At 32.4% G+C, this 64,477-nt stretch overlaps 3 protein-coding genes across 3 annotated transcripts in view; 1 reads left to right on the forward strand and 2 right to left on the reverse strand.

Annotated features, from left to right (window-relative positions):
* Positions 1-4,616, reverse strand: part of LOC133293412 (uncharacterized) — a 4,757-nt gene extending 141 nt beyond the window's left edge. The window contains exons 1-6 of the mRNA XM_061491982.1: positions 3,627-4,616; positions 1,905-1,960; positions 1,574-1,804; positions 1,047-1,338; positions 521-717; positions 1-437 (exon numbers count right to left, since the gene is read on the reverse strand). The exon at positions 1-437 is cut by the window's left edge and continues 141 nt beyond it. Of these exons, the coding sequence (XP_061347966.1) occupies positions 284-437; positions 521-717; positions 1,047-1,338; positions 1,574-1,804; positions 1,905-1,960; positions 3,627-4,574 (1,878 nt within the window). The 5' untranslated portion in view covers positions 4,575-4,616 and the 3' untranslated portion in view covers positions 1-283. The remainder of the gene's footprint in view (positions 438-520; positions 718-1,046; positions 1,339-1,573; positions 1,805-1,904; positions 1,961-3,626) is intronic.
* A 14,455-nt stretch (positions 4,617-19,071) lies between these two features.
* On the forward strand, positions 19,072-23,710 carry LOC133292716 (agamous-like MADS-box protein MADS3). Its single transcript, XM_061491153.1, has 8 exons — positions 19,072-19,274; positions 21,691-21,766; positions 21,974-22,035; positions 22,195-22,294; positions 22,541-22,582; positions 22,732-22,773; positions 22,927-23,066; positions 23,623-23,710. The coding sequence occupies exons 1-8, from the start codon at positions 19,093-19,095 to the stop codon at positions 23,708-23,710; spliced, it is 732 nt and encodes a 243-aa protein (XP_061347137.1). The 5' UTR covers positions 19,072-19,092.
* A 7,306-nt stretch (positions 23,711-31,016) lies between these two features.
* Positions 31,017-44,945, reverse strand: LOC133292361 (MADS-box protein SOC1-like). Its single transcript, XM_061490770.1, has 8 exons — positions 44,828-44,945; positions 44,324-44,515; positions 35,219-35,291; positions 33,294-33,355; positions 33,078-33,177; positions 32,949-32,990; positions 31,610-31,651; positions 31,017-31,404 (listed from the first exon to the last, which is right to left on the reverse strand). The coding sequence occupies exons 2-8, from the start codon at positions 44,503-44,505 to the stop codon at positions 31,246-31,248; spliced, it is 660 nt and encodes a 219-aa protein (XP_061346754.1). The 5' UTR covers positions 44,506-44,515; positions 44,828-44,945; the 3' UTR covers positions 31,017-31,245.
* Positions 44,946-64,477: the final 19,532 nt, after the last annotated feature.

Raw genomic sequence — 64,477 nt, forward strand, 5'->3', positions numbered from 1 at the left:
AATCCTCTATAGAATCTGTTTCCTACCTAGGAATTTGTATTTATCAATACCCACAACTTTTTTTTTGCTCAGAAAAAAAAAAAAAAAAAGTCTAATCTGCATCAAGTGTTTCTGCACAAATGGTGTGCAAAAGTGATATCACATCTACGAATTATCTGTTTTGGTATCATACCACTAAAAATATCTCCTTTTGGATGGAATAAGATGCCAGAAAATCTGGGACACGTCCAATAAACATACCGTATATTGAGTGGCTGGTTGTGTCAAACCGGTTTACGACTGATCAAGAATTTATTGACCAATTAAAATTCTGGTAAGAGATATTAACAGGTCCACCATCACCTAAGAGATGAGTCAAAAGACCTGCTTTATTTGGATCCAAGTAATTAATTATCCACTTTAGTATGTCTTTCTCTTGTCCAAAATCTCCGCTGAACCTGCCAAAAGATATTTCATAAGAAGGGAGCTAGAAAAAGAATTCAGTCGGAACAAATGCTCAAGATAAGCTCCACTTGCTTACCACTTGAAAATCCGAGTGAGATGAACAGTTCTCTTCTCCAGGTCCACTTCAATTCCATCATTCTCAAAAAACTCTCTTGCAGCACCTCTTAATTCATCTACAACTCTTTGGGGTGAGAAGAACCTCACCTTTGGGCTGGACTTTGTACCATTACAAAGTCCAAAGTGAAATAACGGATTCAACTTGACAAGAGCAACCTGCAGTTTGTCACCAACTGGTTAATCTATATTCATAACCAATCATCATTGCTACCATAGAAGATAGAAATTTAATGTTAGGATAAAAAAATGAATGAAAAACATAAGAGTTCAGGCGAAAAATATAAATTATTTGTTTTTAAAATCCCATAATAAGCATAATGAATAACCCTGTTATACGCCCCTTAGAAAAACACATGAAAGGTTTAATTTTATATGGGGGCTGACTACATGTATGTTATATATCTCAAAGTTGAAGATTATGGTAATTGTCTCAATGATAGTATATGGCTGTCTATCCAAAATTGAAAATTGAAAAATCTATTTACCTCTAACCGCCTGTCCCCTGTACTAAAGGGCTTCACTAAGGAATATGGTGACCTTCGATTACATCTGAGGATACCATTTTTTATAGTAGCTAGAGAATACGGATGACCTCCAACTAAATACTGGAAATCAGAGAAGAAGGATCTCCTATCAATTACACCTTCTGGGCACCCTAAGCTAATTATAGCATGGATGACCATGGCATTATACAAATTTAAGAAGAAGGCAAGCTTCTCGTTTTCTGATAGTTCCAAGAGATTCATTCGCTGCAGATCCTGGGTCATATTTACGTACCTGCAGTTAGAAGTGAAACCGTAAGATAATAACTCTAGACAACAATAAGATATTAAGGAGAAAAACTCGGAAAACTAGATATGGTTTAGACTACAAGGGGGCCACCCTAAATGGTGGCAAACCGTGAACAATAGGCATTGCAGACTTATAGGTTTACAAATCCACAGAACATCTGCACCCACATTGTGCAATAAAATAAACAATATAACATAAGAACATTACATTGTTACCATACCTACGAAACTCTTCACTTTTGCTAATGGCCTCGTAATCAATATGTTGCCTATCATCAGAAGCATAAAACTCAAGTATGGCAAGCATAATCTTGGTAAGCCTTTCGCAAATTGCAGCTGCAGCCTTTGGATCATTATCGTTTGTGGCACCACGGAAATTAAAGCATCTGTGGATAAAGGGTTCATGCTCAAGGAAACGATATAAGTGACTTCCCTCCTCAAAATCATTTTCCCTACAGAAGAAAGTTGCCAATGCTAATAAGAAAATTACCAAAAGAATGTGACTCAGTGTAGTGCATCTAGTTTCATTAAGCTCAAAAACTCTTTTCTTACCCGAAAACATGACGGATGAAGTGCTTCCTGGATAACTGTTTTCCGATCTCAACGGCCTAAACATTTTTTGGGAATGCAAAAGATTTTAGTCTTCGGGGAAATTATAGTTACAGAACAAAAGTTGGGAAAACTGTTTGAAAGTGGAACATAAAAATATCATATTCAGAAGAAATCATGACTAGTTGACTACAGTGGCGTGCGTGCCAATCCTTAACCATGCAAATGCAATGTTGCTTTTTGAATAAGATATATCACGTTATGATTGTTTTTTCCCCCCACCTTATGTTATGATTAGTTTAGATCCACTACTCCCACATGAATTAGAAGCCATTTATTTATTAATTAAAAAAGTTCACTACGAATTTTAGCGAGTGATACAACCCAAGTGGCTGACGATCAAAATGCCGCGCGGAACGAGCCAAGCATAACATTATAAGAAACTAATAATTAATCTTTTGTTTTTTTTATTTTTGGTGTAAAAAAGTTTAAGTGAGATTAAATATCAATAATTCACTGGGATCAGGAATGACAACCCAATCTCTTTGAGGAGCTTGAACTCACGTTTTTGAGAGATATGAATCAAACTCTTAGACAACTGTGGCATTAATCTTTTGTTTTTATTACAAATAAAACTAATTAATATTTTATGATAAAATATCCCCTGACATATCAGAAAGTAGTAAAAAGAAAAAAAAAGTTGTAGAAAAATTCAAAATATGAAAATGGGGAGTTTCATTTTTCCACAGGGTTAGCAGAATAGCAGGTACCATTATGAATGAATTGGAAGCCAAACAATTTTCCAAGTGGGATTGGGCCCCTTTTTGTGTGACTAGGTCCACGCTATAAACTTCACAGGCTCTTGGGAACTTAGACTCTTGACCTTTATAACCCTACCACGGGCCCTGTTAATAGTAGCTAATCTACATACCATCTTACCAATTTTAGTGACAATCTTTAAATTTGAGTGAATTTTTTTTTTTTAATGAGTTTCATATAACATTATTAGATAATAAATAATATAAAATTTTGTTGCACTAATTATACATCAAAATTTTACAAATTAAGTAACGCAAGTCAATCCATCATACAATAAAATAATTATTTATATCATTTACCCAAATTTATGTAGGATTTTCGCACTTCACCCTGTCATGTTTGTCACCCTTAGTTTTGGACTCGCCTGTCACATTCATATTTCAATAAAAAATTATACATAGCCCTCATCATTTTGAAAACCAAATTATAACCTTCCAAAACACGAGCGCTGTTATGATCATGCGTCTCCATGTGTGTCATTATTACAGTTTGCTTCGTTGCCATACGCACAAGCAAGAAAAAAACAAAAAAACAAAAAAACAAGAAAACAAAAAAACAAAAAACCCCTATTCTTTTCTTTTAAACGAGTGAAAAGAAAATGCTCCACAATCACGTACTCCACTTCTTTCCTCGCTTATTATTTATTACTAATTTCAATTATTTTAAAGCTCCACCTTTTATGATAGAGATACCACAGATATTTTCATACTTTTAAAATTAATCAGATATTATTAGTCATTACCGTGTTTACATATTAGGCTGAATCCAATTTGAGGAAAACAAAGCCATTTAATCTAATTTATCAATTTTTATTATATTTTATTTTATGATCTAATCAATTAGGTATTATTTTATCACTAAACAAATGGTAAAATAATACGTAGGCATACGGTATACGAAGCGTACCTCGCTACGCGCGCAGTCGAGGTGGTGAATCAGAACCTCTATCAACTCATTCCCATCGAAGCAGTTATTAACAATCCTCATCCTCTTTAACCGGTCCTGAATGGGCAATCTCTGCCGTAGAACCCTAACGACCTCAACCATCTCGTCCGTCCGATCCTCCTCGACATAATCAAACCCGTACACCGGCGGCAGAGGCGCATCATCGCCGGGAAATTTCTCTGCCACCATCTCCACCACCATCCGCTCGAACTCGCCGCTATTCCGCAGCGAGTTCAGCGCCACCAACCCTCCGATCAATTTCTCGTTGAAGAAAATCTGCGGCACCGAAGTGCTTCCCGTCCTCTCTCGCAGCTCCCTCTCTCTCTCTTCAAACACGTCGACGTTGATCTCCACAAACTTGAGCCCTTTCTCCCTGAAAAACATCCGCACCGCCGTGCAGTCCCGGCAACCGGACCTCGAGAAGAAGCTGATCCGTCCTTTCATCGACGAATCCTCCTCCGGCGGTTTCTGCTCGACCACGACTTTAACGCCGGAGAGGTTGTACTCCGTCACTTCCGAATTCTTCTGCCTCAACGACTCGTCGTTTTCCTCCATGGACTGCCGTAACGACGAGACTCGCTTGAAGATCGCCGCTGATAGGTCGTTGCTCCGCTGCCGGATGAAGTTACCGATGGTCGGCATGGCGGTGAAGCTCGTCGGAACGTCGTCGTTTTTGGTGGAGTTGGAAATCCCCGGCGGCACCGGCATCGGGAGAAGTGAATGAGGCTTGACAACAATCCCTGCTCGTCCATCACCATCATCATCAATACCGTCGCCACCATCGTAACCACTTCGGTTGTTAGTAACGGCTTCATAGCCGTTAGCGCGTTTTTCGTGTTGTAGTTGGTTAGTGGGTTGATCCATTCGTGTTGGATTCTCATTTTCCGTGCCTTTAGCTTCGGAACCCATTTCGGCGAAACAGAAAGCTATTATGGAGAGAGAATCATATAACAAAAAGAGAAGAGCAATTGTTATAGTGAAGTAACTATAGAAGATTAAATCATAATGTAACAAGTTTTAAATTAAAAAAATTAAATTATTATTTAATAATATAAAAGGTTATTATTATTATTATTATTATTAGTCTATTTCAAAGAAAATATAACAGTGATCAAAATGTCACTGTTTACCAACTTTTTTACCTAAATGTCACGCGAATAGTGTTAATTCTCAATCTGCATGTCATCGTTCATCAATTTTTTTACCTAAATGTCACGCGAACAGTGTTATTTTTCAATCTGCCACGGAAGTAAGTTCGCTACCCGATATAGCGAACTCGATTTGCTGACGTGTCATGTTTCTAGTGGACACCAAGTTCGCTACACGGGGTAGCGAACTTCACACCTTTTTTTTTTTAACTTGGTACTTGTTATCCACTAGAAATGTGACATGTCAGCAAACCGAGTTCGCTACACCGAGTAGTGAACTTGTCTCCATGGCAGATTAGAAAATAACACTGTTCACACGACATTTAGATAAAAAAATTGATGAAAGAATAAAATTTTGGTCAGTATTATAAAGAAAAGCGTGTGGAAAAAAAGAGAGGATGAAAATTAAGCATTTCATGTCAGTGTGTGTAAGGATTAACGAGTCCATCGATTTCATTCGGACACGCAATGTAAATGAGTTGGAATGTGCAGAGAAAAAGTCTTCTTCTAAAGAGAGGGACAGAGGCAGCATATTGACGAAGATGCCCTTATGTATGCTTTCATGCCAATATATTTAAAAACACAGCATGTCAGAAGGGTATGTTTGTTGTTAGCATAAAAAAACTAAATCGAATGTGTTTGTGATTCTTAGAGATCAAGGAAAGTGTTGACTGGGTTTGTTTGTATGTATTTAGTGTTTGACAAGATCCAAGAGTCAAATGCAAGGTGGTTTCTCTCTACAACAAGTGGAGGGCTTACGTGGAATTAAGGTTTTGTTTCAATCTGAAGCCACATAGTCAGACACAAGGCGTGGCAATTGGCACAACCGAACCGTCTCAACCCCAACTCTATAATATTAATATATTACAATAAAATGATAATAACATTGTACGTTACTGAAAGATCACTAAATTGTTCATTAAATATAAAAATATTATTTTAAAAGGGGCTCGGGGTAAACCTCAAGATTCATGACTTTTGGCGTTAACTTCGTGGCATTTGACAGATTCCGGCGCACATGAATTATCAGGAATAATAAAGGCGAAATTGACTTGATTTTGGTTTTACCCAAGAATCTAGCATCTGATTGGAAAGTTACGCAGCCAATTTTTTGGGCCAAGATTAATCGAGGCATTTGAGCAGCGATTATTGTATTCCACATAAAAATATCCGTAATAGAAACATGTAAATATATTGTTGTATTTCGTGGAGCATTGGAGCACCATGAAGTAATTAATTCATGCCCTTTTCTTTGGATTTGTCATTTTTTTGTTTTAAATTAAAGATGTCCTTTGCAAGAATTTTGATCAATCCAAACTTCTAAATAATTCATGTCTAATGTCTTGATCAGTGGGAAAAGGTTGTGATGCTTTGCTATCCTTAACTGTAGAAGGCATTAAAATAACTGCATATCATGTAATTGTAGATCTTATATTCATAATTTTTTTTTTTACTGTAACACAAAAGAATGATTTTATATTTGAAAAAAGTTGTTCTTACAACCTTTTTTCCCTTATGACTTCTTATCACCACTTTTATGGTTAGATTAAAATCAAGACAATATCTCTTATTTGATGTCATTTTATAACAATTGATTTAATTTTAATCTAAAAACTATATCGGTTGTTGGCAACTAAGCCCCGACCCATTTAAAGTTTCAGGCTGCTTCTTTTTTTTTTTGGGGTTAAAAATTTATAAAAGTTTCAATTTACTTGACGAGCAAGGTGATACCTTCTCTCACTTTCATCACTGCTATTCTCATTTACTTCACAACCACTCAATTAATTGAAATACTCAAACAAGCGATACAACTTATCCTAGTCCAGGAAAATCACATCCCCAAAAAAAGCTTGCAGCAGTGAGAGCAACATCACAGTAAATTTAATTTAATGTAACGTAGTAGAAGTTTAAGTACAAAAGCCATGTTTCAGACTTTCACTTCCAAAGCCCATTTCTATACCCAACACTGTGGAACGTACGTAATGAACTGCCGAACCCACAGACTTTTTAGGGTAAAGTGGGCTCATAGGTATAGGGCTAAACTCATGAAACTTTCTGTTAGTGGAGAGATTCTTACAACATAAATGTTCTGATATGTGTATAATGTATGCTAGGTACACAACACCTAGGCTCATCAACCTGCTAAGTATTTTATAATTGAGTAAAGTTGGTTTTCCTCAAATTCTTATTAAATTTAAACGGATCTACCATCATAGTTAATTATGATTGATTGTGAATTTTATTTTTGGAGTTACCCAACCCTAATTATCTCTTTGAGACGAGTTGGCTCCCTCCAGTATCCCCACGAGCTTCGACTCTTTGAGCCAGCTATGGACTAATCCGGAGTGCGAGGGAACAGTGATGGCTAAAGGTTCAGCCCCCTCCCCAAGAATGCATTCAGCGGGAATCGAACACATATCTAACCCCACTAACTCAGCGCCAAGTTACCAACTGAGCTGCACCCATTGAGTATTGATTGTGAATCTGGGTATGTAAGTAAAATTATTGTCTCTCTATAAAAAGTATTCTAACATATCTTAATTATATCCCCAATATTTCAATTCTATAGTTCCACCCCCACCTATCTCCCAATAAATTCTAATATATTCTTGTGATAATGCTATGTGATAGTCGGTGGTGGACCAAGAAAAATTGTTTTATGTCCGCACATTTAGTGGTGGGGGGTTCGGGGCAAAGCCCCCGAATTTTTTTATAAAAAAAAATTTTAAATTAATGCTTGAACACGCTCATAATCTAGTTGCTTCCATAACAAAGGATGAAGAAATCATGGGAATGAGTACGTGACAGGGGAGAAATAATAAATTTTCTCTCTAATCAATTTGTGTTGTTACGTTATTTTAATCATCTGCGTACGTTGCTACGTTGCTACGTTGCTAACTAATATAAGAATAAATATCTTTTTTGATTCCTAACAAAAAAATTGATCCTCACTTTAGTCCATTATAAAAAAAAAAAAATAGTCACTTAGTCCCTATGAAATTTAAAGTGGATCCATTTTAGTCTTTTTGAGGGACTAATGTAGGTTTTTTTTGAATTTGTGAGTAACCACAATTTTAACTAAATTGATCCATTTTGAATTTCTTAGGGACCTCCTCGAGACTAATTTTTGGTAAGGGACTAAAGTGGGCACCATTTTTTTGTTAGGGACTTAAAAGGATATTTACTCCTAATATAAATATTGAACCAAGAGATAAATAAAGACCTACATAGCTACAAAAAGAAAAAACTAAGGACATGTTTGATTGTGTTTTGGTTTTTTTGTTTTTAAAACTGTTTTGTAGAATAATTATGAAAACAGTTGTTTTCTATGTTTTTTTTGTTTTGAAAGTTAAAAACAAAAACAGAAAACAAAAACAACTCAGACATATTCTCTAAATTTGATTCTAAAAACAAAAAAATAGTTACAGTTTTTAAAACTTTTTTAACAAAATAAGCCTTACCAAATAAATTTTTTTGTTTTTTCGTTCTGAAAACTAAAAAACTATTTTTAAAAACAGTAATCAAACAGAGCCTAAAATTCAAAATTTTATGTCCGCACTTGCGGACATATGTGCTCACCTGCGTCCGCCACTGGTGATAGTACATGACCCAAAAACAAGGGACAAAATTTTTTCGGTTAATGGCCAGCTTTAAAAAGATCTACATGCCATGGTTAATGGATGAAGCAGCTTTTGAAAGAAAGATATATGTCCACAACAAGCATCATGCATGAGTGGGAGAGGGTATAAGTAAACTTTTATTTTTGAGCTTTGCTTTAAGTAAGTAATCTTTTTTTTTTAGATACATGAGTAAGTAATCTTTTTAATCATAAAATGCTTTAGCTTATGATTGATTAATGATACGTTTTTATTTCAATATCACTTTTGTTATTATTTTTTTTTTTTTATAAACCACAAGTATTCTCCACAAGACACAATCTTGTTCGGGGCAGGTCCAAGATTAAGGTTTTAAACTCCTCTTAAAATTGGTATTGGGGAAGATTGAACATATGTTATCACCTTCACATGCTTAGCTCTCATGCACCAACTGATCTACCATCATTTGGTGATTAGTTCAAGTGGTACATGTTTGATTCAAATGGTCCAAATCGAACACTTTTGTTACTTAAGCATACACAACTTAAAGCTAACTTCCAATCATCAAAAGAGGTTGTTCAAGTGGTACATATGTTTGATTCCCCTTAACTAAGGTCTTGGGTTCAAGTTATTGTGAATGTAAAAAGTTTTCTTTGGGAGAGTTAGCCTCATCATAACGTGGATATTCTCGGCTTGAACAAAAATATCTCCCGTAAAAAATACATGTGATTTATAACAAAAAGTTAATTTCCAATCAAAATCAAACTAAGACAAAGGATAATTTGTATTTTGAAAAAAAAGCAAAAGTTAATTAAATTGGTATGGTTTATTTTAATATAAATAATAATAAAAGTACGAGAAGGTCACAATCAAGTTATCCAAATTCCAAATGCAAGGGGGGAAAAATGAATGGGTAACCCCACGCAGCACATGAGGTGCAGTGAGATGATAGTGGCCTCTTTTAAAGTCCAACGCTCGATGCTAGCGATAAGCTGCGGTGTCATGTCTCTCAACTAAGCTATTCCCACCTAATATCCACAACCACTCATGTTGCAAAGTAAGGGGGAAAAAAATCAAATGAAATGAAATGAATTAAATTTTTCAAGTAAGGGACAAACTACAATTCCAAAAAAACTGCGTACTCTTTGTTCCCTATTCACTGCAAGGAAACAAAGCCAGCACGCTCAGTGAGAGGTCTTGAAAGCTCAACTGGGGCTGATGGCTATTGTGATGGGCCACACCCAAAAATGGAAACTTGCATTAATGTGCTTTACACACCCATGAAAGCTTTCTCTAAATAGTAACCCCTAACGACCCCACCTTTTTATCGTCTCTTGCATTAGACCCTAATGCCTAAGGATGAGTTAGTAGTTACCCATAGTTTTAGGGTTGTTGGACCCCGCTTTTAGAGAAAAAAATTATGAGTGACTTTAATGTCATGTGACTTCTCACTTTGTTTACCCCTTTTATCTTTTTTTTTCAACTATTTTCCTATTCCCACACCCTTTGTGGTAAATCCTTGTTCTTGGAGGTTGTTGGTTTTTAGCGTTCTCGTGGATTGGAAAAGGTTTTGTGTCATGCCAATTTTGCTAGTCACAGCAGCAAATATGTCCAACCATGTGATAGCTAGCTAGCCCCATCAAGAAGTAATGTGTTATGAGTGCATATTGCACTAGGAATAACGTTGATAAGGCTACATGTCCATATTAATTAAAATGTAAAAGAAAATCCCAAAGAGACAATAATTTTTCTTCTCATCCAGAATTCTCTCTTCTATATCAATCTGTATAAGAGGATATAGTCTACAAATTTGGCATTCACAGTTTGTTGTCAGAAGGAAAAGGAAAAATAATATAATTAGCGATCACTTGAAAATAAGTTGAATTATGTGAGGATTTTGTTGGTGGGTGATATGTAATTCCTCCTAGAAATTCTCAAAAAGATTGGAGGGTCTTCCCTGACTCTAGTAGGATACTGGTATCTAACCCCATTTAAACTTTTTTGTATTAAAAAAAAAAAAAAAACCAAGCTGTGTGATGGAGTAAACTAGTGATCAATGAGAACCAAAAAACAGATCAGCAAAAATAATTGTATGTACGTTTTATTTACATACTCATCAAGTCATCACATATTACGGCACAAGTTATTACATGAGATTCTTGGTCTTCTGTACTTTTTTTCTTTGGGAAAAGAGTTTATCTTTTTAGATGACACAATTTATATTCTTTCATTCTCAGAAAAAAGTGGGACCCACACTTTTATTTTATTTTTATCAACTCTCTCTCCTCCTTTATCTATCTCTTTCTCTCTCTTAAAATGACATAATTTTATATCTTTTAAAATGACACACACTTTTCCTTTTTTTTTTTTTTTTTTTTTTTTTTATAAACAGCTTATGTTCTACAAATATTTAACATAGCTAGTACACACAACGACCGAAAATCACACAATAGTTATTACTTTTCCAACTTATTTTATGTCAAACTTATTCAATGTAATATATTAATTGTACCAATTAAATAAATATATTAATTGTTTAAACAAAATAGTTGCACGGTAGACTTTACATAAATTAAATAATCAGTGTAAGTTTAAAAAAATTAAATAGTTCGAAATTTAAATTAATTTGATAATTATGTATTACACCATAAATTTATAATATTATTTTATTATAAATTTCCAAAAATACTTAAAATAAATATAAAATAATTAATATAACTTACATAGTACCTAATGATTAAGAAAATAAGGGAAGTCACCGAGTAACAATGTAATTGTAGCCCAAATCCAATGATGACAAATATCTTCACCATGGGTCAAAAGTTTTACTCACATCAAAATGAAAGTGGTGGTCAAGAGAATATCTTTAAAAGGGTGGAGAGTACGTACGTTGTGATCATCCAAAGCAAAGCTAAAACATTAAAACAATCGATTCAAAAACTATGATTTAGTTTTGAATGTGGTCCTTTTTAAGTTTTTCATAAGATGTTACGGAACGGGACACTTGTTAATTAAGCACCAAATACAATGTTGAAATATTGAGGGTCATTAACCTTATATGGAAAACTCTAATAGGAACACGATCTCTTGGATAATGGATAACCCTTTTCTTCCATTATCATGCATGTAACCTTTTAAGGGAAATGGAAGATGACCTATAACAAGTTAGACTAACAGGGAGGAAAAGGTCAATTTAATTATTTGCTTCTGATTGATTTAAGTTGTATTTATGCTCCCAAAAGTCAAGGCTTTTCTTAACTTGCTGTTCTCAGTTTCCCTCAATTACCCAATCCAACAATGTTTAGGTAAATTTGAGTCGGATTATTTATGTTATTTTTATTATTCTTTTGTAATGTAACATTCGAAGGTGAAAAAAAAAACTATTGGTTGGATAATAAAATTAATCAAGTCAAGATTAAAATAAAGTGATTTTAGTCAAGGGCACACCTGATCGAAACTTTCAGCCACACTAGCCATGAGTTGGATTTGATTATCATATTTTTCTTTTTCGTAGGAAATATGTAATCCCACTATAAATCCTCAATTAAGTTGGTGGATTTCCCTAACTTTGTATGAAGTCGTGTCATCCTCTAATTTAAATTTTTAATGAACAAAAATTAATGCATTTTAAACTTGTCGAAAAGGTAGATTGGATGATGTTTCATAGATAGGGTAATGTATATCAATAATATGACGGTGACTGAAGACTGTGAAAAGGCAACAATATGAATTACAGCTTAGGTAGGTCATCATTCAAGCCTCAGACAAGCCGAGAATCAATGAGGAGGTGAATGGGCTCGATTATAGATGGTGAGAGGAGAATTCAATTGAGTTTCAGTAAAGTGAGCAATGAAGATGAATATACCTTTTCTGGAGAGGTGATGGAGTATTTATAGAATGGAGAAGATTCGCTAGGTGTGAGAAATGTGATGCCATAATCGTTTCTATCTCTATAGGCCCACAATAGAAAGTATTGGGGAATCACGTGTATAAAAAGTCTATGTGCCTTAAGTATTTTGGCCTTGTCGAATGGTCTTTGAGATGGTCAGCTAAGGCTATCTATTTTTTTTGGAATATTCCAATCGGTTCATTGCTTTGCAACTAATCCGATTTGGGGCGGATCCAGGATTAAGGCTTTAAACCTCTCCCAAAGATAGTACTGGGGAGATTATATCTAGCTAGTCCATAACACATTTTGGATATATTCATCAATTCATTGATTACCCAACTAATCTAGTTTCAACATTATTGGACCTTTTTCTCTATTCCTAGAATTCGAACTTGAGATCCCTAGTTAAAGGGAACAAGCTCTTACCACTTGAACCAATTGTTATTAATCAAAACACGTTTAATATTTAAAAAAAAAAATCAGTTTATCAAATTGAGTGCTTTTGCTTGCATAGAAATTTAAAATCCCGGCAACAAAGGTGATTTAGACCCAAATCAAATGGGACATTATGCTTCTATCGGGTTAACCAGGTTAGCTAAATAATTGAGCAATAAACACTCCTTATCTCGGTACACAATAAACACTCCTTATAAGAAATTTTGCTGAATATTACCTATATTTAATGATCAAGGACAGAAATAAAAAAATGAGAATAAAATAAAAATTAAAAATAATAAGAGTAAATTTTAAACCATCCAATTCCGTTAATGTCGCATCCTATTTGCATTAGCATTCATATAGCATGGCAGAGATACTTCAAGTAGTAACCATAAATGTTTTAAAGTAATTGCTAACAGAGGTGAGCATTATTAGACAATGAGGAAGAATTCCAATGCTGAACTTTCAGTGGCCTAAAGCAGTTATTATCAGACAAGCAAATGGACTGCAAGTGAGGAAAAAGTTATGGTTACTTATTTACAAAAAAAAAAAAAAAAAAGTTATGGTTACTCAAACTCATTCTAAAACAGTCTTTTCAAATTATTGAAGTCATTTCTAAAATTCTATATATTAAATTCAGTACTGCTAAAGTACAATGCAAATTCACTACTTTATAGTTAAAAAAAAGTGTCGTAAAGAGACTTTAATATGTGTGATACTTCATACTATTATTTCAACAATTAAACTCTACTTTATCTAATTCCCTCCTTCATTATATATAAATTATGCAACCAAAAAATTAATTTTAAATATTTGAAGTGGCGAAAAACAGATATTTATGGTATAACCTATCAAAATGTATTCTTCATAGCTATGATCAACCAAACCAAACTCCATTTAGAAGTATCTAGCACTTAAAAATGGCCCTATTTTTGGATAAACTATATGTATAACATGAGAGGTAATTCTGTTCGCGGCGGGTTCAGGATTAAAACTTTAAATCCTTCACAAAATTGGTATTTGGGAGAATCGAACACATGCTCTCACTCCCACCTAATCAGTTCCCATATGCCAACTGAGCTATCATTATTTGATAAAATGTCCTATTTTAATTAGCAAGAATTTGTTTTTTTACATAATTTTTTATATTATCTTCTCAGATGTTTAATTCCTTACGTACATATATAAATATATTTACATCGTGACAGATCTTTGCATATTATTAACTTGAAATTACTATCGCCAATTAACTATATTAAGAACTTAAGTTTATACGAAATGAATGCTTGTGAATCTGAGTCGTCCTTTCATATAAAACTCACTTTCAACTAAAAATGGAAAGAAGAAGCACTCCTTGTGGTCTTGCTGAGACCATGTTCATCCCATAAGATTCCATGATTCGATCAAATTTGAGTAACACTGTACTTGAAGCTAGCAGTGCCTTATAAGTTATACACAATATATGAGGAATGACATAAGCCATGAACCCAACATTAATTTCCAGTCTCATTAAAAAAAATGAATTTTTGTGAAAATTATGGCAAGAATTAATTCGCTCATATGCACTTTGAATTAAATAGTAAAATGTAGATAATTATTTAAACGAATTCACATAATTTTTTTTATTTTTTTAATAAACGAATTCACAAACAAGCATATGCTTTTATTTATCTACTTGTGTTTTAAAAAAGTTTAAACCATTTTAATCAACTATTATTTTACTTTTCATTTAGTTATAAACTACATCACAACACCTGTGTCTAACTTGACTTTGTTCGTATTGCTACAATTGTTTGCAAATAGTGAACACTAATTAATATCCAAAGAAAAAATGTAAAGTCTTCTGACACAAACACAATATGTTTTAGTATGTTAAATTCGTTTGTCATAATTAAGATAAATTTGGTGCATAAAGCTCCCCAATATTACAAGCGTAGAAGTGAGGATTGATTGTAGTAGTTTTACCCTTATATTTTGCAAAGATAATATTTTATAAATTCTAAATATAAGTCACAAAGAGCAATCTTAGAGCTGCTCTAAGGTTAGATTCGCTAGTCATATAAATAAAAAAATATATTAAATTGATGATCATTCATTATCATTAGTTACTTTTATGATTTTTTTCTGAATTTTATTATTTGTAGACTCTTTTTATACCAAGAAAAAATCAAAGTATTTAAGGCGCAAATGACCTTAAGACGGTGGGTAATAACAAAAAATAAAATAAAATAAATAGTAGATAGAACAAAAAAGATATCCTTGATCTGTGGCGCGCGCTCTCTCTCTCACAACATGCAAAAAACTTCCCTAAAAACCACAATTCTTAAATTAATTTATGAAAAATACTACTCTCATGTTATATGAGATAATTTTTCTCATACACTCACAACTTATAGAAAAGAGGTGAGAGAATAAAGGAGAAAATAAAAATAAAGAGTGGGCCTATCTTTGATTTGTGAGTGCATGAGAGAAAAATTCTCTCATATCACATAAGAATAATATTTTTCTTAATTTATATTCCTAAATGGGACACCGATTATGACATGGAGCCACTTAAGCGTAATAAAAAAGGCCTCAAAAATGAAAGCCGACAATATTCCTAGGCTCGTACGAAAATATGATATGCATTTGACACATTCTAGTATCATCACTAATTCGCTTCCTTAATTAGGTGGTCTTTCAATCTTGTTTACTACTAATAGTAATTAAGAATATTAATATATAATAAGTGTTTCAAACACATCAAGTGTTTTCAAAGCACTTGACATGGTATATTATTGGCATACAACTAACAGATTGAGAAGATGCACAGTTTGTGCCTGTATAAATGCTAAGTGATTTGACCAAGCAGATTATACGTACCACTTTTTCCCAATCAGAAGATGTATACCACTTTTCAGTTTTCGCATTCATTGACCCTTATATATATATCCATTCAAAATGAATGCCCCTTTCTACCCTAATGTATTTACAAGCCAACTCTTTATACCCGGGGTGAAAGGTTACACCAATTGCAACTTCAACAATACCAATGTAGATGAAGTTCAAATTTACCCAATCCAATTACTTTTTGAAGGTGTCATAATTAATAATTGTACCCATTAGGTGAACCTAAAGAGTTGAGATGCCCACGATGACAAGGCGATTCTTAAGGGTAGGGGCAAAAGGAAGTGGCCTTAAATAGGGTTTATTGCACATGAGATTCTTGAGAAGTCACACACACACTCACTCTCACACACATCACACATATGAATGTTAAGGTATTGTCAATTCGTGGATGGGGCTATATATGAGTAGCAATTTAGCGTTATGCTTTTGAAGCCAAATGAACATCTTACAAATTGCTTTCAATGCCTTGATATGAGGGTTTGGTGGGGTTGAAGTGATTAGCATCAACGAATCGAACAAATCCCCTTGTCTATGTCTGAAAGAGACCTAATCCCCACTCGCATAACGCGTTTTGTTTGATCTGTGTTAAGTAACATTTTATTTGCAATTTTGGCCAAAATACAAATACTATAGCTAGTACTGTTGCTAACTGAGATCTTTTAATTATTAGGAGGTATTTAACATATGCTTTATCTCTAGAGATGCTTAACCTACCCTTTCTTTGATTGTCCTATTATGTTTGAAACAGATTCATTTCTAAAGATATCCATGTGTTCTACTTTTCTTTTTGTCTATTGAAGTTTAGGATATGTTTTAGCTTTTAAAAAAAAATCATTATGCTTCTTTTTCTTCTTTCTTTTTTATATTATTGAATATTTTAATTAAATGATTCTTTCAAGTTTCGGGTAAGGGCAGAGTTTTCTCTTCAAAAAAGTTCCAAGACAAATATGTTTTAAATAGTATTTCATGTCTCGAGAAATTCTTATCTAGTACTAGCATAGGTAAAATCACTTATTATGTTGTTGCAAAAGAAAAAAAAATTAGTAACCAATTACAATTATATCTTAACGATAAGATATAATTATAATTTTAAAAGCTATTTTTTTTTTCTCTTTTCATAAGATTGTCGGCTAACTTAGAGGAGAGAGAAAGATATTTTTTTTTGAAATATTACAGTCGGTTCATAGCTTCGCGACTAATCCGATTCGAAGCGATTCTGAGATTAAAGCTTTACACCCCTACCATCTATAGGAGGGGTTTAAAACTTTCATCTCGAAATCCGCTCCAAATCGGACTAGTCACGAAGCTATAAACTGATTGAAATATCTCTAAAAAAAAAGTTGTAATTGGTGGCTGCAGAGAAAAAACTTTAATATTATAATTATATTTTATCGATAAGACCTAATTGTAATAGGTGGCTGGAGAGAATAATTTTTTGCAGTAATATGAGAAATTGGGACCCGTTAGCATATTACATTAACTATACGTCTATACTGAATATTACACGTCGCACAAAAATTAGATTTGTATTATTATTATTTAAAATCTAATTAAACAATTATTATATCGAGGTTCCAACTACCAAAGAATAGGTATATTTGTTCTCTATTTATATGAGGATGAATCCTAGGTGTAATTTAACATAATCAGATTATGTGAGATAATTTTAATTATTTTTGGTCAATCAATGGTTATATTTTTGTTTTTTTCCTATTCTAACATTTTCCCGGTCTCATTTCTCATTATTGTTGATTTAACTATGAATGGTTAAGATTCACATGATAATGTTAAATAACACATTGTATTGGTCTCATGGGAGTTATATGGAAGATGGTCATGTCCATGTATCTTACTCTAAAAGTGGAAATAAGACAGACTTCCGGAGCATGAACGTTGGGTCCATTTTAGCTTAATTAATTCACATGAGGAAAACAAAACTTCTTGCTAGTACAACTTGTGTGCTAGGTACAACATTATAGCATTGATTAATATCAAGCAAAATATGCTAGCATTTTGGGACTTTTTCCCCCAGGGTCTCTTAATTAATCATAAGGACAAGTATAAACTTTTTGTCATCAACAACATTTTCACAAGTTTTTAGAATTTGATTTTCAAAAAAAAAAAAAAAAAAAATCTCAGCTTAAATACACTAATAATGTCAAACAAATATAACAGCATCAAGAAAAAAAGAAAGAAGAGGTTAATCTACTTCATCAGAACTCAGAAGACCTGCAATGTTGAATTGAAGAACTTGAAGGCTGATCAGATTATTTCTCATATTTATTATGCTATTAAATATCAATATGAATACATAATTATTATTTTGATGATATATATAGTATATGCCAGATTAAGTGGCAGTGTAGAATCATCCTAAGCTTGAATAATTTTAAAGATGACAGTAACTTGGGTTAGAACTTAAAAGTTGGGCTTAAATTACTAATTAATATACAAGAGCGCTTTTCTCTTCATGATATATACAAAACTAAATTACACAATCATGTTTAAGGAGGAAAAGGAAATAAAAAATAAAAATAAACATTGGTGAATTTTATTTTAGTATATATACGATTAGATAAGATATTATATATATATATATATATATATATATATATATATATATCCTTTTTTTTACATATTTTATCTATATATCCTTTTTTTTACATATTTTATCTATTTTTCTCTAATATCATTAGATCATAATTTCAACTGATGTTTATAATTTTTTTTCTTTCTTTTTTAAAATTTTTGATAGAAAAAATTAATCATTAAAAAAAGTAAGCATTATATGCTATGATATCCCACTGATTTTTTTGTACAAGTTATTGGTCAACCTGCAAAGCTTTCATCATTATTAGGCTAACCAATTTTGGGCTAAACAGACTTGGCAGCCAGTGGTTAGTGCATTACCACAAATAATGCTATCTGGTGTAGACTCTGAAGACCCTTCACATGGGCGCGTGTATGCACATAGGGCGCGTGAGCGTGCATAGAACTTCCTTTCTTGCCCTAAACTGCATCAATTAAAAATATGCACCTAAGAGAGAAAAAAAAATAAAAAAAAGAAGAAGAAGAAAGTGCCATATTTACTAAAATTAAATTGGAAAAAGAGAATGAGATAAAAATAAGAATAACTTGGGTTTCCATTTTTTTGTAAAAGAATATCAAGTGTGTCCCCTTTTTTTCTGTGATTCATTGTCTATTTCTATATAACACACTAGCTTCCACTTCTCTGAAACATAGCCATTATCTCACAACTACTTACTTTGCATCTTCTCTCTCTCTCTCTCTCTCTCTCTCTCTCTCTCTCTCTCTCACTTTTTTCTATATTGTACTAAAATCTCATTCTCTTCTTATTCTATACATTCCAGAATAGAGAGAAACTGAAAATCAGAAAAACCAATTTTATTTTTTCTAATAAAAATATAAACTTTGTTATTGTTTCGAGACACACAGAAAAAGAGAGAATGGGAAGAGGGAGGGTTGAACTGAAGAGGATAGAGAACAAAATCAACCGCCAGGTTACATTCTCCAAAAGAAGGAACGGTTTGCTCAAGAAAGCTTATGAGCTTTCAGTTCTCTGTGATGCTGAGGTTGCTCTTATAATCTTCTCTAGCCGTGGGAAGCTCTATGAATTTGGAAGTGTTGGGTATTTCACTATCTCTCTCTAATTTGCAAAAATCTCACCTTTAATTTGTGTGTGTGTTTTTTTTATGTACATTTTTGTTTATCTATTTTGTGAAGTTTCATGTCCATTTTTGTTAGGTGCAAATCCCAATAGGTATTAAAACCCTTCTTTTTCTTTTTAGTTTTTGTGTGTGTGTGTGTGTGTTTTTTTTTTCTGATGCATATGCTGAGATAGCCTTCTTCTCTTCTCTGTGCAATTCACTTTCTTCTTTGCATCAGCTTCTTTCACCAAAATGGTTACTGGTGTTTCTGCTTTTGATGTTTTTAAGATTTAACTTCACACCTTTGATAACTTTTCACCCACTAGTTTTTCTTTTCTTTTCTTTTCTTTTCTATCAGTCATCATTCATAGTTTCTTTCTCTAACACATGCACCTGACACCATCTTGGCCTCTTCTGGATCAGTGGATCTAATACCTTCCATATGATATATTTCTCTTTCTTCTTCTTTTTCTCTCTTTTAAATTGTGGGGTTTTTTAATTCCCTTAGTTTTTTTTTAAAAAAAATGTGGGGTTTCAGTTATTTTGGAAGGATGAAGTTTCATGAGTTATAGAAGATAAAATATGATGAGTTTTTTTGCTCCCAATCACAGATCGACACGTTTCATAGTCCTTCCACCTGATATCTCTATTGTGGGTTCAATTTTCATGCTCTATTGATGGAATAGTACAATCTATTTTCCTTCTTTCTCAGAATTAAAGAAGAAACAAAAAACAAAAAAAGAGAGGAAGAAAGCAATCATATGATCATATGAATGGACAATACAGTTTTGTATCATAGTGTAATGGCAAAGTCCAAGGATATGTTCACTCTCTTGTACCGTTGTGCAAGATCTAGGGCTATGACCCCAATACCTTCCCTCAAAAATATAAAAAATTTAGAGCCTTAAAATTTTTACACTCTATAGAGTGTTGGAGTTCTTCATCACCTTCTTGTCCATATCCCTTTTTATCTTTTGATCTTTTGGTTCTATCATTGTATCTTCTCTCATCAGAAAATGCTCTATTCTCTATCTGTGTCCCAAAAACAATTGCAGTGTTTATCCCAAAGTTGCAATCAGAGATATAGGTGCTGCTTCCCTTCTTGTCTTTTGCTATTAGGTCTTTTTAGATCAATTGGTTCTCTCTCTCTCTCTCTCTCTCTCTCTCTCTCTCTCTCTCTCTCTCTCTCTCTTGTTTTTGTTACAGTTAATTTGGTTTTGTAATTACGTTCCTCTGCATGATAATGATGATATGGTTTTATCAATAATTGGTCAAAATTAAAAACGTGAAACAACTTTTATTTTTAATTATTTTTTCTTTCTTGCTGGTACTATAATAGGTTTATATATCTTTGTCTGTTGAAGGCATGGCTTGTAAAAGTTATATATGAAAAGTGAAAGGAGAGGAAAAGATAAAAAGACCAAATATGTTTCACTATTTTTTTTTTAATATTTAACCTAACATTGTAACATATTTAACAGTGAATTTGAGGACTTCCATGCCAAGATTCTGTGCAGCTGAAATCATGAGTTAATGGTCAAGATTAGGGATCCAGAAACTGTGTTTTGTTTTACTGTTTTGAATTGTGTGTTATTCTCTCTCATATTCCAGAACTTATTTTTCTCCATAAACAAATTTAGGTTTCCTTGAAGAAGTCCATATAAGAAAATCTTCAGAAATTATGTGCACATCCTGATTTATTTTCAGTCAGCTTTGTTTCCCTCTCCCCTAGACTAGAAAATAATAATATAATGTTGATTTTTTTTAAGGTTATTTTTTGTTTCCAAGAGACACTCTTTGTTTCATCTATATATGTTTATGCAATTTCATAAATCTATAAATTATATGTTCACCTAAAGAAAATACGAAATGAATGAAAGGTCTGATTTGTGAAAAAGCAAACAAAATTTCGTAAAATAATTGACAAAAATAATTTATTAGTGCACATTACGAATTTCTTTGTATGGATATTTGATATATGACATTTCTCCAAAAACAAAATGAATGTTACCGAATATTTGTAAGAATGAGTTGTTTAAACAGTTTAAGTATGAAATTACCCAAAATAAAAAAAAAAAAAAAAAATCAATACAATGTGTTTTGTGCACATATACATTTTTTAATGAAGAAAATAAATTTGTAACTTATACTCAAAATTCATTTTATATAAAAATTTATTTGAAAACGCTTTTTCCAAACATCAATTTGGACCAAATTCACAATGCATTATTCAGTGAAAAACTAGTATGCCCTATATTATATAATTAGAGTTTTGTCAGCTGTATATGCCTATCCTTAACTTAGTGGTCATCATTTCACTTATTACTTAGCATTTCACTTTCCAGAATAACAATTTGTTTCAAACTAATAGACCCGGGTTTCCTTTAATATTTGCAGCATTACCAAATCTATTGAACGATACCAAAGGTGCTCTTTTACTCCTCAAGAGGACCATGTTGAATGTGAAACTCAGGTATATATGTGTGTTACCAACTCTTTCTGAAATTAAGGACTTCTTTCCGTCCATTAGCAAGTATACCACAATTCTTTAACCTGAAAAATGAAGTACTTTTTTTCTTAAAAAGAAAGCAAAAAGATATGATAATGTAACAAAATATATAACAAAAGATAATTAGATCTTATTAGTGAATCATTTATGATTTTTTGTTTAAACAATCAGAGCTGGTACCAAGAGGTGTCAAAGCTAAAGGCAAAGTATGAGTCTCTTCAAAGGACTCAGAGGTAATCATTTATATGCCCCTTCTAATCAATCACTAATATTTTCTTGTTTACAACAGTTACATATGTAAATGCATGTTAATCACAAGCATAAATGAGTTGATCTGGTAACAGATCACCACATGTCAAAATTTACTTTCCAATGTAATGTCATTTCATCAGGCATTTGCTTGGGGAAGATCTTGGACCGTTGAGCATAAAGGAGCTTCAGAATCTTGAGAAACAGCTTGAAGGAGCTTTAGCACAAGCTAGGCAAAGGAAGGTGTGAACACATCTAGGAATTCTCCATACATAAAGCTCTATCTATATTTCTGTTTGGTACTTTGCCTTTGGTTGTAAAACATTCCTACAAGAGCTATTAACAATTTGTATATGTATACAAGTTTAACTTGATTAAAATAGTATAAAGGTTGTAATATACTGAAATAACTCTTAGTGAAATCTTTTGATTTATATATATAGAGAGATATTAGATGATCATATACTTGAAATTTTATTTCAATTGCAGACACAAATTATGATTGAACAAATGGAAGAGCTTCGCAGAAGGGTAAGAAATGTTTCACAATCTTTTTGGTGTTATAATATTATTTTTGTTATCGGTAGTCAAATTAATTTTTTAACAGGTCAATTATTGATTAAGTATATGAATTTTTAAGCCATTTTGAACACTTAAATTTACATTGTGAGTCATTGCAGGAACGCCATCTTGGGGACATGAATAAGCAACTTAAAGTCAAGGTTTTGCAATATAGCACCCAACAATTTCAATATAGTGTGCACCATTCTAGTGCAGGATACATATGTCTTAGTTATTTTTTTTATTTTTATTTTTCAATTAATTAACTCATTCTAATTTCTTTATTAACTCTTTCTTCAAAACTCCATTTTCAGCTTGAAGCAGAGGGATTTAATCTTAAAGCTATGGAAAACTTGTGGAGCTCTACTTCAGCTGCAGGAAACAGCAGCTTTCCCTTTCAGCCTTCTCAAACCAACCCTATGGATTGCCAACCAGAACCTTTTTTGCAAATAGGGTATATTTGAAATCTCCTCTTTGCATATGATTATTGCACCTTAAGTTAATGAGACAAATAATTGGTCTCTAGTGTTCATAATTTTTAACTTAAGCTAATGTTAAATAAAGTTAACATTTCAAGATCGGATGTGGTTCTTAGGCTGATAATTTGTCCAACAACTAACTCTCACACTTCAAACCCATAACCTAAAACAAATTTTGCAAGATAATGATTTAAAATATGAACATATAATAGTATATACTAATGTAGGGGATTAATGTTTCTCCAACACACATGTAGGAATGGATGAGGCCAGTGAAAAGAAGAGAGAAAAAGGGACTCACTTTTTTTTATTTGTGTGTAAGAAATAAAGTTATTTCGCATTTGCAGGAAAAACCCTATTCTTTTAATGTAAAAATAAAGATGTAAAAGATAAATTTCCTGCTAACTGTTTGGTCAAATTTATGCCATTTCAAGAGGCAAACTGGTGTAAGTGGTGTCCCAAAATAGAAGCAATCAAAATCATGAACTTTCAATGGTCAGAAATTCTAATTCAACCTCATCTTTTGAATAGGTACCATCACTATGTTCAAGCTGAGGCATCTAATGTTCCAAAGAGCATGGCTTGTGAGACAAACTTTATGCAGGGATGGTTCCTTTGATCACTTTTACCTAATAGAGTATATGATTTATACGCTTTTTATATTTGTGTTTTGGTTGTTGTTATCAGCATAAAATGTATCTTTGTGACCAGCATGGGAAGTTGCAGACTTTAATTTTCTAGCTTCTTCTGTAATTGGATACAAGTATAGACAATGGTTTTACTATATTTAAAGCAATGTTATTGTTTGAACTTTGAAGTTTGAACCTATATAGGTATATGTATCCATTTCTCTCTACCTCCCCAGGAAAACACTTATCTATGTTTGGGTTTTTGAAGGGGAAAGATAGTGAAAAAAATCCAAAGGAAAAAAAACAAAGGCAAAAAGGAATAGGAATAGTTGCTGAGTATTGAGTTTCATTCTTTTTATTACTTGGTTGTTTAGAATCTTATAACATTCTCAAAATTAGGAGAAATTTTTTATTAAAACCTTTCATTCTCTGTCATTTTCGTGTCTTCTCCACTCAAATATCTCCTAACTGGCTAAGCCATGTAAAAAAAGGACTTTTTATACATTACTTATTTTAGAAGTATTTTTTTACAGAAGCTAAAACTATTTAATTTTTTTAAAAAAATTATTTTGTTTTTGAAAAAATATTTGCCTTTTGACTTACTATTTTTAAAATCTAAAATTTTTAGTTTTTAAAAAAGAAAATTTTAGTTTTTTTTTTAAGTAAACATCCAAACGAATTTTGTATTAAAAGTATTTAAAAAAAAAAAAAAGAAGAAATAGCTTTTGGCTAAAAACAATTTCATCAAAACGAGCCCTTAAGTGTGAATTGTGGAACGGATAAAAATACAAGCCAATAAACAGAAAATTAATAACCATATCTATTAATTTTAATATATATATATATATATATATATATATATATATATATATATTTAAATAAATATGCAATATGAGAAACAATGAAATTAATTAAGATTATAGGAAGTATATTTTTGGCAATGAGTTCATGGTTTCTCTTATCTTTTCAACTCATTTATGATTATGTTTTAAAAAAATGAATTGAATTATCCGCAAATATATTTGGTAGCGAATTAAGTTTCAGATAAATAATTCTTAGATTGATACGGTATCCTCATATAACATGTCAAATTGGCATGCTAATCATATTCGAAATCCTAAATCAATGTTTGGATTCGCGAAGATGTGTTTCCAATTACAATGCATTTTGGGTGATATTTCGGAATAAGCTCAAATTTGATCAGGTTCTTGGTATTGATCTTCTGAGCAAGACTCATCACTTTACACGAACTCAAGCATTTTTAGAATTGTTTTCATTGAATTTTTATTTTTTTCTATTTTTTTTTATCTTTTTATTTTTGTATGGACAATTCCGTAATTTCAATTTTTTTTCTTTTTGTTGTCTATTTATTTAATTATTTTTTATTAAATAAAAATATTATAGAGAATTACGGCTACACTAAATCCTATTCATTCTGTTTAGTAAATTCCACATATGCTTTAACATTAAATTAAGGATTTACCAGTTTCATTTTGCAACCAAGTTTTCATTTTTCATGTGCAAAACTTATTTTGGACATTCGTCATATTATTCATGCAACTTTCTCATTTTGTTCGGGTGGCTAAAGACAGTGTAATTTTATTTTTTTAAGTCTATATCAGTCGTCTTTATACGTACCCTTTGAACTCTCACTAGTGATTCTGTATAAATGGTGCATGTTCAAATATTTGTCAATTAAATTACAACTCGTGGTTGTAGTAGTGAAAATTTGGAGCTAGCTATATAAATACAATCAAGAATTATGCATTTTTATAACTTTTTTTTTGGAATGACAACTTTTTAAAATAAATTTCAAAAAGCAATAAAAAAATAAATCCAAACACGCTAAGTATGCTTTGATTAGATTTCATAAACCTGATTTTGCATGAGTTTATCTTGCTAAAATTAAAGTGAAGTAATTTACGTTATTTAGATACCGTATATATAGATCACTTGTAAAAAAATACCTTAAATTGATGTTACTTTTTGTAATATATTTTTTGGTCAAATTACTTTATGTATGTTTAATTTAAGAAGTAAAAAATAAACATCAAACCTGATTTTAGAACAGAAAAATTGCAATTTTTCAATCGAGATTCTAACTAAATTCTAGCCTAAAACATCATATTTATTTCTTTCTTAACGTCTCATTTTATTAAAGTATCTTAAAAAAAAAAAAAAAAGTACCCCAAATATCCATGCACTCCTGACACATGAGAAAGTTAACGTACTTGGTTGTCTATATTGGTTTCTAAACTCTGCTTTGAATCAGATAGGTGCTCCATTTAACACTCGGGTTTCTTCAATAGAACATGGTTCCTCCCTTCAATATTCCATCTAAGAAACTCACTTAACACATTTCTCCTTTTTTTTTTTTTTTTTTTTTGAAAGTTACTTATATTTGTAACTGGTGGTAGCAATATATGTAACTCCTAGAGATCAAGCTGGTTACAAGTTCATCTTTTGGTATGCCTTCTAGCTCTTCTCTTTGATTTTATTGATACCCTTTTTATTGATACCATTTCTGGTTATTTGGCTGATTGGTATGTTAACCATGAATATTTTTGTTTTTATTGGTTTTTGTCTCTGGAAAAAATGTCTACTCATTTTTTTGTGTAGCTCTCTCTTTCCATACTAATTTTGATTACTAAGCTAGGTTGTATGAAACAAATGGGGCTTGTTGATTTCAACAGTTTCTCTTTTGAATTTGGTATAGTGCTTTAGTTATTATGCTCTTTTTATTTTTTATTTTTTTATTTTAAAAAGAAACCAAAGTTGTATTTCTCTTGTTTCATCAAATGCCTGTTTTGATGGTTGTGTTTAAGTATTAGCTTGTTGAGTTTCGTAGTTTAAATTCTCTGTCTGGTATAGTTCTTTGTAGTTAGTTACCCTGTTTCTGGTTGTTTCTAGAGCCCACAATCTTGGACTGAGGAGGTTTTTCTCACTTCAAAATCCCATTTTGTCTTGTGTTTTTGAGTTTTATTATAATGTCTAGTTTGAATGCCAAAGCTCGTTCTTTCTTTAATTCTCTTTTACTCTTCTTATTCTTCTATCTCTTTGTGTCTTTTTGATTCTAGGACATTCTTGGAAGTTGGAAGGTAAAAGTTATTAAGATTTCAGTGGAAAAAATTATCGAATTTCTAACAACTTGTTAAAAATATGGGCATATTAGCTGTTAACGTGTGCGAGCGTACTTCTCGGGTTGGAAGCATCAGATGTCGTCAACGAGCTGTTAGAAAAGATTAAAGAGGCACAAGTTCAGAGAGAGTGTCTGGATTATGTGAAGAACCAATACGGTGTGTCTTGGAATGATGATGGATTGCTTTTGTTCCAGCGGAGGATTGTGGTTCCTCGAGGTCCGTTGACAGAAGAGGTTATGGCAGAAGGCCATAAGGGTCAGTTTTCTATCCACCCTGGTGCTACTAAGATGTATCAAGACTTGAAAAAGAACTTCTGGTGGCCGGGCATGAAGAAAAACATTAGGAATTACTTGAGAAGACTTATTTATAGTTGGAGATTGACAAGTAACCTTTAGATATGATTGGGTTCAATCACACTTTGCATGCTACATATTTGGTATGCAATTTTTCATTTCAATTTGTGGACATACTAGTTGCTGGACTAAAGAAAATGCAGCAGTCTTTAGGAAAATCATTTCATATCAAATTGCTTAAAGTTTAAAGAACATTAATTGATAATAATTTATATGGACCTGTCTAGTGTTTTTGTGAATTTTATATTTTTAGTACTGTTTTCCAATAAATCAGTACTGAGTTGTGAATTTTGTTTTTGCATTGGAAATGAAAGCACTAAGAAGGAGATAGGTAGCATGGTGCAAGATCCAACTATGGCATTATTTACAAAATGACTTGATTTTTGTGATTCTTATTTTAGGTTCATTAAAATGTAGTATCAGCACTGATTTCTAAGTATTTTTTAGTAATTAAAATATGTAAAGTTATATGAACATGTTAGAAATACACCTATTCTTAAAATAGGAGAAAGTTATATTGACAAAGTTTTTTTTGTTTATGTTAAGAGTGTTAGTGTTAATAGTGTAGAAGTCCCACATTGAGTGTGTCTCTTTGTATTCTTCAATTGGTTTGCTATATAATAGCACCAATGTTGTGTAGTTTAATACAACAAGGATTACTATCATTTTCTCTTGTATCTATGATATTTAACATGGTATCAGAGCATGGATGGTGTCAGAATTAACATGTTAAGAGTGTTAGTGTTAATAGTGTAGAAGTCCCACATTGAGTGTGTCTCTTTGTATTCTTCAATTGGTTTGCTATAGCAAACCAATTGAAGAATACAAAGAGACACACTCAATGTGGGACTTCTACACTATTAACACTAACACTCTTAACACTCCCCCTCAAGCTGTAGCATATAGATCATATGCTACAAGCTTGATACATAAATAATACTCCCATTAGGAACCAAAAACAACAATGCTACATCAACGAAATGAAATAACTAAGTACAACAAATCAACTGGAATGACCATCAGTGTGAAGAGCTGATAAAGAGACAGTGTTGAAATGAACATCAACATGGAAGATGCCGGAATGATCATCGGCAAAGACAATTGTGCTGGAATGACCATCAACAACATGGACGGTGCTCCCCCTCAAAAGGAACTTCTAAACAGTGCCGAAATTATCATCGGCAAAGACAATTGTGCTGGAATGACCATCAGCAACATGGACAGTGCTCCCCCTCAAGAGGAACTTCTAAACAGTGCCAGAATTATCATCGGCAAAGACAATTGTGCTGGAATGACCATCAGCAACATGGACAGTGCTCCCCCTCAAGAGGAACTTCGGTATCAGCGGAGACAACATCAGCAACTTGGACAGTGCTCCCCCTCAAGATGGATGATGAATAGTATAAATACTCCATCTTGGGAAGAAAGAAGATTAAAGAAAAACAAAGCTTCGCGGAATCGGAAAAGTCGTCAGAGACGGCGGTGGGTCGTCGGAAAAGTCGTCGGAGACGGTGGAGGATCGCCGAAAAAGTAGCCGGAAAGTCATCGGAAAAGTCACCGGAAAAGTCGCCGGAGACAGCTGTCAACGGTGGACGACGCGGTCAACGGTGGTCGGTCAACGACAACGGTGGTCAACCCAACAACTTCCCAAGGATCATTCTTTTCTGATGTGACAGATCAGTCTAAGCTGCAGTCACAAAGCATACTAAGAAAAATCCGAAAAAGAAATAGCAACAGGAATCCCTCAAGGAGGGTGATATCTCTCTATAACCATATTAAAATTATGGAAAATAGAACTAAGTTAAACGGATTAAGATTCCTCTTGTTAGGCTCTAGATACCATGTTGAAAATCATAGATACAAGAGGAAATGATAGTAATCCTTGTTGTATTAAACTACACAACATTGGTGCTATTATATTATATAGCAAACCAATTGAAGAATACAAAGAGACACACTAAATGTGGGACTTCTACACTATTAACACTAACACTCTTAACAGTTTACAAACTATATTATGTACTATGGATAGTACATTGTGTGTTAGTATACACTACCCATAATACATAGTATAGTTTGTAAACTTTTTGTTTGTCAATATAACCGTTCCCCTTTAAAATATACATTTACATATTTAGACTATTGATTTGAGTACTTATATTATATTATGCTTATAAGAATTATCAACCATTCCTGTCATTCCTATATATATTTCAGCGGTTTCTTTTTTGTTTATAATGATCACCATTTATTTTCAAGAATTTTTTGTAAAATCCTATTTGTGTTAAGTTTGCATTGAATGTCTAAATCAGTCAGATACATCAAAACAGTTTTGACCCTGTCTTTTAAATAGGATATACTCTACCATAATATTTTCTTGTTTCATAGATACTGCTACCTTGAATATATAAGAATAAAGCAACTTGCAATAAATTACCAGCATTCTAGCCTTTTTCATGTGCCATGTGTTTGTCACGTCAATTTGATGCACTAATGCTTTGGAGTATACATTTAATAAACTCAGTACAACAGTCTTAACTAACTCTTTTAAGTGAAGATTATAAATAGACTTTGTAATCTTATACTTTCTTTGGGTGTGGCATTATTCCTTCTTATGATCCAAAGTTGAGATTGAAGTTAATCTTTATGATAAAATCTGATCATGAAGAAGCTTTACCACAGAAATCCCAAGCCTTTGCTTTGCTGGTCACTTATGGAGCAGAGGGTTGTAAATATGACTGCAAGGTTTCATCCATGAACAAAAGTACTATTACTAGCGTAATGTTGTCTTAATAAATATATATTACTGGTGCTAAATGAATAGTGTAGTGAAAACATTTTGTCTTTGATACATAGAAATGGACTATGGAGGGTTAACTGGTTGTTTTCTATTCCCTCTTCTCTTTGCTTATCCAAAATGGGATGGTTATCGTTAATCCCTTACAAATACTATGTCTCAGGAATTTAAAGGTAGGGTTTCAGGTTTTGAGGTGGAAGCAACTGGAGCTGATGATTCCTTTGTGGGTGGAATCTTGAGTGGCTGCACACAATGATATTTTTAAGGCAACAACATTATTATTTTCATTTTCAGTTATCCCCCCCCACACCACCACCACCACCACCACCACACACATGTGATTAGCCATTAGTCATGACTCAACAATTTTTGGAGTATTGCATACATAAATGATGAGAAGAAACCTATAAATAATAGTGAACCTTTTATTATTGATGAAGTTGTGAAAGACAAGATGAAGACAAGCCATGGAAGGAGAGTACAAAGCCATTGAGAAGAAAAACACTTGCGAATAATTTCTTCATAAGCATCATGAAACTATTGGAGTCAAATGGATATTCAAAGCAAAAGAAGAATGCTAAAGGACAGGTGGAAAATACAAAGCAAGACTTCTTGCCAAGAATGAAGTGAGTTGAGTGTTGCACATATTTTCACAAAACTTTCCATATTTTAAGACTAATAATATGAGCAAATTTTGAGTTTGAACTCAAGATACTCAAGAAATTCAAAATTAAGGAGTGTTAGAAATAAGTAGTTTTTAGGAATTTCTAGCAAGTGTGAAAATTTAATGTGGGGGGGAAAAAAAGTGAGATACAAATTCATTCCCAGGTAAGGGAAAAAAATCTTAATTAATCTATAATCAACTAAAAATTCAATTTTCTTTCTCCCGGTAACATCTATGCTGATAATTTTACAAGTCATACCATACCATACCAAAATTTCTACCATAACTAAGAAAGCTCAGGAGTCAGGAAAGTCATGCATTTAAAACCCTAAAAGGATGGCATCAATCATACAATTGAAGTGAAAGTGTTGACTTCTGAGTCTGATATATGAATATCTATACAACTTGCCATTTAGACCTTGGATTTGATGATAATAAATAACAAATGACTCTCACAAGCACCATTATTGTTTATCTGTCTGAGAGCAACAAGAAACATATCTGATATACATTGATGAGACAATTGGGCTTACCCTTATTTTATTTTGAATAGCCTGGGATTAAATAATCTTTAACTAGACCTGAGGAAAGATGCACCACACCTTGTTCTTGTATCTGGAAGTCCAATGAACAATTCAGTCTCCACATCTGTACTTGGACTACTTTCTGCATAGGGTTGAGGTTGATGTTCTCTCTGATCCTTTGTTGCTGGCTGTGGAAAGTTACCATGCTGCAGAGAATTTTGGTTTTAAGTTTTCATTCTAACTGAAAGATCTGTAAAAACAAGTATGCAACAAATATCTGCAAACTAAGGGAGACAGTTTTAAGTTTGAGACCAGAAGGTGAAGTTCAAGATTTCCATTAGGAAGACTAAAAAATGTTGCAAATAAAATGAGCTATAAGGCACAAATAAATTCAAAAATCAGTAACTTCACCTTCTTAGAAAGCCTGGAATTTTCAGCAACTAGGACATTTTCCTGATTTTTATTAGAAACACATTAGTCAGAATCTTTTTGACTTTATGCTAGCTAGAAACTTTTCAATGTTCAGAACTCATGAAGAAGGAAATGAACTTTGATGCATTTTTTTTTCTTGGCACGTATCTGGAAAGCACAGACACACGGAAATTTTCAAAATTTTGCGTGTGGGACACGTGTCCGACACGGACACGCTCAGACATGCGGTCAATATTTCGGGACACGCGGTCAACTCTCCGACACGTTTTTCCGACACGCAGTCAATTTTTTTGGACACGCGGTCAACGCGCAGACACGTTTTTTTTTTAATCTTAATTTTATTTTATTAACTAAATATAAAAAATAATTTATAAATTAATTTTTTTCTATTATGAAATTTAATCATATAGGTTCATCACATAAAAATATAGCTGTTTTTTACGGCCGGTTCGCAACACCTGACGCCAACCCTCCTCCTTTATCCTGGCTTGGGACAGGCCATGCATGCAAGCACACATGGGCAGAGTTAAAGGGCCCAACCGGGTTCGAATCGGTGAAAATCATTATTTATGGGCTAGATGAGCAAGGTAATAAATTGGCTTAAGGTAAATCACATTTTAATGGAGTGAGATATAGATTGGCGGACAGTATGTCTTAGAAAGGAATGGAGAAAAGCTATAAGTATGGTGGAGGGTTAGACCCGCTGTTATTCCTATGTTCCAGATGGTCCTTTTTTTAGTCTTTTTCCCCTTCATTTCCCCCACTTCTTCTTGTCCCTTTCTTTTTTACTTTTATTTATTTATATATACATATATTTTTATTTCATTTTATTTTATTTTATTATTTTATTTGTGTATTTTTATTTATTTATTAATTTTTTTATTTTTTTATTTTTTAATTTTTTTTGTTACTTTTTTTCAACCGTTTTGTATCTTTCATGTGGGTTCATCTACCACCGACCCCAATTAATTTGGGATAAAGGTGTTGTTGATGTTGATGTTGTTGTATTATGAAATTTAATATGAAAAATTAACAAAGTACGAAAAATTATTTTTATTTATATTTATGTTATAAAATTTAAATATTTGATTAGTTATATAACTTATTATAGACTCTTATATTATATATATTAAAAAATTTATTTAATATCAAAACGTGTCCCAACGTGTCGACATTTGACATTTTTTAGAATTAACGTGTCGTGTCATGTCGTGTCTCGTGTGAGTGTCCGTGCATCATAGGTATGTATCATGAACTAAGAATGATATAGAAGTAACTAATGCAATATCACATTCATTCAATTATATAGACAGCTTACCCTTTCTTTTAGTTGCTTAATTTGTTCCTTGAAAATCTGAGTCTGGAGAATAGAAAGTTGAGTTTCAAATATCAATAGACATCGAAATTTTAAAAGTAAAAATTCTATAGGCTTGTTGATCACGCTAACCTTTCTTGCTCGAACATTGCTTACACTCCTCTCCAACTGTTGTTCTATCTGTTGCAGTTCTTCAATGGAGCAAGACCCCAAATCTTCTCCCATGAGTTTCCTGAGGGAATGAAATTACAAATGCAACATATTCTTTCACTGTGATGAGTGAGTGAAGTTAAATAATGAATGTGAAGAATTTGTCAACATGAATACAAATTCAAGAAAATCTTTAACCGTTTTGAAGCTTCAAGGAGGTCAATGTTCTTCATCATGCTTGCTGCTTCTTCCTTCAAATGCTGTAATATATTAGGCAATTTCACTCAAACTTCAGAATTCTAACTTGAACAAGTGTCTATGATAAGCAAATATAAAAAGGTAATAGAAATTTAACAGAACTCCAATTAACCAATTCCAACTCATATCAACGCTAAAGAACCATTTCAATCCAAAAGCTTAAGCTGTTGGGTGATATTACATTAATGGTTCACGGTGCATTAGGCTCAGCCTACATGTACTAAAAACTCTACAATATTCAATTATTTTAATTAATAGAATGAGAACAGTGAAGATCGAACTTATGACTACTTAGTCACGTTGGCTCTGATACCATATAAAGAACCATTTCAAATCAAAAACTTAAACTGTTGATTAAGGTTACATTAATGGTTTTATATCTCTAATAACAACGTTTAAAATGTATATATTTACAGGGATAAATGAAGATGAAATTGTTAAAGTCTGGCAGTCTGCTACTACTTGCATCGATCTAAAAAAACATTAATCTAGAAATGCAAGGAGGCATGAATTTAGGTACTATACTTTATGTAATTAAACTAAGTCGTGTGAATTGTGACCTTCTAACTTTGTAACTTACGATATCCAATTCCTCTATAAATGGAGGTAGGTGTACTGATCTTCATATACTAAGACTTGAATATAATTAGGTCAATTTTTTCCCCAAAATCTCTCCCTACCGTATTCTAACAAAAAAGCACTGGAAATGTTTCAAGAGTGAGAGCATGGAGTTTAAGGTATTATGATTTCTACGGATAATTATTTCTGCAAATCCTTTTTACTAATTAATGTGCTAATTGGTTATCATGACATATGCTATATATAGTTCTTCTTCCCCCGGTACACCTTGCAATTAGTCCTCGTAAACATGTTTGGCAAAAAAAATCCATCAAATGGATGCAAACAATACCATAACTGAGAAAGAAACACCCTTAAAATGAGCTCACTAAACTTCAACTACATACACAAGAAACATTGAGAATTCAGCAAATTACCATGATTCTTTTGCATCTTTATTTTGGATATATCACCGGTTCGATTACCCTACTAATCCAGTATGAGTAGTGTCGGATCTATAATAAGAGGCGCCTCTCCTAATACCGTTTTCTCTATTCCCAGACGACTCAAATTGGAGACCACTAGTTAAAGAAAACGAAATCCTTGCCACTTGAGCCAATGATAGTTGGTTTTCCATCTTAATTTATTTTTGCTAAAATATTAAATATTGCACTTAATTAGGTAAAAGGAACACCTATTTTTTACCTTTCAATAGCAACAACTTATGTCATCATCACGTAGCTGCCTAACTAACCCCTCCCAAATATATATATATATATATAGATATATATATATAGAGAGAGAGAGGCAAAATGATTTCTGTTCAGGATTCGCGTGCGGGTCCTTTTTTTTTTTTTAAACGCCGTGGGACTTACTTTTCTGTGTCAGCTGTAGAGAGTGTTATCTACGGCGACTGCAGAAATAATAAACCCATATATAAATATAAATAAAGAGGAAAGGGCTATATAGTATAGACTGAGTTACCCATTTTTGAATAATTGGCAAGCTAAATAATACTATTTGTATAGCAATGCCAAAGTTAGTTAAAAAAAATCAATCAACGGAAAGAAGAACAATTATTTAGTTTGGTCATGGAAGGAACACTAAAAAGGCTCATGCATTTTTGTCTTACATGAAAACAAGCAACCAGAAAAAAAAAATATATATATATATATATACACGAGCAAAAATAAAAAGCATATGTTTTTTCATCAGCATGAGTACAATCATATAACAATATATCTAAATACTAGATAATGAATAGGAATGCTTATTGAATATGGAAGAAAGACAAGAAGAGGTATAACCTGCATAGATCTGAATGCTGTTGGAGTATTATCCCTTGTATGCCTGCGGTATCGTTCAATTGTCTGCTGCATGCTGCATAATTAAAGCCAATATATTATTACTTAAGTCTGGTTAGCTGATCCATGGTCAAAATATTAAGTAAATAAGCACTTGCTTAAAAAATGAGAAAATGGACAATGGCATGATCAATGTCATCTCATGTTTATGTTTGACAACAAACTGAGAAAATGAAAATGGGAAGGGAAAAATTAAATTTTATTTTAGTTCAAATGTAATATAAAAAGGAGAAACTAGAAAGGAAGAGAAATGTGAATGTGTGTCAAATAGACCTTGAAAAAGCTTACGATAGATTAAATTGAGGATTCATCCAAAAGGTCCTCGAGGAGATATCTCTACCCACCCATCTCATAAACACTATTATGGAATGTGTCATCTACGGAGTTTCAAATTCAGTGGAATGGAGCGCTCACAAACAACTTCAAAGTATCAAGAGGCATAAGACAGGGGGATCCCATCTCCCCTAATCTTTTCGTTCTTTGTATGGTGAAGCTCACACACTTGATAGCAGATGAGGTTTCTAGAGGAAATTGGAAGCCAATAAGGGCAGGTAGGAAGGGCCCTCTAATCTCACACCTAATGTTTGTTGATGACCTGGTTCTTTTTGCAGAAGCATTTGAAGACCAAATACAAATAATTATGAGGTGCCTGCAATGCTTTTGTAAGCTCTCAGATCATAGAATCAGTGAGTCAAAATCCATCATCTATTTTTCAAGGAATACTCCTGAAAACATAGTAGAACAAATCTCCCAAATGTGCAGGTTCAAGAGGGAACGTAAACTTGGAAGATACCTGGGTTCAAGGATGAAGCATGGACGTGCCAATTTGGATCATTATTCAGATATCTTGCAGAAAATCCATAATATAAACTGAAAGGCTGGAAACAAAGTTGTTTATCCTTTGCTGGGCGGGTAACTCTTACGGACTCTGTGCTCTCAGCAATCCCAGTTTTTAATATGCAGCACCAATTTCTGCCCATCTTAATCACAAATGAAATTGAGAAACTACAAACGACAATTCATTTGGGGAGATCTCAACAGTGGACGAAAACTACATCATGTTGCTTGGGATACCATATTCCAACCAAAGTCAATAGGAGGCTTAAATTTCTGAGAAAATATTTTCCACCATCTAAAGCCACAAAGACTAAAGAAGAGATTGACTCCTCGCACAAAAGGAAGGAGAACATTTATTCCAAGCTTGGGCGAGCCTTAAGAGATTATGCAAAAAATGGCCAGATCACCTTCCTGAAGATTGGCATTTGACTCGCACTTTCTACACTAGGAAACTTAGATCTAGCAGTTGGAAGACCGCTTTACACTAGGAAACCCGAAGAAGCTCTAGCGCTAATCGAGAAAGCGGTTTATGATGAATATCAGGCACTAAGGGCCCAGCCAATAGTCGAACAAGAAGCTAAAGAGGAGTCATCTATTCTAACTAAAGATGACTGTATAGAAAATCCTCTCGTCATGCAACCACAATAAGAAACCCTCTCCAGATGGGAGAAGGCACTCTTACGTCTGACTGAAGTGGAGATATCGTTTAAGCAAGAGATGAGATCTTTATTCAAAACTCAAGAGGCATCCATTGGAGATCTTGAACAACTCATTGCAGACGTTGAGGAAAATTCACACTTGAACGATCTAGATGTGGAAAAAGCTACAGAAGAATTCAAAACCGAGGAGGAATCTACTGCAGAAGAAGAATCATACATCGGGGGGTATTTTGAAGTAACGAAAGAGCAAGTGAATAAGATAATTATTGAAGAAACTCCCTCTCCAATAGAGATCATCGTCCTGCAGTCCTATGATGAAGTAATAGAAATTGTGGAGTATGGAACTGAATAAGATGAAAACTATGAGAAGCTAAAGATGAGATTTTGAAATGAGCAAGAATGTGAGGAAGCTGATCTTTTGATTTCAACTGAGGCATTCAGTGAAAGAAGCACTGGCATTCCTGATCCCATTATAGACATGCATGTTGAGCAAACTTTATATGATATTGAGATCAATTTGAATCAAAGGTCGACGACCTTATTGGAGAAAATGGGAATAAAGCATATTAGGTCCGCGAACATGAATCTACAATTATCCGATCGCTATATTCAAGTGTTAGTTAATATTGCTGAAAATGCCCTAGTGAAAGCGGGCAACTTTACATACACAGAAAGTTTTGTAGTCATTGATATGGATGAGGACCCCGCTATTTCCTACTTTTTGGAAGAACCAATTTTGGCCACTGTAGCTATAGTGGTATATTAGCAAAAGAATGAGGTGATTCGTGAAGTGGATGAAGACCAGATAAGTATTTTTGCTTTTGCAATTAATTCTCCATCACTTACATTCTTCCCATCAAATTTACATGCCCAATTTGTTGACGACAAAGGAGGTGGAAGAACAAGACTCGAGAATCCTAATATATTAAGAACTAAAAGCAAACCCAAGGTTAAAATAAAGAAATCCAAGAAGATGACTATGACCAAGGTAACAAAGTCAGCTTTGGTTCTTTGCTACAAACCACCTTCATCATCTGTCAACGTCAAGCTAATGACGTTAAACAAGCGCTCGTTGGGAGGCAGCCCAACAGATTTCTTGCTTTCATTTAATTTCTATGATAATTTGAGTTTTTATTTTCATTTTGTTTTTTATCTTTTTATTTTATTTCTTTAGTTTCATTTTTCGATCTCTATGGTGATGTGTTTTGACAATTTTCTGATGCTACTATTTACTAATTATTGCTATAACGTGCTCTGCTATGTTGTTGCGCAGTTCCATCATGTTGATTTTTATTGCTTCAACTTATTGCTGAGGACAATAAATTCCTAAATATGAGAATGAGAGCGCACCACCATACAGTAGCAGTCAAGATCCCTGTCGAGCGTTAGATGCAAAATTTTACTGGGAATTTTCTTTTCAATTTTGCTCTTATTTTCTCCTCTCTTTTTTTTGTTATTATTTCCTTCTCTTGAATTGACTGTTGATAAGAGTTAAGGATTGTGCCAATGTATAATTAATAGGGAATTAGTGAATTAATTCATAGTGTGAATACTTGTATTTATTTTGATTTTGTGAATAAGCTCTTATTAAGTGGGTCTAAAAATTAGCAAGAACACTTTATTTCAGTTTAAGTGATTGAGAGAAAGCATAGTTAACTGAATTGCACACCTATAGCTGTGAGGTTTTTGAGCCTAAGCATAAAATTTCTTTTCGGTGTGCACTTCACTGTTGGAAATACTCTAGAACTTACTTTGTTTCTCCTTGAGATGGTTAATTGCATGCACTTTTGATCTGATTAAGGCATCTTATTTTTTGTTTTAGCTACTTGGCCAGATAGCCACCCATTTTGATATCCTTTGTTTAGCCCCTTTAAGCCTAAGCATATTTATTATTGAATAACCTATTATTTTAATTAGCCACTCCACACACACACATCTACCTTAGATAGGATTAGAATTCAGAATTTTCATGGTAGGATATAAACATGAGCAATATACTTTGTGATGCTTAGTGGAGAAAAAGGAAGTTATAAGAGTTGAGCAAAAACAAATGTTTGGAAAATGGTGAATAAAAAAATATTAGTTTATGTTACCCCTTTGAAATTATGTGCAAAAAAAAGTATCAATATATATATATATAAAGAAAAATGAAAAAAAAGTATTGGGGTTGAAAAATAAAAATGCTTAAAAAGAAAAGGAAGAAAGGGGGAGGAAAGGATTGTATGTTAAAATTATTTACACTTATACCATGATCCTTCTGTAACCTAATTCTTTAGCCCTATTTTCCCTTGATTATCCTACCTTTTGTGACTTCTTGATCTTCTCTGCATGTTAATTGATAGTGGAGAATGAGAATATGAACAAGCCTACGGTAGTATTGATTCAGTGAAGGTTTGAGTGAAACACTTACCCCTTAAACACTTGAGTGATGAGTGAATTGATATTTCCAGTGAGGGGTGTGTTTAGATTCAGTTTTCTATGCTCAATTTATAGATCTCTTGCTGTGGTTTCTTGACTTGTTTACTTTTGAAAACTGTTTGATTGGACGCTTGTTCTTAGAGTTTTGTTGTTTCTGTTAAGTCTGATCACTATGAACTGAGTACAATAATTCATACTTTTGCATTTTCCCTTGTTCTTAGCTTAATCCATTGTTGGGAACAACAATGAGTAAATCTGGGAATGATTTAATAGATGTCAAATACACTATGTTTTTAGATGCTAAAATATGGTAAATATCATTGTAAATGGTTGAGAATATAACATTTTTTGTCAAATGCAAAAGATTCTCAAGTTTTAATGTTTGGACAAGATATTAACTTAAAAACATATTGATTTCAGGTTTAAATTGTTAAATTAGAACATTAGAGCCAAGTGAAAGCTAGAAGGAATTAAAGCAATACATATGGAGCAATGATTTAGTGAAGATCTTCCTGAAGTTGTCTTTCGAACAATTTTTCACATCGAAGATGATGGATTTTGATCTCGTAATTTTCATAGAAGTTGTAGATCTTTATCTTATCTTTCGAATGAGACCAATATCACATCAATTGGATGAGTATAGCTCAAGTTATGCCCAAAAACTGAAACAATATTTTTGCTGTCGAATTTACTCGCTGGCTTGCTCGCTTAAGCGAGCAGCCCAGCGAGGACATCATATTTGCTTACTGAGAAGCTCTCTTAAGCAAGCAACTTAGGGAGAAGTGACCAAATTGAAGGCCCACAGGTATTTTCATTAAAAAAAGATGTATATGGTTCTTTTCATTCATTCTGGGACAACTTTTGCACGAATGACTGCAACCTACGAGAAGGAAAAGCTCTGTTATAGACCTGAGGAGGAGATCAAAGCTTCACCGTGGAGATCAACGACTAACTTTTCTATAATTTTCTTTAGTTTTCTTTCATCTTTTGCCTCAGTTTTCCTGATTATGTCTGGCTAGGTTTTTATGTAGTTAGGAATAGATGAAACCTTTAGATTCTTGATGATATCTTTTTCTTTCTTGTAATTTGATATTCAATTCTATGTTATGCAATTAATTTGTTTTCCCACAACTAGTTTTATTTATGAACTGATCACTCATAGATAAACACATGAATCTTACATGACAATAAGAATGTTGATGTCTTGATTCCGATTGATTAATTGCTCGTGTTTGTATGATCTAGGCATAGGTTTACGGATTCTATGACGTGTGATTCTTGCTCTTAATGCTTGCTCTAGGAAAGATCACTAAGGGATTAGGGTTTTGAATAGAGTAAAGGATTAAATTACCAAGGAATTATGGTTTAATTAATTATGAAAGAATCGTCAATAACATGAGTTGAATGTTAGTTATAGGAAATGATAGATTCATTAGGATGAAATTGGGGAAATCAACACCCTAGATACACTTTTGCATATTTGATTAGTTGCATTCTTGATTATTTTTATTGGTTCTTAATCTTGAAAATTAAAAAATTTATTTTTATAATTCTATTTAATTAATTTAAAATCATATTCTCAAGAAAACCTTAAAGATCGCCCCAACTTTGGTTGCGTAGATAAGTTAGTGCTTGGTACATCAATCCTCGTGGAAACAACACAACTTTGTTACTTGTACAACCAGTGCAATTGCCGTGATCGCAACACTAAGCATCTTGCAATTGGGAACGAGGGTTATCTCTTAAATCAACTTCCTGAACAGACTTGGGAGGATAACACAATAAAAGCTCACTTGCCTCGAACTAGAAACCTTTTTATAGTAAATACCAAAATCTGTATGAGTCCTAATGGGCCCAACTAATTCTATTTTGAATTTGTGTCTCTTCATCCTTTCCAGAAATTGTGACTCTCACACTTCGAACTCACTATCCTTTCTACTGCTATTTGAAACTTGATTATAGTGAATTCATATATGCATGTCATGCTTGACTTTGCTCTATTTTATCCCTAAGTGATTTGCACTGTATACTGGCACAAAAGGATATAGAAGGTACTTGGAAATAGGGGTGTTCATCAACCGATCCAAACCGATTCAAACCGCGGTGACTGAACCGATAACCGAATAAACCGAAAATCAAAAAACCGAAAACTGATTAAAAACCGCAAATTTTAATTGGATTGGATCGGTTTTTGGATGGGTTGATGAAAACCGATCCAATCCAAACCGATCTAGTATATTAATTTTCTTCTACCTACTTGGGTATTTTCTTAATCCAAGCTTAAAAATTTCTAAACCCAAGACCCATTAACCCATCAACTAAAATCAAGAAAAAATGTAGTCATATCTTATCAACAAAATTTTATCTTTGTAGAGCTTCATATCTCATTGCCAAAATTAAAAAAATTATATTATAGTTTACTTATGCTTTTGTATTTCAAAAAAAAAATTACAAAGCCAATATATACAAAAGACGTTATTTGCACAATAATCATGAAATAAATTTTAGGATTTTCAAAAAATCGAAAACCGATCAAATCCAAACCTAAAAAAATTAGATTGGATCGGATCGGATTTGAAAAAAAATCAAAACCGAATGGATGATTATATGATCAAACCGAAGAGATTGGATCGGATGATTTTTGCTTCCAAAACTGATCCAATCCAGACCGCGAATACCCCTACTTGAAAACACATAATCTATATGCATTCGAACAAATGCATTCTTTGTTAAGTGTCTTTTGGCATTTTCATTACTACGTTACTGAACTTTTTGACAACCCTAGCCCGATTAAGGATGGTTGAACTACTTAGATCTTTTTCTAGCATATCACAAATCAAACCCTAGCCAAGGCTGAAAGTTCGAATCCCCACTACTCACTATTCCAGCTGGAAGATCTAGCTTCGTCTATCTATGCTAAATTTTATTTTTCAAAAAAACCTATATCACTTAAAAGTTATTATATGCTCATAACACTCATTTAATCGTAATCTATTCCAACGATAAAGAGAATATGAACAACAAAAGCATCTATATTTAATTACTTATATAATAAATATGGTTTTCAAAGTTTTTACATATAGTGTTGTACAGCAACAACACTCTCACACATCACTCTGAGTAACCATTGACCAGAACTTGATTTACTAAATATTATAGACCTCAAGTTGACAAGAAAAGTGTGTATTTTCGACTGTAATGTTGAAGTAGAAGTTCCGATTATAATAATGTAAATGAAAGTACAATTGTTATTCTTGGAATGAGGTTAGTGTGTGGGCTCTTGTATTTTTTGAAGTTAACCCAACCTTAATTATTTCTTTGAGATGAGTTGGCTCCTTTTGGTATCCCCACAAGTTTTGACTCTTTGAGCTGGTTATTAGACTAATTCGGAGTGCGGACCGAGTCAGGGATGAAGATATTTAAACACCTCCCAAAGTGGCATGTGGGGATCGAACCGAAGCTCTTTCCTTTTCATTTACTCAGCTTCCTTGCTACCAACTGAGCTACCACCATTTGGTATGGCCTCTTGTTATACTAAAATTTTTCACTTACTCAACTCTTTTACTTCCAACTGAGCTACCGCCATTTGACGTTGCCTCTTGTTATACTAAAAGCTGTGGTGATCACACTGCACATTATTTCATGGAACATCACAAGCTCCTCTCTAATAGAGTTTACTCACTTTGTTCGATGATAAAAGTAGGTTCCGACCCTACAACTTCTTAAACCAAAATATAATATACATTGATCAGAATATATTATAGATGGAATCAAATCATCATTATGTGGTGCAGGTCACACTTGCACACTTGCTCTCTTTGTCTCTCTCTCGATCTTTCCCCATCTCATGAACATTGTATATATGTCAGTGTTTGGTACATATGATGCAACACTAACCTACATGTGATAGTTCTTTCTTTGCTCTACTGAGGGAACCAGGTACCTTACATCATTTTACCCTTTCGTAATGTTTGGTTTGGGAGGTTTGGTACCATTTAATTAGGTTAAAACTATTTACTAACATAATCTCATCTTTGATACGAGCCTAATAGAAGAAGCCAGAAAAAGTTACAAGCTCGTGGCCTACCCATAAATGTAAGAATTTGTTAGGCGTTAAACAAAGGATAGGATTAGGTAAAAACACTACAATCAAATATGCCATTTAATGTCATGAAATATCTACAAATACTTCCCTAAATCACTTGTAGTGAAAAAGAAGATACAAATTCATCATTTCTTTTCCCTAGAGGACTGAATTGCTTAGCTCCTTGTGCACCAAGGGCAAACACAATACACAAAGCTCCCCAACTTGCAAAAATAGGGGTAGGGTCGATTTTACACAACTTACCCTCGCATATTTAAAAAAGTCTTGAAAAAAATAAATAATAATAATAAGAGGTATGTTATACTTATAACATTTTTTCCTATACAATCACTTTATTTCAGTTAGATTAAAATCAAATTAACGGCTCTTATTTGATATTATTTTGTAACCGTTAATTTGATTTTTATCGAACAATAAGGAAAATGATTATATGCGATGGTAAGAAAAAATAGGTGGTAAATATAACCTCCATATAATAATAATAAGTAAGAACAAATAAAACTAGATCCTATCCATTAATGTAATTTGGTGTTTATGATGAGAATCTTGAATTCTTGACTATACATATATGATGTAAAAGTATCTACATGTATATATCTAAGCGTGCCTGAAATTTACTATGTAAAGAATCAATTCAACCCAAAAGCTTAAGCTATTAGATGAGGCTATATCTCAACACGCTCCCTCACACGAGAGTCCACTGGGCTTGAAGAGTGGACAATGCACAAGCCCACCTACCTGTGCGAAGAAAGAAATTCCACTAGAAAGAAAGTAGAGGGTGGTGAGGATCGAATTCAGTATACCGAGGCTCTGATACCATGTAAAGAACTAATTCAACCCAAAAATTTAAACTATTGGGTGAGGTTACATTAATGATTTTATATATTTTAAGATACTATCTCAAAAAATAAAGGAATCCTTGAATGTAGAGGATATAGCTAAGATTATGAGATGTAGATGCAATCATACAATTAGTGAATAAGAAAATATGAACACATCTGAGAATGGTGAGATGTACAGGATAAGTACCTGGAGCTTGCAAATTCATAAAGCTTCCCTCTTGTAGAGAAGACGATAAGAGCAATCTCAGCATCACACAGAACTGATAGCTCAAAGGCCTTCTTCAGCAACCCATTACGCCTCTTTGAGAAGGTCACTTGCCGGCTTGTGGCGTTCTCTATACGCTTCATTTGAGTTTTTCCTCTCACCATCTTTTATTCTCTGTGGTGAATCATCATCAATACCCCACAAAAAATGTATGAAATTAGAATAAATGCTTATATAGAAAAATGAAGCAAAGTTCAATACATGGTCAAAAGGGTCCTCACCAAATAGGATGAACCCAAAAATTAAGGCTTCTTATGATAGAATGAAGACACAGAAACTTATCTAAGGAACCATTGAAACCAAAAATGCAAAAAAAAATAAAAAATTAAGGGTGTGAAATTAATATGAAGGATGAAGATTACAAAGGAATGGGAAGTTAATGAAAAAACAGAAGGAAAAAAAAAAAAAAAAAACCAGATCACTTACATACAGATTTCAATGAAAAGAAAGAGGCTGTCAAAGTATATCTCAGAGATGGGTTTTTTTTATTTATAATTTATTGATATACAATGAAGTTAGAGGAAGTAGATTTGCACCAAATAGGAAAAATCTAAGAAAATCTCTGAGACTTTGCATAAAAGAGGAAAGCAAAATAACTAAATAAGGAAGCAAATGAGAGTTCAAAGACGAAAAAAGAAAACTCAGCACTCAATAAATAGAACGCTGGACAAAAATGGAATGGTGCATAACTAAAGTAAATTTAAGATACAAATGTAAAAAATAAATAAATTTTGTCAATTATACATGACTATCATTTTAAATTTATTACTCTTATTACTTAATTAGTTATTAATTGATCAATTTGATATTAATAGTTTAAAAATAAAAAAAATTAACTGTCATTTATTTTAAATTGATTCAACAATAACGAATTAGATAATAAAAATAATAAATTTAAAATAATAGTAAGAATAATCTTTCCAAATAAATTTTGTATCTATTTTGCTTTTTATACCTATTACATAGGTGGAATTCGTTCAACATTTATGCATATTTATGAAGTGAGAGACACAGAACCCTGATCATGAAAATTTTAAAATAAGAGATAATAAATTCCCGAATTTTATATATCTTTAACTAAGAGATAAGCATATACCCACCTTTCCTTGTTCATGCACCTGATCCCTCCTTGTTCCCCAAGCCCCATCATATCAAGAAACAAAAGGAATTTACAACCTCTTCTCTTGCTTGTTTTGGTAAAACCAGAGTCTACTGGCCCAAAAAAAGAAATTTCCCACATACTCATCTCACGAATCCAAAAGTTTGGTCATTTTCATTTTACTAAAGATATGATATAAAAATAAGGGTTTAATATCTCTTATATTATAAAAAATAAAATTATTCCATACATACATATAAAAGTATATAAGACCCTTATTTTTTTTTTTTTATTTTCATATTACCCCTTGAAAACTCCATATTTTTACGTGTGTATAGAAAATATAAGAAACATAAATCCTAAAAATAATGTTCAGGTCATAAATCTTCGAGTTGGCCTTTTATAAAACAATTAATAATGTTAATAAACAATTATTATTATTATTATTATTATTATTATTATTATTATTAATCTTGTTTTGGCACCATAGAGAGTAAGTAAGTAGTGGGGTTGCTGGTAGCGGTGTTAAAAGAATTGGGGTCTTTGGCCTAGCTCGTGTAGGTCTGGCCTGTTTGTTTTGGTTATTGAATTCAGACTTATATTTATATAAAAGTTTATTTAATAAAAATATCTTAGGCTCTAATTTAAAAGTCTGGTCTTAAAGGCCGTTAGGTTGGCCTACTAATTTTTTATATATATATATATATATTATACTAACCTAATGTCAATATAAGTATATTAAATTATTTATGCATAATTTGTAGGGAAAAATATCTATCCTTTTAAAGGATGTAAGTTTATATCCTTTTAGATCCTAACCATTGATTTTCGTCCATCAACGGTTATAATCTATTGGATCAAATTTATTATTAATTAATTATAATTTTAATCCAATAAATTATAACCGTTGATGGACGAAAATCAACGGTTAAGATCTAAAAGGATATAAGTTTATATCCTTTAAAAGGATAGATGTTATTCCCAATTTGTAATCTTTCGTTCTTTTAGATATGCAGAATTTTGTATTACTTTAGTTTATTAGTTAAACAAATTTTTTGAATGATTTTGTTTTATATTATGTTGTTTGGATATACATAAAATTTATGAAATTTTTTGTGAAAAAGTATTGTTGATTGTATATTATGTTTGGATAAAATTTTGTTGTCTTATTTTTTTAATGGACTAATAGCCTAAGCCAAACTTTTACTTTTTATAAATAAGTAAGATTACAAGATAATTATATTTATAACCGATTATAGATTAGGCCAATCTAATATATTTAAATACCAAGTCAACCTTTCAAAATTAAAATTTAGTCCAACTCAACCAGTTAACATCTTAATTAATGGTGCAGGACCAGTGGAGCCACAGTAGCTTATTTAAAAAAAAAAAAAAAAAAGGAAATGTACAATGTTTTTTCACACGTCAACTTCGTCCGTACAACATCGTACGCGAACTCACCAATGAGAAGTCGAAAACTAAACAACTTGTCATGAAATGTCATCATCAAGCTATGTCCCATCCAGATTGGTATTGCGTTTTCGTTCACTTTATATGCTTAAATGTTTTTAAACCAAAAAATCATTTAAAAATTGAAAATATTTTTTTTAAAAAAGTCAAAATAAAGTTACCTCTTGGCATCGAAATGATAGGAAAAAAATATAAGATATTTTAAAAAATTTATTTTTCTTTAATATTATTAATTTTGCTCGATTAGTTTATGTATTCAATCAATAAAAGCATTGGCAGATTTCTAATATATTACACCAAAAGATTAATCGATCAGAATAGGGCCTTTTATTAAAAAAAAATTACTTTTCACCAATTCATAAAATAAACTCAATTAATTCGATTTGAAATTTGGAGGATTCATATAAGAGCAATTATGACAAATTTTAGCTCTTTGCAAAACTATAACTCAAGATTTTTAATTAAAAAAATAAGTTATTTACGACTTGACCCAATAAGTATAGATAAAATTTACTTTTTATTATAATTCCCAAAATACCTTTTTTAAGCATTAAAAAGTTGTCAAGAAAATCAATTCTTAAATGTTTTATTTTTTAAGTAATGCTTTTTAGTCAAATTGAAAAATATACCCTGAAAAGTCAGTTTGAAAAATGACTTCTTATTGTATATAAATATAAATAAATAAAATATTATGATAACTTTAAAAAAAAAAATTTCCAATGTCCCTTTGATTCAAAAAAAAATGTAAAAAAATATTATTTTGAGAATTGCAAGAAAATTTAAGTTAATGATAACTAAAGTCAAAACAGTTATTTTAGTAAAAAAAAAAAAAAAAGGCACCAAATATTCATTAACACGATAAAAGTTATTAAATAAATTTAATTTAAAAATATTTAATTAATTGTCACATTTGTATTTATAATATACGTAAATCTTTCTATAAACATATAATTATTGTAAACGTTAAGGAAAACAAAAAAAAATGTAATTTGAAAGTTTATATATATACTGACAAAAATGTTTTTATTTAAGGACTGAACTTAAATAAAATATTTAATAAGATCTTTTACATTAATTCTCTTTCTATTTTGCTGATGTAATTATTCTAATTTATGAACCAATATAAATTATTAAATACAAGTAAATCAAAAACTGAAATTAAAAATATAAATTGACACTGGTGTAAAATAATTTTAGGATATATATAACTCATCGTTTTGATGCTTGATAACAGAAAAAAGAGACAGGTTCAAAGATTAATATCCAAATAAACAACTTGTGCGGTGGTGGTCAAATGTCAAGCAAAAGGACTGGCAAGTCCAGATGTGCCATTTACGTCAAACTACTTACGTTTCTTCCAAACCAAAATTGTTCCATTCTCGTTGTAAGCAGAGGTGACAAAGTGGGTTCTTTGTCTCACCCCGTCTCAGCCTATTATAAGCTTGTCAAAAGTGGATTGTCCCGTCTCGTCTTTAAAGGTGAGCTAAAAATCTCAGCCCGACTTGTCTCGTTTGAGTGGGCGGGGCGGGCTGCCCACTAAGCCCGTGACATTTTTACTAAAAATTTATATAAAAAAAAAATAGTCTGGGCAGGCTGGCAGGCTTGGCGGGCAGCAGGTTTGAAAAATTCAGTCTGCCCCGCTCCGTTTGACGGACAGGGTGGGCCGGCCCAGCAGGTTGAGCCTCTTTTACCAGCTCTAATTGTAAGTTGTAACATTGCAACTAAATTACATTATTCTTTATCTTTAAAATAAACAAATAAGAAAAACTAATAATAAGAAGAATTATTCTTCGTATATCTTACGATTATAATTTATTGAGATTAATTATTGATTAATGAATATAATTTAATAAATTATAAGAAAAATTAGTTATCATTTTAAATAATATAAAATTATGTCATTTTAAGAGAGAGATTGACACAAAATAATATTTTTTATTTAAAATTTAAATTAAAAAACCACTCATTTTCTCTTTCATTTACATTTTTTGTGTCTATCTCTCTCCTAAAATGACATAACTTATGTTTTTTAAAAAGACAAACATCAAACCCTAAATTATAACCATCAAATCCATATAAATTAACGATTAAATTAAAGAATAAAATTTTATGTCCTTACATTGATGTCAAAACCCTAAAAATATGTGGGGGCCTATGTGAATCAACATGAGGAGAAGAGAGAGAATAAGAAAATATGAATCTCATGCACATTTGTGCATATGTAAAAAATAAATTATTTTCTATAACATAATAAATATTATTAAACCCTTTAATTTTAGGGCATTACTTTTTTACTGTAGTAGGAGAGAAAGTGTATCTCCTGTTGAGACAAACCAAACGGTGCCCACATGTTTTTTTATTAAAAAAAATAGTAACCCATTTTTTGATGTGAGGGTGAGGCAACAAGAGATTGTTTTTTTCTGATTACATGAGAAAATAATTTTGATTAATTTAATTTATTAAAGGAAATATTATTTTTATATGATATTAGATAAATTACCTCATACTACACAAAAAATGAATAAACATATTGAAGAAAGAGAAAAAAATAAATTTCATCCATATTTTTATATAATACATAAGTCAATTGTGCAATAAGAAAAATAATATTCCCTTTATTAAAAGTTCCTAATCACTTTTATTAAAGCAAAAGCGAAATGCAATGTTGGTGCGGGGGGACCACTGGGCGTGCAGTGCTCCTTCGGTATATCCAATGGTCAAAAACTCATCCTTTGAAAGTGTGAGATCAGATCAGATTTGTTGCGCCCATGTGCGCGGCGTCATTCACTTCAATAGTTGTTAGGGGTGTTAATGGGTCGAGCCGAGTTGAATTTTGATCTTAAAAAATTAAGTTTGTGATTAAATGTGTTAGCTTGACCTAACCTGTTACCTATTATGAATATAATTATTGGTCTGTGACCTGTCTTATTTACAAAAATAAAAGTCTGATTTAGCCTGTTAGCCAGTTAAAAAAAACAAGACAACAAAAATTTATCCAAACAGAATATACAATCAACAGCGCTAGAAATTTCATAAATATTCATAAATTCAATGTATATCCAAACAGCATAATATATAATAAAATTATTCAAAAAATATGTTTAATAAAAAAAATGGGATAAAATGGATTGAGGAGAGAGAGGGGCTATTACAAGTAGTATATAAAATATAAAATAAAAATAAAAATTAATATATTAGGTCAGCCTGATAGGCTCCAAAATCGAGCTTTTGAATTGGAGCCTGAAACTTTTTTATTAAACGAGCTTTTATACAAGTTCAAACCTGGTTTCAATAACCAATTTCAAACATGTAAGTTCAGGCTTTCACGAGACCAGCCAAAGACCCCTAGTTTGTTTACCAACCCTTGTTGTCACCTTTCATCATATTCTTTGCCTTTAATTTCGTGCAAAGTTTTTTATTTCTTTTCTGTAAATAAGCTGAATATTGTTCCATTTTATATTTATTATAGTTTATTATGTACAACATTTAATAATTGCAGTTTGCAAAGAAGCTTCGTGCTAATTTAATTTCCTTATCATATTCTCAATTGTTTTTTTTTTATAGAATTTTTTTACATTTTTCTCAACCATATATATATATATATATATATATATATATATATATATATATATATATATATATATATATATTAGCAATAGATTGGGGACCAACAACGACTTTGCTCTCTTCTCATGCTTTAATTGTTTAATCAAAGAAAAATAAGCTCTTGCAATCACCACTTGTTTATGGGGCTCACACTGTCGCATACTGTTCTAACAAACAGTACAGAACTGAAAACAAAAAAAAGAACCCTTAAAAATGCAATATGAGAGTGATCATCATTTTATACGTAAGTTATATTCTTAATTATTGATCTTATTTCTGTATAAGTGTTACGTGACTAATGTATTAAAATTATTATATGCAAGTAAAACAACCGTTAAAATTGGACATAAAACTAATTATTCCAATGTTGATATAAAATGAAAAGTCTTAGAAACTTACAATTATTCTTGGACATTATCTACTTGTATTGTTGAGAATGACATAGCAGGCCCAAAACCCTTACAAGGGATATATTTATCAATGGATTAAATGATAAATCACAACAAGTGAATCGATATCACATCTCAATAAAAAACTTTAAGACTCTTGATTTATGGGTCTTTTGTGTTTATATGATTCTCACTTTGTTCAATTCTAACCAATGTAATACTTCTTTATAACTAACACTTTTAATTTCTTCCCCTCAAGTGTGAGGCCATCATCATATTCTCCCTTATGGGCAATTTCTGCAGAATTTTTTTCTTTTCAAGTATTGGAGTCACACTAGCATTCTGCGGAAGCTTTGAAATATCACCATCTCCAAATACTCGGCCCAGCCAAACCGTTGGCTCTGATACCATTATTAAGCGGGGTGTATTGGATTAAGATTTTAAAAGACTTTTTTGAGGTAAAAAATCCTACAGATTTTAAAAGACATTTTTGAATTGGAAAGACTTTAAAGACTTTTTTAAAAGACTTTTTTTACAATAATATTTCATAAGATTTGATTTTAAAGGATTTTAATAGAATTTATAAGATTTGAAAGGACAATATGGATTTATAAGATTCTAAAAAACCATATGGATTTTTAACAAACATTCAAAATTATAAGAGTCAATACAAAAGGAAAAGGTTATACTTACAACCTATTTTTTGCTTACAACATTTTACAACCATATCTTAACCGTTGATTTCCGTCAATCAACGGTTATCATTCATTGCAAATTAAATATTAATTAATGAGTTTGATTTGCAAAATAATAACCATTGATTGACGAAATCAACGGCTGAGATATGGTTGTAAACAAAAATAGGTTGTAAGTATAATCTTTCCCATAAAAAATAACAAAGAAATGCAATGAAATTAATAAAAAAAAGTAAAACCTAATATAATTTTCTCAATCAGTAAAACATAATATAATTTTTAACAAACACTCAAAATTACTAAATAACAGTTTTTCACATATCAAATGGGTTGAAAATTGTCTTCTTCATTTGGTATCAAAGCTATGCATGTATGATTATAAGACCCAATTTTTTTAATTATAAAAAAAATTCTAAATTTGCATATAGAACCTAAAGTTCATGATAAAATTTCGTTTGGAATTTTTTGCAATTGATCTTGAAAACCTTGGGGTTTTTAGAATTTTCTAACCATATGAATCTGAAATTTTGGGTTTAATTACATGAAAGTTTAGAAAATTTCTTAAATTTTTTTCAATCGATACATTGAAACCTTAAATTGCTTTGGAGCTTTTGAGAAACAAGTTTTTAGTTATCTATTGACACAAAATTTGTTTGAAATTGTTTCCTACAGTGAAGGAATTTCGTTCATAAATGTATTATTACGAAATATAGTGTTCATATTATGAAAGTTTCAATCTTTTTTAAAATTGATATTATTTCATTGATGTAAAACGAAAATTGGTTTGAGGGTTTTAGTTCCCCTATTATTTGTTCACTGTTTTATGTTGTTTTTAATACAAAAATCACACATTTTTGTGCCAAGAAAAATCGCGATCCATAGCTTGAAAAATCACTTTTTAAACTTTCGAAATTTTTCAAAAATGGCTCAAAAATATGTTATTTTTGAGATAGATAATATTAAAATCTCGTCGGTTTGTTGTTTCTGGGTTGTTTGTGATGAAAATCGCTCAAAAATATGTTTTTTTTTTTAGTTCCAATTAGAAAATCCATTAAAATCGTCGGATTTTTGAATACCACGAGATTGTGATACAATTGTTTAAAATCGTAATTGAATACCAACGGATTTGGACGGATTCTAAAATAATCCTTTAAAATCCTAATCGAATACCACGTGATTTTTTTTCAATCCATTAAAATCCTAATCGAATACAAATGGAATTTTTTGTCCGAAAATAATCCATTAAAATCCTTTGAAATCTCAATCCAATACATCGCCCTAAGAATGGTACGGGGAGCCCAAAACCTTTTAAAAATACTCAAGAAATAGACACCACATCTCAATCCAAAACCTCAAGGCTATAGGTTTATGAGTCTTTTACACTTAGGGCATGTTTGGTGCATAGAATCGGATAAGGCCTGATAGTATAAGACCTGATTGTATAAAACCTGGTTGAATTTTAATACTATCCAGCATTTGGCATGATATTATATACAATAATTTATTGTACCTTGTATAAGATAAATTCTAGTAGGTAATGAAAAAATTGAAAAATTAATTTTTATTTTAATATATTATTATTAAAATGTGTCCAAAAATAAATTAATTTTTATAAAAATAAAAATATTCAATATTTTAAAAATTGAAAAAATTGAAAAATTAATTTTTATTTTAATATATTATTATTAAAATAATATATTAATATATTAATATTAAAATAATATATTAATTTTTGAGAATTGCACTGGTCAACGATATTAATACATTAACTCCTTATCAGGTATAATCCTTCTCCCTTAGGCCGAATTAAGTTATACATTGTTTTGATGTATTAAGGGATTCTGCTGTATAAGCTTATACTATACGATGGTCACACCAAACAACTGAAAATGTCATAATGTATAATATAAGCTTATATTATCAGACCTTATACGACACACCAAACAAGCCCTTATATAGTCTTTACTCCTTACTTAGTTCAATTCTATTTAACGTGGGACTTCTTTATAACTCACTTGAATATTTCCAACATGTATACCTTATACTACTGTAAAATAATTTAATCCAATGTATATATATAAAGGATACCAACAGAATTCGGTAATATAGATAACTTTTATTATAGGAATTAACATTTTTTTACAATAAGTGATAATAATCTTAACACGAAATTATGTTGGGGTTTGGGAAAAAGAAATCCAGGATATTTTAATAAAAATAAATTATATAAAAAGAAAGTAAAATTATTAAAATATTCAGTTTTTTTACTTCATAAATTCTAAAATAACACCGTTTTGAGATTGTGTGAGATAATTTTATCTTCTATTGACGAGAATTTTTTTTCCCGATTATACATATATTATTACAAAATCTAGAAGTTAATATTTCTCAATGAAAGACATGAGGGAAAAAAGAGACAATAGATAAAATGGTTATATTTCTCTTATTTTATATAAGAGAAACAAAATTTCAACACACACAAAATAGAGGTGAATTTCACCTCTATTTTTTCTTTCTCTTCTTACTTTTGGATCCCAATTTTAATTTATTTTTACGACATAAGATAATTTTTTTCCTACAACATAAGAAAATAATTGTTCTAAATTAAATAGGGACCATTACAAGAAAGAAAAATGAAAATAATTATTCTCAATTTTCAATGGTGAACCCAATAAGTGGAGAACTTTTTCGATATCACCAATGTACCTACATCACTTTACAAATTCGTAAACTATCAGGACTTAAAGAAAAATATAAAAAAATAGATATAAATTCAAATGGTATGAAAATTTTCTAATTTAAAAAAAGGCAAAAATGTTTGTCCTTTTTGAAGGTATATCATCAGAAACGCAGAAGCGCATCGTACCGATGCGATGAGGAATGAAGAACACTGCTTTGATTACCTGAGATGAAGTAGCGAGCGTGCCAATTTCTCACGTTCAGTTCTCTTCCTCAAGCCTCATGATCTGCAGCAACGCACCACGAACGGTCGCAATTCCGCTCTACGGTTGATCTTCCAGGCTATGACTCAAGGGGATCAGGTGGTCGTGTGGGCAACCGTTCAGATGATGAACGTCTGCCTCTTAGGTATGTTTCTGATGTCTGTGACACTATGAGGCACTTGAGAGAAAAGAGAGTTTATATACTCTGCCCAATCCAAAACTAACCCTAAGCTTCATGGGTTAACATTGGACTTTGGGCTCACTCTCACTAAAGCTATTGGGCTTAAGTGAAAAGAGCATACTTAACCCAACAGTCTCCCACTTGCTCTTTTGGACATAAACTTGAGTTCATAAACCCAAGACTATGTAGCCCATAAGCCATCATCATCTGATTATACAACTCATCCCTTGTCTCAAGCTAGCCTGGGGATCTTCCATTTGTCACTCATCAAGGCTCCTGATAATCTTTGAAAGATTATCTAATTCGGCGCTACTCCACTAAAAACCCGAACGTGAACTCCAAGATTAATGACCTTTATAACATGAATATGCATCGCCCCTTTGTAGAATGTCTATAATTGATTGACAAGTTTTCTGTAACTCAATCAATTATTTATTCCCTTGACTATGATAGTTTCTCTAATGGATTACATGCACTGGCCAGTGTCTTTAATATCCAAGTACCGAAACATATCAAGGGGACATATCCTACAAATTCCATGTTGTTTATCTCATAAATACCAACAATCAAATAATCTCACTCCCAAAATACCGAGTTATTGGCCGTCAATAGATCGAACCTCACCCGTTGGTAAATTAAAGAATAAAAACTATTTGATTACCTATTTATAATAAACTCAGGATTAAGAGCAATTACATAACTATAGTTAACTGGAGATTTGATACCTTATGACAGAAAAACAACCTTAATCAAATCTCTCCTTGATCCTTTCAATGTGAATGTTAATTCACACCAATATTTTATAATGATCCGGACAAAACCATTTCATAAAATATTGCAGCCTAAATAAAGTGTCCAACTTTATTTAATGGCTGTGACTTCATTCATCAATTGTGAGAACCTATGATCATGTCCTCCATGAACGTATCCATATGATCATATACTCCACAATTTGATCTGGACCTTGATGTTTGTAAATAGTGCGCAAAATAAATAAATAAAATCTTATTTATGAAATTCAGAAAATGATTTTATTGTTTCATCGTCTTACTCCAAGAGCACAATGAAACCAATAACTCTCACTTGCTTAATGCAAGTTTGGGATCCTCCTAAGACCCAAAGAAGTAACATGCCTCTTGAACACAAGTTCAGGCAAACTCTTAGTAACTGGGTCTATGAAACACACAAGGTATATCATCTACATAAAGTACCAGAAAAACTATTGTCTTCCGTTGGATCACATACAAATACACATCATTCATCAAGGTTCTCTCAAAATCAAAATTTTGATAACCTGATCAAAACTGATGTTCCAAGACCTGGATGCTTGCTTAAGTCTATGAAATAGACTTTCACAACTTGCATACCGTGTGTTCCTACCCATTTGCTATAAACATTTTTTGGTTGTTGTATGTAGATATCCTGACATCTAACTCCCAAAATTAAATCTCATAATTGAGACTTATAGCAACCAAGAGAATCTGGATAGACTCAAGCATGGCGTCTGGAAAAAAATGCCTCCAAGCTAGCTTTGAAGGTTTTCACCTTCCTGTCCATCCTCTCTTTGCCTTTTATGTCCACATGCACCTTCTAGGTTTTACCCCTCTTGGTGTTTTTACTAGGACCGAACGGAGTTGAAATACGAGTATTTCATCTCATTGTTCATAGCTTGAGCAACACTTGATCAACAACATCTTCTAGTGCATTATCGTAACTAGTAGGATCAATGTCACTCAACAAGAGACAATTTGAGAGTTAACAAGGTTCTCTCCCACTACGAATGTACTGCACTAGACCTTGTGTATTTATAGGTAAAACAAAGAGTGGGTCAAATGATGGATCTTCAATTTCTTGAGGATCTTCTTATCCTTGATATTGTTCCTTTACATGTGATACTAATATTTCTACTAGTTTCACTTATATATTATCATGTTGAATTTCCAATTACGGTTCTCTTGTTTGTTCACCAGAGATATATCTATCCCCTCTTGAACAATCAAGGAAACAGTGGATGAAGCTTCTAGAGATTCTGGAAATTCTTGATCTGAGATAAATCTCATCAAGAATAACCTTACTTAAAAGCTTATAATTTCTCATCTAGTCCTTCTTTAAGAAAATCATGTGAGTGCTCCTCTTGTCCTTAAGACTAAATAAGAAATCATCCCTCGTTCTCTTAGGGTAGCCAAAAGATATGCACTCTTCCATACAAGATTCCATCTTATTTGACTGTTGTTGTAGGACGTGTGTCGTAGCACCCTAAATCCGAATATGGTTTGATCTGGACTTGCACCCTTTCCATAACTCTTTAGGTGTCATTACAACAAACTTTGACGGAACCAAGTTAACAAGGTACATTTCCTTCTCCTAGGCATCTCCCTTGAACAACATTGGCAAAGATGAATACCTAAATATGATCTCCACCAAGTCTAGAAATGTTTGATTTTTGCATACTGCAATTTCATTCAACTAATGCATTCCTAGAGTTGACAGTTATAAAACTATCTCCTCTTAAATCAGGTAAGACCTGAACTTACCAGACAGGTAGCCAAACACTTTAGTAGACTAAAGTGTTTTGATTTGAACTCCTAGATGCTTTTCTGCGTCAAACTTAAAACTCTTGAAATTTTCCAAAAGCTTTAGACTTATGGCGCACTAGGTTCATCTGTCCAAATCCAGAGTAAACATTCATATAATGAAGTACTCATCACCTCTTCTGGTCTAAATGCTAATTGGTCCACATACATTAGTATGTACCAGTTACAATTGAATAGTTGCGCAAATCTTTTTGGCTCTTGTAGGATTGCTTGGCCATTTTACCTTCCAAATAGGACTAACATGTAGCTGTTAGTTAAAAGATTCTTGAACTTTCAGTCCCTCTTTTAACTAAAACATGTTTCCTACTTGAGATAATGCGACTCAATCACAAAGGCCAAAGTTATGTTTCATTTGAAACTTTTATTTCTTTGGTGAAAATCCTTGTTCATCATCCTTTCCATTCAACATAAAAATTTAGGGGGGTATAGGACAAAGGTAATAAAGACTATTTAAATAATGTGCCAGAACAAACAAGACGAAGATGAACTTCGAAATGTAACTGAGGAATCAATTGCATTGTCAACCCATGTTTTAATCAAAACAACTAACAATAATTGAATTCCTCTTGAAATCTGGAACAAATAAACAGCCACCCAAAACCATAGTCTTATAAATAACTTGTCTTATTGCAAATGCAAACACAAGTTCCCATTTTCAAGCTTAAAATATCTATGTCCATTGCTGACAGGTATGCCATGTTTGAACTACTGCAAAGAGTAACAAACATAATCAGTGATTCCTGAATCAATAATGCATTCACTGATCAGGCCTTGATATGCCCATGTCTGGTTCTTTTCATCACCTCTGGGAAATTTTTCTTTCAGTGTCCCTTCTGTCTGCTCTTGAAGCACCTGCCTTGCGACTTTTTCATAGCAATTGGTTTGACAACTGATCACCAAGTTATTTTGTTCTTGTTACCACCCTTGGGTTTTCCCTTGGATTTAAAAAGACTTTTAGCAAAACCTGTGTTGACTGCATTCTTAGCAAAGCTGCTAGACACAGCAAACATGTCATTAAGAGTCTGAAGCATCTCTACTCCACTCTTAACCATGTGCATTTGCTTATGCAAGTGTTTGGAAAGACTGACAAAAATATAATAATGAACTACTATATTTTTCCTTTTCCAATCTGAGTATTGCGTCCTTAAACACATCCTCTGCAGGTTGCTATGGCCCTTGCATTGTCAGGACAAATTTTAGCTTCCATGTTTTAGAACAATATCAAAAATTTGTTTTTCACTTATTCATAGTTGGTACCATCAAGAGGTTTTTGACTCAAAATAATTTCTAAGATATTTTCTGAAAAACATATAAAGCACACAATTACAAACAAATAATGAAATAAACAAACGAAGTATAAGTAGATTATCATAACTACTCTTGTTTATTGTTAACAATCCTTCAGTTTATCTTTTCAAGCTTACGATGGGCAAGTCACTTGTAAAAACTAAAATTGTTATTTGGGCCTTCAGTGCCATTGCCAGAGTCTCGATGGGAGGGTTAACAATTTTACCAAGGTTGAATGTAATTAACCATTGTTTAATTTCAAAATTATCCTTAATGTCTAAGCATTGCCGACAATGGGCCGTACAATACTTTACTAAATTTTGAAATTATTAAGATTTAATCTAGAGAAATCTGATTATCCTTATCCGATGGGGCTTCAGCGATAACCATTTCACTAATCAACCCACAAATGGAGCCCGCAGATTTTAAAATTAATTAATTTTAAAACCTTCACCCATTCAACATTTTTGTTTGAGAATTTTCATAAGCCCTGTCGAATTCATTGTTTAATTTCAAAATTATCTTTAATAACTTAGTATTATCAACGATGGGTCGTACAATACTTTATTAAAATTTTGAAATTATTAAGGCCCAATAAAATCCAATCATGCTTATCCGTTGGGGCCTCACATGATTTTTTTCTTGATAGGCTCACAATACGCCTGGAGGTTAAATTAATTTCTTAATTTAAATCTCCTCCCATAATTATTTAGGTCCAATCTAATAAAATCCAATCATGCTTATTCGATGGGACTTCACATGATTATTTTATTAATGGTCCTATAATGCGCTTGAAGGTTAAATTAATTTCTTAATTTAAATCTCCTTCCATTCAACATAAGCAATATTTGCTAATTTCCAAGAATTATTTAATTGAGAGTATCCTTTGTTTGATTTCAAAAACTATGTAAGCAAGAGCGCCGATGAACGTGCATCACTTAGCTTATCTGAATCTTAAAATCATTAAGGTCGTAAAATCCGGTCATGATATGCAACATGTGCTTCACACAATCATGATACATGATTGTGGTATGCAGCATGTGTTTAACACATGATCATTTTAGTAGACCCACAAATTCCTCGCAAAATAAAAGAATTCTCTTAGAAAATTTTCTTACTAATTTGGCTTGATTTTAAAACTCCAAAAATAATCAATTTGATTATTCTAGATTTTACCAAAATCATAATAATTAATTAATTTTCGAAATTAATATAACCATTAATCTAGATTTTGTTTCTACAATCATAATAATCATAATTTTATTTTACCGGAATATTTAAAATCAAAAAACTACGCGCAAATATCATGTTATCATGCACGTATGACATGTGATAATGCAACAATATGACACCATCCTATCCTATATGACATGTTATCGCAAATATCATGTTAATCGCACATATAATTCATACCATTCAATAAAAGCATTAAATAATAAATCCTAATTACTTTAATCCATGGCTTTCCTATTTTAAAGAAAAATATATAAATAAAAATAATAAAATATTACAACTTTAGAATTCGACTTTCGCCTAGCCCATAGTATCTGTCTCAAGCCCCTTTAGGGTTTCCATAGGCCCAAAAGCCCAAAGACCCAATCCTTTGGCGAGAAATCCTAGGACGCGAAAGAGGAACCCTAGCCGTCAGGTCTACCGCGCCATCACCCGAAGTCAACTCAGGCCCAAACTCCAGGGGAAGGACCAACACATAGAGATGAGTGCACCGCCACCGGAACCGCCCAAAAAGGTGGACGCTCCTCCACTCTCCCATTCTTTGCCGGAGAGTGGCGACCACTCTCAGACTCTTGTGGCGGCACGTGGAGGAGCGTGGAGGCTCCGATGGCGACGATCTACCCACCGTTGCGTTTGTATTTCCGTCCTCTTTCCAACCATATATAGATTGCCCCATTCTGAGATCCGGAAGTCCTCTAAAAGTCTCCGACAGTGGTGACTGCGCATCTTCCTCACGGTTTCTCGATCTTGAACTTTTACAAAATATTGGAAAAACACACAGAAATTTCGAAAATAAATAAAAAATAGCAAGGAGGAAACCTAATCATATGAGATTAGCCTCCTTGTTACAAATCAAGAAATACACGAGAGACCCTAACCATGGATTAAAACATTTTTACTGATTAAAATTTAAACTTTTATGAAAATGAACTATAATGAATCAACATGAATATAAATAACAAATACAGAATAAAGGATATTTTCAAAAATCACATAGAAAAAATAAATCAAAACTGATCTTAATCCCCATCACAATTCGGCTCTGATACCACATGAAGGTATATCATCAGAAACGCGAAAGCGCATCGTACCGATGCGATGAGGAATGAAGAACACCACTTTGATTACCTGAGATGAAGTAGCGAGCGTGCCAATTTCTCACATTCAGTTCTCCTCCTCAAGCCTCACGATCTGCAGCAATGCACCACAAACGGTCGCAATTTCGCTCTACGGTTGATCTTCCAGGCTATAACTCAAGGGGATCAGGTGGTCGTGTGGGCAACCGTTCAGATGATGAACGTCTGCCTCTTAGGTATGTTTCTGATGTCTGTAACCCTATGAGGCACTTGAGAGAAAAGAGAGTTTATATACTCTGCCCAATCCAAAATTAACCCTAAGCTTCATGTGTTAACATTGGACTTTGGGCTCACTCTCACTAAAGCTATTGGGCTTAAGTGAAAAGATCATACTAAACCCAACACTTTTAAATGACACAACTTGTGTCATTTCACTTTCATAAAGAGGTGGGACCCACACCTTTATATTTTTTTATCCACTCTCTCCCCTCTTTTATCCATCTCTTTCTCTCACTTAAAATGACATAACTTTACATCCTTTTAAATGATACACATTTTATTCTTAAAAAAAAAATGAAGTACCGAATTTGATACTCTCACCGTATTAAAAAAAATCCCAACAAGGTTGCCAACATCAATAAACAGAAGTACAGAACCAATAAAATGCAATGTAAGGTGGTGTTTGGTTGACAGTTTTTTAAGATTTCCATATGCAAATGAAGCAAGCAATCCATTTTGCACTTGTTTGGTTCAACAGATTCACTCAGATTCCCAGCCATGCTATTTGCATAGCATTTTCAATATTGTCTTCGAATGCTAGCTTTTTTCACTGTTTAGAAAGAGATATTGGAGGTGGTTTTTTGTGGATAGCCGGGTAAACCACTTTTTGACAAAATATTCCACACTATTATACCCTCTGAAAGCAACCAAATATATAAGGGTTCTCAACCAGAAAAGAAGCCAACTGATGCGACCATAAACTCCTCATAGTTGATGCCACCATCCTGGAGAAGGTCATCAATTTTCTCACTCAAGTTGTTGCCTTGACACGTGGCAACCATGTAGTCCTTGCAGTCACAGAACAACTTTGAGAAGTCACTGTTACTAGACAACACAGGTTCAACAATTGCAAATCCTAAACCAAGCTATACAATTAAGACCAACGCTTATGATTAGAAAGGCACAGAAAAGGAATAACCAAATCAATGGAAAACAAGGATATTTTCGTAATTGTCACTTATTTCCCCATCTATATTTTATCTCAAACTAAACATAGACTTTATAGATCTTACCTAATTTGCCCGGTAAATTTTTTTTCAACCAAACAATTTTTTTTACATTTTCCTACCAAACTCACTTTCCAAACATTTTTCTATCAATTATATTTTTTTAGTATTCAAAAAATTTCTCCTAAAACAAACGTCCCTAAGAGCATTTGCATGGTTCCACACGGTGGAATAAATATATATGGCCGAATAAATAAATTGGAGAAAAGTCAAATACGTCATCGTTGGCCTATAAGCATACAAGCGCAAGGATCTATACCTTTGGATTTGGGACTGACGGGGTGACCCAAATTATTGGAGGACATAATCGAAAAAAATATCCAAATTGGCTCTGTTGGTATAATTCATACTTCAAGGGCTTCATTAGTTAAGGGAATTTAATTATCACTATTCATATTAAGTATATTAATTTTTAAAATCTTACTACATTTCTCATTGTCACTTTTGTTACAAAATGAACATTATTAAATAAGAATATTACAAATGTACATTACTCGATTTATCACACTTTATGAGATATTAAGCATTGTAACAACAGTTATATATGAATAGACTAGAAAATGAGAAGACATTTTATACTCTTCACATGCTTTTATGTTTTATCTATGAGTTTTATAAGAATTATGTTGTAGGAAAAATGATTGTGTTATATAGATTTTATTTATTCACTACTCTTTTCACAACATGTTATCTGCACGATAGCCTCTACCCTCATTTCTTGTCCCATTTTTTCTTGGAATTCTTACCTCTTTTTTACTAGTATACTCATATACCATCATTCTCCGTGGAGTTCACTGCTGACGAGGACTTTGTAATTCCAGTCGCCGAAAATCTCCGCCATGGCTGAGAATCTGCCGAGGAGCTATTTGCATTTGCTTGACTGTGTCGGATGCGTTTAAATCTTAGGTTGATCCAGTGCCGTTAATAATTGGGCAAAAAGTCATTATACCTAAGGTGCTGAGTTGATCGATTCTGTTCTCATTGTTGTTCGTAAAGAGGCTGAAAATTATGACTGCTTGCAAGGTACTGTTAATTCCACTCATCGCAAAATGGTAATTTGTGAGTAATTGCATAAGATTTCGTTCATAAGTTGTGAAAGAATGATTTTGTTTCAGCATATATTTTATTTGAAATTATACCTAGAGAATGTAAAAATCAAATAATATTTTATCAACCATTAGAAAAAGCATAGGAAGAAATAAAGTTTTGTGTTAACGGAATGAACTGGCATATATTTTTTTAATTTTTGAATATTCTTAGGATCTATCATTTCATAACGGATAATTGTCAACTTTAATTTTAGACAAGAGGCAATATTATGAGTCCTTTTAGTAGTTGAGTCACACAATGAATCAGAGCAATGTTATTTTGGTGGTGTCATTCTTATAATTAATTTGAATTGTAGTTTTCTTTTGAGCGCTTTAATACTAGGGAAAAGTTCACCCATGCCTCTGTGGTTTAATCCAGAATCACTTATGTCTCTGTAGTTTTTTCTGATCACATATGCCCCTGTGGTTTGTAAAAGGGTATGTTTTTTTTATCACATATGCCCATGTGGTTTCTTATTTTTTACAAAACACAGGGGTATATGTGATAAGAAAAAAACCACAGGGACATGAATGATTTTAAAGCAAACCACACAGAGGTATTAGTGAACTTTTCCCTTAATACTATTCTTGAGGGTCATTATTGCAAGATGCAAAATAATTAAGCATTGTTATGAATTAAATGACAATGGCCATGTGTTTGTTTTGCTGCATGTGTGAAAATTCATTTACCCTTATTGTTGGATTATATGTGTTTGCGTTTTGTGTTTACTAGTTAAAATATTAATATGATTGCTCATTCCACTATCAACTTTACATTTTACGACTTTAACCAATCATATTGTCAAATGCATATTGTTGTTCCTATTTTATGAATTAATTATTAGGGGTAATTGATGCATACCCAAACATGTGTACTTTAATTGTGATTTCCTAATTATTCTTAGCCAGTGTCGGCATCCAAAGTTTATTTCAAATCTCAAGTGGATTATTTTTACTTTATTACTACCCAATATGCACTTGTTTTATCAATTTGGTATATATTTTTTTGCTCCTGAGGTGGCAATGAGTATTTGACAAATATATTCTCCTACTCTTTAAATGGTAGTGAGCTATGAAGCACCGACACTTCAAAAATCCTGACGTGTCGTGTCTGACACTTCCCGACACTC

Source organism: Gastrolobium bilobum, unplaced genomic scaffold (genome assembly GCF_033153095.1).
Source record: "Gastrolobium bilobum isolate Gb01-03AN ecotype WA unplaced genomic scaffold, APGP_CSIRO_Gbil_v1 utg909, whole genome shotgun sequence".
In the NCBI taxonomy this organism is placed as follows: domain Eukaryota; kingdom Viridiplantae; phylum Streptophyta; class Magnoliopsida; order Fabales; family Fabaceae; genus Gastrolobium; species Gastrolobium bilobum.

Excerpts from the sequence above, each read along its gene's own strand:
- LOC133292716 (XM_061491153.1), top strand. The coding sequence starts at position 19,093 with ATGGGAAGAGGGAGGGTTGAACTGAAGAGGATAGAGAACAAAATCAAC. Across the intron at positions 19,275-21,690 it reads TATGAATTTGGAAGTGTTGG|CATTACCAAATCTATTGAAC; the intron begins GTATTTCACTAT and ends TAATATTTGCAG. Across the intron at positions 22,774-22,926 it reads ATAAGCAACTTAAAGTCAAG|CTTGAAGCAGAGGGATTTAA; the intron begins GTTTTGCAATAT and ends CTCCATTTTCAG.
- LOC133292361 (XM_061490770.1), bottom strand. The coding sequence starts at position 44,505 with ATGGTGAGAGGAAAAACTCAAATGAAGCGTATAGAGAACGCCACAAGC. Across the intron at positions 33,178-33,293 it reads CTCCTTGAAGCTTCAAAACG|GAAACTCATGGGAGAAGATT; the intron begins GTTAAAGATTTT and ends TCATTCCCTCAG. Across the intron at positions 32,991-33,077 it reads GCAATGTTCGAGCAAGAAAG|ACTCAGATTTTCAAGGAACA; the intron begins GTTAGCGTGATC and ends TCTATTCTCCAG.